At 45.2% G+C, this 69936-nt stretch overlaps 4 protein-coding genes across 6 annotated transcripts; all 4 read right to left on the reverse strand.

Annotated features, from left to right (window-relative positions):
* Positions 1–10984: 10984 nt before the first annotated feature.
* Positions 10985–16401, reverse strand: CCL16 (C-C motif chemokine ligand 16). Its single transcript, XM_032163033.2, has 3 exons — positions 16249–16401; positions 12752–12872; positions 10985–12235 (listed from the first exon to the last, which is right to left on the reverse strand). The coding sequence occupies exons 1-3, from the start codon at positions 16322–16324 to the stop codon at positions 12070–12072; spliced, it is 363 nt and encodes a 120-aa protein (XP_032018924.1). The 5' UTR covers positions 16325–16401; the 3' UTR covers positions 10985–12069.
* Positions 16402–18717: 2316 nt separating this feature from the next.
* CCL14 (C-C motif chemokine ligand 14) lies at positions 18718–21726 on the reverse strand. Of its 2 annotated transcripts, XM_032163035.2 has the most exons (3): positions 21603–21726; positions 19375–19489; positions 18718–18926 (listed from the first exon to the last, which is right to left on the reverse strand). In XM_032163035.2, exons 1-3 carry the CDS (start codon positions 21679–21681, stop codon positions 18839–18841), a joined length of 282 nt encoding a protein of 93 aa, XP_032018926.1. In that variant the 5' UTR covers positions 21682–21726; the 3' UTR covers positions 18718–18838. The 2 variants fall into 2 exon arrangements, with proteins under 2 accessions (XP_032018926.1, XP_058302115.1); XM_058446132.1 differs by lacking the exon at positions 21603–21726 and having other exon boundaries at positions 19375–19827.
* An 11186-nt stretch (positions 21727–32912) lies between these two features.
* On the reverse strand, positions 32913–36847 carry CCL15 (C-C motif chemokine ligand 15). The gene is made up of 4 exons (XM_032163034.2): positions 36711–36847; positions 34196–34255; positions 33610–33721; positions 32913–33190 (listed from the first exon to the last, which is right to left on the reverse strand). Exons 1-4 carry the CDS (start codon positions 36784–36786, stop codon positions 33097–33099), a joined length of 342 nt encoding a protein of 113 aa, XP_032018925.1. The 5' UTR covers positions 36787–36847; the 3' UTR covers positions 32913–33096.
* An 11474-nt stretch (positions 36848–48321) lies between these two features.
* Positions 48322–53235, reverse strand: CCL23 (C-C motif chemokine ligand 23). 2 transcript variants are annotated; one of them, XM_032163030.2, is made up of 4 exons: positions 53085–53235; positions 49599–49658; positions 49009–49123; positions 48322–48572 (listed from the first exon to the last, which is right to left on the reverse strand). In XM_032163030.2, the coding sequence occupies exons 1-4, from the start codon at positions 53158–53160 to the stop codon at positions 48461–48463; spliced, it is 363 nt and encodes a 120-aa protein (XP_032018921.1). In that variant the 5' UTR covers positions 53161–53235; the 3' UTR covers positions 48322–48460. The 2 variants fall into 2 exon arrangements, with proteins under 2 accessions (XP_032018921.1, XP_032018920.1); XM_032163029.2 differs by having other exon boundaries at positions 49009–49174.
* Positions 53236–69936: the final 16701 nt, after the last annotated feature.

Consider the following 69936-nt stretch of genomic DNA (forward strand, 5'->3'; position numbering starts at 1 on the left):
ATGTGATTTGTTTAACCCTTTTTCTGTTTGCCCAGAGAACACTCACTGGTGGCACCTGCAGCTGACATGTTGAAACCCCGTCTCTACTAAAAAACAAAAAATATAAAAATTAGCCAGGCCTGTTGGCATGCACCTGTAATCCCAGCTACTCGGGAGGCTGAGGCACAAAAATCACTTGAACCCAGGAGGTGGAGGTTGCAGTGAGCCAAGATCACGCCCCTGCACTCCAGCCTGGGAGACAGAGCAAGACTCCATCTTAAAAAAAAAAAAAAAAGAAAGAAAGAAAGAAAAGAAAAAAGAAGACAGATCAGTAGTTGCTTGAGAGCAGGAAGCAGGATCACCAAGGGCAACAAGGAAACTTTTTGTGGGGATGGATATCTTCACTATCTTGATTGTGATTATCATTTCAGGTGTATACCAAGGGTCAGATGTTACCAAATTGTAATCTCTATATATGCACAGTTTATTATATGTCAATACCTCAATATATCTGCCTAAAATGTTTAAAAATTACTGTAATTATACAAAATATATTTTATGAAAAGGAAGTTATGGGTGGGCATGGTTGAGAACCACAGCATCAGGTAGATTCAGAAGTGGGGAAAAGCATCTCCCACTTCCCCTTCTTCAGGCCAGCGTGCTGTGCAGTTTACCCAGTGGACACTAGAGGACAGCAGCGACTCAGGCAGAGGAAGTGGGCGTTTCAGGGCTTGAATACTTAGAATTCTCTGCTCTGTGCTCCCTATCCTGGGCGGTGGGCGGTGGGTGTTAATACCCCCATAATACCCAGTTACAGCTGGGACTTGGGCCCTGGTCTCTGGCTCCTGATTCCACCTTGTTGGTCCCGCAACACCAGGAGAGCTCCCTGTCCTCCCAGATTTTATTTTATTTTTTTTTGAGATGGGGTTTTGCTCCTGTTGCCCAGGCTGGAGTGCATTGGCGTGATCTCGGCTCACCGCAACTTCCGCCCCCGGGTTCAAGCGATTCTCCTGCCTCAGCCTCCTGAGTAGCTGGGATTACAGGCATGCACCACCACCCCCGGCTAATTTTGTATTTTTAGTAGAGACGGGGTTTCTCCATGTTGGTCAGGCTGGTCTCGAACTCCCGACCTCAGGTGATCTGCCCCCCCACCTTGGCCTCCCAAAGTGCTGGGATTGCAGGCGTGAGCCATGGTGCCTGGCACTCCCATTTCTTTTTAAAAGGATATCCTGACTCCAGTGAGATAGCAGCCATAGTTCCCTGTCTGTTATCTGCAGGGCTGATATGGAGGATTGCAGATGTCACCAAAGAGTTGTGGTTCTCAGGCTGGGCACAGTGGCTCACGCCTGTAATCCCAACACTTTGGGAGACCCAGGCGGGTGGATCACATGAGGTCAGGAGTTTAAGATCAGCCTGGCCAACATGGCAAAACCCATCTCTCCTAAGAATACAAAAAATTATCTGGGCGTGGTGGCACACACCTGTAGTCCCAGCTACTCAGAAGGCTAAGGCAGGAGATTTGCTTGAGCCCAGGAGGTGAAGGTTGCAGTGAGCTGAGATCGCACCACTGCACTCCAGCCTGAGCGACAAGAGTGAGACTTGGTTTCAAAAACAAAAAATAAAAAAAGTTGTGGTTCTCAAGGGCCTTTGGAAGGCCTCCCAGCTTGCCTGAAATCCATGATTATAAAGCCCGTCAAAATTGCATCATCAGACGCTGCAACATCACAGGTTAGCATGTCACTGAGAAAACGACACACTGAAAGGTCATTTTTATGAGAGAGGGAAAGGAGAGAAGGTTCAATTGAGGGGTAGGAAAATATGATGGTGGAGCCCCCTTAGGGTGCTGCGATGGAAGCTTCCCCCAAAAAAGCAACAGTGGTCTGGGCACTGTGGCTCAGGCCTGTAATCCCAGCACTTTGGGAGACTGAGGCCGGTGGATCACTTGAGCTCAGGAGTTCGAGACCAGCCTGACCAACATGGCGAAACCCTGTCCCTACTAAAAATACAAAAATTAGCTGGGTGTGGTGGCGTGTGCCTGTAATCCCAGCTACTCGGGAGGCTGGGGCAGGAGAATCACTTAAACCTGGGAGGCGGAGGTTGCAGTGAGCTGAGATCACGCCACTGCACTCCAGCCTGGGTGACAGAGTGAGACTCCCTCTCAAAGAAAAAAAAAAAAGAAAGAAAAAGAAAAAAAAGCAAATTGTGAGCATACATTGAGCCATCCCAGTGTGTGAGGCATGATGCGGAACACTCTCTGCAGGGAGTCATCTCATCTTCACAGCACTCTTACTAAATAAACTGCAGAGAGGTGGCCGGGCACGGTGGCTCTCGCCTGTAATCCCAGCACTTTGGGAGGCCAAGGCGAGTGGATCATGAGGTCAGGAGATCAAGACCATCCTGGCTAACATGATGAAACCCCGTCTCTACTAAAAATCCAAAAAATTAGCCGGGTGTGGTGGCTGGCGCCTGTAGTCCCATCTACTCCTGAGGCTGAGGCAGGAGAATGGCGTGAACCCGGGAGGTGGAGCTTGCAGTGAGCCGAGATCGCGTCACTGCACTCCAGCCTGGGCTACAGAGTGAGACTCTGTCTCAAAAAAAAAAAAAAAAAAAAAAGATAATATGACTAAAAACTCGTAAACTCGTACATATGATTAACTAACTAACTTACAAATCCTGGAGGGACAGCAGGCCTTCAAATGAATTCTTACGTAACTCAGTCAAAGAATTTTCACTGAGAATTCTGAAAAATGAAACAGTTATGTCTACATCAAAATGCAAACTACAATTATTTGCTACACAGGACTAACTCCTGTATGTGGAGGAAAGCCGGGTAATGGTAATTTCTTTCTTTCTTTCTTTCTTTTTCTTTCTTTCTTTCTCTTTCTTTCATTCTTTCCTTCTTTCTTTCTTCTTTCTTTCTTTCCTTTCTTCCTTTCTTTCTTTCTCTTTCTTTCTTTCTTTCTTTCTTTCTTTCTTTCTTTCTTTCTTTCTTTCTTCTTTCTTTCTTTCCCTCCCTCCCTCTCTCTCTCTCTCTTTCTTTCTTCCTTTCTTTCAACAGAGTTTCCTTCCATTGCACTCCATCACCCAGGCTGGAGTGCAATGGTGCAATCTAGGCTCACTGCAGCCTCTGCCTCCCAGGTTCAAACGATTCTCATCTCTCAGCTTCCTGGGTAGCTGGGATTACAGGCATGCGCCACCAGGCCCAATTAATTTCTGCATTTTTAGTAGAGACACCTCACCTGGCTAATTTTTTCTTTTTTCTTTTTTTTGAGATGGAGTCTCCCTGTGTCACCAGGCTAGAGTACAGTGGGACGATCTCGGCTCACTGCAACCTCTGCCTCCCAGGTTCAAGCGATTCTCCTGCCTCAGCCTCCCGAGTAGCTGGGATTACAGGCACATGCCACCATGCCTAGCTAATTTAGCTAATTTTTGTATTTTTTATTTTTTAGTAGAGACGGGGTTTCAACATGTTGGCCAGGCTGGTTTCTATGTCCTGACCTCGTGATCTGCCCACCTCAGCCTTCCAAAGTGCTGGGATTACAGGTGTGAGCCACTGCACCTGGCCTAATTTTTGTATTTTTAGTAGAAACGGGGTTTACCATGTTGGCCAGACTGATCACAAACTCCTGACCTCAGGTAATCAGCCCACCTTGGTCTTTCAAAGTGCTGGGATTTCAGATATGAGCCACTGTGCCCAGCCCACTAACTTTCTGTTAGGTTTAGCCAACCCTGTGGCATCCTCCACAGCAACTGCCATTGCCCTTAGGCCAAGGTCACAAAAAATAGGAATTCCCTAAATGCCTGTTGCTGGTTCCAGTTTTCAGTGTCTCTCTGACATCTGTCCATTTTTGTGTAGACACCCAAGTTCTCAGTTATATTTTAAATTTTTGTCTACAGTTGATGGCTTTGACTTGCAGAATGGTCAGTTTGTTAAGTGTGTGAGGGGCTCAGTTCCCCATGCCGGAAGTGACAAGTTTAATATGAACTTTAATCAGATTCTTATTAATTTTTTTTTTCCAGAGGGAGTCTTGCTCTGTTGCCCAGGATGGAGTGCAATGCCACAATCTCAGCTCACTGCAACCTCCGCCTCCCAGGCTCAAGTGATTCTCCTGCCTCAGCCTCCCAAGTAGCTAGGATTACAGGCACACACCACCATGCCCAGCTAATTTTTGTATTTTTAGTGGAGACAGGGTTTCACCATGTTGTGTACATGTTGGTCAGGCTGGTCTCAAACTCCTGACCTCAGATGAACCACCCACCTCGGCCTCCCAAAGAAAATTGTTCTTCTTGGTGGGTCCTATCAAACAGTACAAAGGTGTTTTGTGTACTCCTTGCCATCACTTTTACTCTGCTCTATTCTTCATTATAGAACCTAATGATGTGTATGTTTGTGCGTGGTCTCTCTGCCCACTTTTAGTGGGAAGGAAAGCTCCTTGAAAGCATTGTGCCCTCAGTGTGTACTGAAAACCTCAGCTCTCTTCAAAAGGGGAGAAAACAAGGAGAGGTGGGAAGGTGGAAGATGTGCACACCAGGAGGGGCTATCTCAGCAACTAGGCTTATGTACGAGCCAGCCCAGTGAGCACACACAGAGATTAGTCATTGTGGCTTTTAACCACTGGGTGGCGCTGCTCACTAATTTTCCTAAGATCAAGTCAGCCAACAATTGCTTTTCAGTAACTCAATCCAGAACTCCAGGACCTAAATCCACACTCCAGGACCCAGCTTAAACTGCCATCTCGGTGGAGACACATCCCTGCACTGATCCCCTCACTCACAGCCAAGGGGCTTCATCACATTGACTTCCAACCCCTGCCCCCATGCCTTTGTGTGAAATTCATGATTAGACATTTAGTGAGGCCCCCCAGGTACAAAGGGCCCTGGATGGGAGCAGGGTAAATTAGAAGAAGTGGCCCCTGCCCTGAGAGAGGCTTTTTGAACTGGCTTAAGATAAGCAGTAGATGTAATGGATTAACCTCCCTCCTATGCATCCAGAGTGGTGTTGGTTATGTATCATCCCAGGAGAACTGAGAAAGCATTCACAAGTTGTCTGCGTTCTGTGGCTCGGATAAGAAACCTCACGCATATGGTCTGGAGGGGACAGGGAGGATTCCTTTTTTTTTTTTTTTTTTTGGAGACGGAGTTTCACTCTTGTTGCCCAGGCTGGAGTGCAGTCGCGCAATCTCGGCTCACAGCAACCTCCACCTCCTGGGTTCAAGCAATTTTCCTGCCTCAGCTTCCTGAGTAGCTGGGATTAGAGGCATGTGCCACCACGCCTGGCTAATTTTGTATTTTTAGTAGAGAGAGGTTTTCTCCATGTTGGTCAGGCTGGTCTCGAACTCCTGACCTCAGGTGATCTGCCCGCCTAGGCCTCCTAAAGCTCTGGAATTACAGGTGTGAACCGCCGCGCCTGGCCAAGACTCATTTTTTGATCAGAATGCAAGGGAGGAGCGAGGGAGGAGTTCTGAGTGTGTGCTAGGGGTGGAAATAACTGTTTCTTGATTCAAGTGATTTCTTGATTCTTTTGCTCATTACATGATTCCTTTTCCATCAGCTTTTGTGTTGTAGTTGTGGGAACTGGTAAGTGTCACCTGACTCTGTCTTGCCTCTTCCGGCAGAACTTGCAAGACAGAAGCAGCATTTCTCTGGCAAGGCAACCCGTAAGTACTAAATCTCTGCTGTGAGCCAGGCCCAATACTAGGCACTTTACTTATGTTAACCAGTGTAATTCTCCCAATAACCTGTAATTGTTGGTGTTTCTGTCTCCATTTTTTTTTTTTTTTTTCTGAGACGGAGTCTGGCTCTGTTACCCAGGCTGGAGTGCAGTGTCATGATCTCGGCTTGCTGCAAGCTCCGCCACCTGGGTTCAAGGGATTCTCCTGCCTCAGCCTCCTGAGTAGCTGGGATTACAGGCACGCACCACCACGCCCAGCTAATTTTTGTATTTTTAGTAGAGATGGGGTTTCACCATGTTGGCCAGAATGGTCTCAAGCTCCTGACTTCAGGCGATCCTCCCACCTCGGCCTCTCAAAGTGCTGGGGTTACAAACAAGAGCCACCGCGCCAGCCAGGAAGCAAAATAATTGATGGCACTTTTGAGGACTCCAGGAAGGAGGGTGGTCCTGCCGCTCATTGCGCAGCCTCTATCCCCTTCTCCAGCCCTCTGTCTCCCTCCCCTCTGGCTCTCAGGGGCAAAGCTGTTTCTCCTGGTTTGCTTGGAACAACTTCAGCCCTTCCTGTGAAGTCTCAGCTCCATGTCCTGGGAGAGTGTCCTTCCTTAACCAGGGTTGCCAATTCATTTTCGTAACAAAGGCTATTTCCTCCGTGATAGGAATTCCTGCTTTAGCTGCGAAGAGATTAATACTGTTTTCCATTTTATTATGATGTTTGTTCCAGATCCTGTACCAGAAGCTGGCAGTTGTCATAGCAGCCCTGTAAGGTATCAGCTCCATTTTGCAGAAGAGGAAACTGGGCTCAGAAAGGTTAAGGCTATTGCTCATAAATACCAGGCTCTGGAGAGAGTTGAGGTCCCTTTCCGCATTTGCCCATTCCTTCTTCAAAGTCTCCTTGGCGGGAATCAATGGAGGCCAGGCTCTCCAGGGAGACCAGGTCATGCAAAAGGAGGTCTCAGGCTTTGAACTATTGCTTCTTTAGTCAGATGACCCCAATCTTTCACATATTCATAGCAGCCTCAGGCTTGTGTAGATCAGAGGTTTCTTCTTTTTAAAGTATAGCCTCCAGTTCTAGTGCCAAATCTGCTGTAATTTGTAGCATGACCTTCGCTAAATCGCTTTCCATCTCTGGGCTTTAATTCCCTTATCTTCACAATGACAGAAAGCTCCTTTCTGTCTTATGTTCTGTGGTCCTAGAGAAAAGTCAGATACTAGAACAATAGGCCTGTTGGACACTTATCTGCTAAGCACTCTCTCACACTGCCTTTTCATCCTTTCAACACTGGGGGGTAGGTATTATAATTGATCTATTTTACAAATGAGGAAACCAAGGCTTAGGAGGATTAGTAGTTACCCAAGACCTCACAGTGAGTGACAGAGTTGGGACTCAAACATAGATGGTCTGTCAGAGTTTGAGTTTGGAGATAATACTTTTTTTTTTTTTTAATAAAAGATATGAGGTCTTATTGCTGTGTTGCCCAGGCTGGAGTGCAGTGGCTATTCACAGGCACAATCATGGCACATGACAGCCTCGAACTCTTGGGCTCAAGTGATCCTCCTGCCTCAGCCCCTTGAGTTACTGGGACTATAGGCATGCACCATTGCACCTGGCTTGGAGACAGTGCTTTTAAACCGTTGCATCGGCTGTGTCCCCACGTGCCAGTTCAGGCTGCTGATGACTCTCAATAGTTGCTCTCACATGTGCAAGCACATATATGCTCTCATGGGAAGAAAATATGTGTTCACGCGGCCCATCCCAGAAAGCCTAATAATATTTCAAACAGGCCTGCTGAAACCAGCCACAGGACATCTGGTTATCTGCTTCAAGGACTCATGGTGTCTAAGATGGCTGTGTAGAAAGAGGACATGTGAGCCGTCCTCTGTGACTCCCAGTAAAATGCTCTTTGTACTATCCAGAGTTGTTCTCTCATTTTCTTCCCTTCCTGTTCCAGTTGGTTCCCCCATGTACCCAGCCACCTGTATTCTACAAGGCAAATGGTCAGTCATACAAGTTGTTCGAGAATAGGTTTATTCGCTTTAGGATGACCACAGCTGGAAAACTCTGTATATCAGAATGACCGAAGTCCTTTCTGTATTTGTGTGTGTTTAAGGTCAGCCATCTATCTGCCTATCTTGAAAAGGCAGGAACATCCTTTCTGAAAAGCAACTGAATGCATGTGAGAAAAGCTCTTCCAGTTCTGAACCATCAGGAGTTTCTGGCAAACTTTTTATTATGTGCTAGGGTAGGGATTTGACTTTGTGTATATAGACTCTCAATTAGTCAGGTTTTCAGACTGACACCTCAGCACTCCTGAATTTAAAAACAAAACAAAACAAAACACAAGACAACGACATTCTGTTCCAACTTGCCAGAACCCCGGCCCTGATCTTCCTGTTTTCAGCCTCGTCCTGTTCTTTAGGCCTTTGAACTCTGACTCCCTGGCTTTGACCCTGGTGCTGGCTAAGGACTTTGAAACTTCTTACCACATCTGATGTTGTTCTGACTTTTCTGTCAACCTAGGCCCTGCCGGCCTCACTCCCACCCCCATGTTTGCTTTGGCCTCTGCAAGCAAAGGTCTGGGCCTGACTACATTGTATGTTAGTGATTCTGTCATCCCCAGGCTGGGAGCTCCTGGAGGAAGGAGTTTGATCATATTTAGCTGTAACCCCGATAGCAAGGACGGTGGAGAGAAATTCCTGGATCAAGGAGCAGGGACTCACAGTCCAGGGAAGGACCAAAGCAGGTAGTACTGCCCCTGCGGAGGAGCAAGAGCAGCAAGCACATGGGGCTCCTCTGAGTCAATGCCCGGGTGATTGATGGGTTGTTGCTCAAGTTCAGGTGCTTCTGGTGCAAGTAACAGAAACCAAGATCTGCAAACTCTGGCTAGCAAGAAAAGAGAGATACCCACACGTCCATCAACAGATAGCTGGATAAACAAAATGTGGCAGATACATACAATGGAATGTTAGCCTAATGACTAACAGGAATGATGTTCTGAAGCATGCTACAACTTGGATGAACCTGGAGGACGCTATGCTGGTGAAATAAGCCAGTCACAAAAGGACAAATGCTATGTGATTCCCCTTACATGAAATACCTGGAGCTGTCAAATTCATAGTGACAGAAAGAAGAATAGTGGTTACCAGAGACTGGGGGAGGAGAGAATGGTGAGTTAGCATTTAATGGGTACAGAGTCTCAGGTTGGGACGATGAAAAAAGTCTGAAGATGGATAGTGGTGATGTTTGCCTAACAAAGTGAATGTACTGGATTGTACACATAAAAATGTTTAGAATGGTAAATTTTGTCTATATATATGCATATATATATATCTCTATATATGTATTTTTAGGCAGAGTCTTGCTCTGTCATCCAGCCTGGAGTGCAGTGGTGATATTATGGCTCACTGCAGTGCAGCCTCAACCTCCTGGGCTCAAGCAATCCTCCTACCTCAGCCTCCTGAGTACCTGTGACCACAGGCACACACCACCATGCCCGGCTAATTGTTTTGTTTTTTGTAGAGATAAAAAATACATAAGATCTCACCATACTGCCCAGGCTGATCTCAAATTCCTGGACTCAAATGATTCTCCTGCTTTGGCCTCCTAAAGTGCTGGGTTTACAGGCATAAGCCATTGTGCGTGGCCCTGTTGTGTGTGTACGTACACAGACACACATGCACACACATTTTTTGAGACAGGGTCTCATTCTGTCACACAGGCTGCAGAGCAGTGGCGTGATCTCAGCTGACTCCCAGCTCAAGCGATCCTCCTGCCTCAGCCTCTTGAGCAGCTGGGACCATAGGCGCAGGCCACCATGCCAGGCTAATTTTTTTGTTTTTTTTTTTTTTGTATTTTTGGTAGAAGTGGGGTTTCGCCATGTTGTCCAGGCTGGTCTCGAACTCCTGGCCTCAAGTGATCCGCCCACCTCAGACTCTGGAAGTGCTGGGATTACAGGCGTTAGCCACCTTGCCCAGCCCCTGTTATGTCTATTTTAACACACATACATCCTCAATGCCCCACCAAGAACTTACCTAAACCAATAAGTTATTCCTGAGGTGCTAAATTGCCACCATGGCCCTTTAGGATTTTTTTTTTTTTAATTGAGATGGAGTCTCACTCTGTCGCCCAGGCTGGAGTGTAGTGGCATGATCTCAGCTCACTGCAACCTCTGCCTCCTGGGTTCAAGCGATTCTCATGCCTCAGCCGTCTGAGTGGTTGGGATTACAGGCGAGCACCACCATGCTCAGCTAATTTTTGTATTTTTAGTAGAGATGGGCCATGTTGTCCAGGCTGGTCTCAGACTCCTGGCCTCAAGTGATCTACCCGCCTTGGGCTCCCAAAGGGCTGGGATTACAAGCGTGAGCCATTGCACCTGGTCTAGAAATTTTTTTAAAGGAAAGATGCTGGGACACCTCATGGAACTGAAAGACCAGCTGAAGGCCCCACAGCCTGGAGCTGGGGCAGGAAGTGAGGCAGTTCCAGGGACCCCAGGACAGAAGTTCATAGACCTCTTTCCTTGGGACACTGCCAGAAACTCACTTCTGCTCTAGCAGCAACCAGACTGAGTTTCTCAGGTCCAAATTTCAAATCTCTGCGAGAGTCTGATTGGCCAGCTAGATGAGATGGCCATCATGGGAAGATGAGCTTGGGCTGGGGAGGCGGCTCGTTTGTTTTTTTTTTTTTTTTTTTTTGAGACAGAGTCTCACTCTGTTGCCCAGGCTGGAGTGCAGTGGCGTGATCTCAGCTCACTGCAAGCTCCGCCTCCTGGGTTCATGCCATTCTCCTGCCTCAGCCTCCCGAGTAGCTGGGACTACAGGTGCCCGCCACCATGCCCAGCTAATTTTTTTTGTATTTTTAGTAGAGACGGGGTTTCACCGTATTAGCCAGGATGGTCTCGATCCCCTCACCTAGTGATCCGCCCACCTTGGCCTTCCAAAGTGCTGGGGTTACAGGCGTGAGCCACCGTGCCCGGCCAAGGGATGAGGCTCGGGTTTTAACAACATGGCCACTGGGGGGCAGTTATGAGTCAGTTTACCAGAATCCAATTCATTGGTTTTCAGCTTGACACTTCACCGCATTTATTTGTTTCTCTTAACCATCAGGTCTTCATTACCTGGCTTTTGTTTTGTCTTCACAACAGCATTCTGGGAGAATGTTGAATGCAAGGGAGCTGACTCAGCTGTCTGCTGTTGAGCTGGAGACAGAGTGGGAGATTGAATATAAATGGCCCCCAGCCTTGACAAAAGTGTCAAGAAATGTGGAGAAGCCCCTGAAAAAAACTGAGATTAAGCTTCTTTCACCCTAGCAGAAAAAAAGCAGGAAGTTAGGAATCAAGCTGTCAAATAAGGAAGTTTTATTTATTGCATGCTTGGGTTTTGGACTAAGAGTTTACCCCTAGCCATGTCTCATACCCTTTCTTTCCCGGTCCTGCAAAGCTTAACATGGGAGGTAGAGATTTTTGTCTCTTCTTCTTCTCTCTCTCTCTCTCTCTGTCTTTTTTTTTTTTTTTCCAATCAGGCACTCTCTGTACCCATGCCACCCCGAGGAAGACAAAATATGAGAGGATCTAGCAAAGCCTCTGCAAAAATGATTAATGTGAATATTCCCATCCCGACTTCCTAGGAAAAAGTTGTGTTATAAAATGAAAGAATAATTGAAGAAAATATAGATCCCGAAAAATCCATAAAGATGGACAGGAAAAATCAAGAGTTCTATGGGGCTCTTAATGGGTCAAGACCCAGAAGGCAGAGATCATCTGGCAGGCTGGAAACCGGCTAAGTGTTTAGAATGGCTTGTGTACTGGTGTGAAGTGAGGAATTGAAAGAGAGCAGGAGAAGGATGTGAAAGATATTTTTCTATGTATTAAGAGTGCACTGGCCAGATGTGGTGGCTCACGCCTGTAATCCCAGCACTTTTGGGAGGCTGAGGCAGGTGGATTGCTTGGGCACAGGAGTTTGAGACCAGCCTGGGCACCATGGTAGAATCCCATCTCTACAAAAAATACAGAAATTAGCCAGGTGTGGTGGTGCCAGCCTGTAGTCCCAGCTACTCGGGAGGCTGGGGTGGGAGGATCACTTGGACCTGGGAGGTGGAGGTTACAGTGAGCCAAGATCAAGTGAGCCAAGATCACACCACTGCCCTCCAGCCTGAGTGACAGAGTAAGACCCTATCTCCAAAAAAATAAAAATAAAAATAAAAATAAAAATAAAAATAAAAATAAAAGAGTGTACCTCTGCCCATGTCTTAACTTTGGTATTTCCTCCTGAGATTGAGAAAATATTAGAAATACTTCTCCTTTATTTTGATCATTGTTCTGTTTCTCTCAATGTGACTGGCTAGTTTCAGCCTAATAAGGCTTCCCCTGTTTTCATAGGTTTATCCCTCTCTTCTGTAAACAAGGGCTTTCACTCAAGCCTGGTCATCACTGGGAGTTGAGGAGCTGGGGTTGACCATTCTTTGCTGTAATAATTTTAACCGTGGCCAAGTTCCTGGTGGGCAGCAAAGGTAGGTTGGGATCCTTGATGTACTCTTGGACCCAGTCGTCATTGGGGTTGGTGCAGACTTCTCGGTTCCTTTTGGTGACGAAGCTGCAGAGGCAGAATTAGACCGTCATGGGCTGCAGACTTGGGCAGGGGTCCGGTGCACACCCCCACCTCTGGTTCACATGGAGCTCACCTTATGTTCTTTAAAGCTTCCATGGGCCTCTCCTGGCTGTGTTCCCTCAGAGATCCTCTCTCTCTGGCCTCAGAACCTTACCATCCCTTCTCTCAGTTCCTTCTCTACTCAGCCTAGACCCTCAAGCTTGGGTTTCATAATGGACCACATAGCTAAAAGTGGCAAAATTAGGAATTAATCCCAGGCCCCTGAGAGCCAAAGGCCAAACCCTTAGCCACGACTCCACTGCTTCTAGCATGGAGACCTTAGCCATTACCCCACTGCTTCTAGCATGGAGACCTTAGCCATTACCCCACTGCTTCTAGCATGGAGACCTTAGCCATTACCCCACTGCTTCTAGCTTGGAGACCTCTTGGTCCCATGTATTTCATTCCTGCCCCTGAGCTCCCTGTCCCTCTCCACAGAAATATCTATAAGGACTTGCTTACATGATTGCTGGCAGGTGGCAGTTGAGGGCCTTTCTGTATCCCACCACCAGTCTCCTTGGCAACACTTTCTCATAATACTTCAGGCAGCAGGTGGATGGGGTGTTCACCCACTCAGGAACTTCTGAAGGAATCGTATTGCAAGCTGAGCCAGGGAAGCAGAGGGGAGACCACAGCTGCCCACCTCTGACTCCCACCATTTGCGTTTCACTCCTCTGATAGCAAAGCCGTCTGTTAGAGGAGACCAATGATAGCTTGACTTGTAATGGAGAAAGTGCAAAAGATGAATCCCTTTGGGGGACATACATTTAGAACCCTCAGCCTCTGAGCTGAGTGTCAACTACAAATGACTTGGTTATTCACACTTGCCAAGGAATCGGGAGGAAGCTGGCTCACTCTTTTGTTTATTGGTGACTTGATCTGGCAAACGCGTTGAGCTAGTATTATAGGGCTCTATGGGGGTAAAAACATGAGGAAAATACAGTCACTACCCTTAAGTAACTTACAGACTAGTCAGGGTTGAAAGAGAAATTGAAAAGTTAAACAAACACTACCATAGAATGTGGTCCAGGATAGAACAGACTTTGGCATAAGGTGCTATGGGAACAGAATGAGGGGCCCCTAACCCATCCTTGGTGGTTGAGGAAGAAGTCTCAAAGCAAGTGAGGCCTGCATTGATTCGTAAAGGATGAGTAGGATTTAGACACACGGCTGGGTGTGGTGGCTCATGCCTGTAATCCCAGCACTTTGGGAGGCCGAGGCGGGCAGATCACCTGAGGTCAGAAGTTTGAGACCAGCCTGGCCAACATGGTGAAACCCCGTCTCTACTAACAAAAATTAGCCGGGCATGGTGGTGCATGCCTGTAATCCCAGCTACTCGGGAGGCTGAGGCAGGAGAATCACTTAAACCCGGGAGTCAGAGGTTGCGGTGAGCCAAGATTGTGCCACTGCACTGCAGCCTGGGCGAAAGAGTGACTCCATCTCAAAAGAAAAAAAAAAAAGGATTTAGATACACAAAGGACTTATAGAATCTGGAAGAAAGAAATTCAGGAAAGCCTGAAGGTAGGGGAAGCTCAGTGTGTCTTGGGAGTGCTGGGCAGTTTGGGTGGCTGGCATACAAGGTAGGAAGGAATGAATGGGCAGAGATGAAACTGGAGAGAGAGGAGGGTCTGGTCACACACCTGCTGAGCTACTGAGGAATTTGGACTCTATCTTAGAGGTATTGGAGAGGCGGAGGTTAGGGGGAAGGGTGAGAGAGTAGAGCCATTAGAGACAGAAGTTAGAGCAGAAGGAAAAAGTATATGATTTAGGCTTTGGGGTCAGACAGCTTGGGTTGGAATTTTGACTTGACTTGAATTTTGATTTGAATCGTGGGCAAATTTCTTAATCTCCCTAGGTTTCAGTTTCCTCATCTATTAAGTGGGGGTAAATGATACTTACTTGTATCCTAGGATCATGGTTAGAATTCGGTGAGAAAATGATTGGAAAGCCCTTAACTCAGAGCCTGGCACACAGAAAGGCTCAATCAGTGCTTATTATAATTAAGAGCCAATGGTAGTAATGACTGCTCTTCTTGCCTTGGAAATGGCTCTTCCCCCCCACCCCATCTCTTTGATGTATGTAGGATACTGGACTTGATTGGTTATTGTTGCTGTGTTTCCTCTGAGCTGTCCTGACTACACATCAATTGGGGATACTACACAAGAGGTCAGTCCAGAGATCTCTCTCAGCCCCCAAACCTTCAGAGTGCAAATCTTTTTGTAGCTTGACCCCTTTGCCTCCAGTGAGTGGCAAAGCTTGGGACATCTTGAGAGCACCATCTTGCTGATCCATGCTTTGGGTGGGCCATTTTCTCTTTCTTGAAGCCTGAACCCACTGCACTGGCCTCATTGACTCTCCCAAAGAGCATTGTTTCCCCCTCCCACACAGTCCCTCTGTAAGTGATGCTCACTCATATCACTGGTTCTCTCTCTCTTTTTTTTTTTTGAGACAGAGTCTCGCTCTGTCACCCAGGCTGGAGTGCAGTGGCACAATCTCAGCTCACTGCAAGCTCCGCCTCCCAGGTTCACGCCATTCTCCTGCCTCAGCCTCTCCGAGTAGCTGGGACTACAGGCGCCCGCCACCATGCCCGGCTAATTTTTTGTATTTTTAGTAGAGACAGGGTTTCACCATGGTCTCGATCTCCTGACCTCGTGATCCGCCCGCCTCGGCCTCCCAAAGTGCTGGGATTACAAGTGTGAGCCACTGCGCCTGGCTATCACTGGTTCTCAAAGCAAAGTTTACAAAGACCAGGGTCATCCTGAGAGTATGTGGGCAGATTACATGGTGCACCTGACCCTTGCTCCTTTGTGTTTACACAGGCAGAGTCAGGCCAGACTACATGCCAGGGTGACCTTAAGAGAGAAAAGAGGCCAGGCATGGTGGCTCATACCTGTAATCCTAGCACTTTGGGAGGCTGAGGTGGGCAGATCACCAGGTCAGGAGTTCGAGACCAGCCTGACCAACATGGTGAAACCCCGTCTCTACTAAAAATACAAAAATTAGCTGGGCGTGGTGGTGTGTGCCTGTGATCCCAGCTACTCAGGAGGCTGAGGCAGGAGAATCACTTGAACCCGGGAGGCGGAGGTTGTGGTGAGCTGAGATCATGCCACTGCACTCCAGCCTAGGCAACAAGAGTGAAACGCCATCACAAAACAAAACAAAACAAAAAACCCAAAAACAAAAAAACAAAACAGAAAAGAATGGCTGGGGCAGCCTAGGGCAGGTACACGTCTTTGTCCCCCCAACCCCCAACACCAGGTCCTCATAAACAATGATAGAGGGAGGAGATACGGAGGGGCAAAACAAACCCCATCTGCCATAGGCCCCAATTCTCCCTTTCCCCACAGCTCCAAAACCTTTCAACCCCTTTCCTCTTTTCTGCAGATTTTGTTTAGTCACAGGCTGGGGGATGGAGAAGGGGACCATAGATTCCCAAACAGCCATTCCACTGGGACTCATTTTGGTTGTCTGATAGTCCCAGCAACCTGTGCCAGCCTTGATGAGGAAGGGGTGTCTTGGTTCAGACTCCCAATTCCTGGGCTTAGATCCACATGATTGTTTGAACCTTCCTTCCTCTCGCAACTCATTCTTCCAGGGCACCTGCCACTTTTCTTTCTCATCCGCGTGCCTCCCCGTCCCTTTCATTGCATGCACTTCTTGTTGCATTTTCTGCTGCTTTCTTGGCCTCGCCTCCTGAATGATCATTCCTGTTCACCACACTTGGGACTCCTGAGGAAATAGTGACCGTTTCCTGGAACTACTTACCCCAGAAAGATCCGGACCAACCCCAGCTCTACTTACCAAGGGGAGAATTGGAGGTCAGGAGCTATGCATGAAGGTGGGGAGAGCCCACAGGGTCTTATGAGGCCAGAGACCCAACAGCGCCCTTGGCACCACCTCCCTCCCAGCTGCTCCATCCCCCTTTCTCGTTCCTGCCCTACAGAGACAAGTAGACTCACTTGGCTGGCTGCAAGAAGCCGAAGTAATGATAAGGATGAGGACAAGGAGAGACAGGGCAGCCTCAGAGACCTTCATCCTCTCAGCGGGGCAGTACAGCCTCAGGGAGAGCTGAATGAAGATGTTGTCTGCTGCTGGTGGTCCGCTTGCCAACTACTCAGCTCTCTGGACCTTGACCGCATCAGAGCTGATAGAGGAGAAGAAACAACAGGCCCCAGTGTTTGCTGAAACAGAGGGCAGCAGAGGATGGGACTTGGTTCAGAGTTGAATTCAATAGAATCTGAATTCATGTGAAGAAATGGACGAATGTGTGTCAGCTACCTTACATGCCCTATCTTATATAATCCTTAAAATAGTAAAGTAGTGATTATTACTTCCCTGGGACTACTGAGGCTTAGAGGCTAAATAAATTGTCCAAGGTCACCTGGGTGGATAGGCAGGACGAAAAACCAGATCTGTTTGATTTCACCATGTTACCTGCCACCATTTGTATGTTGGGGAAGGGCAGGCAGGGTTGAACCACACCAGCTTCCCCCAGGTGATCAGTCTTGGGGAGAATGAGCACAAAGCAGGATTACAGAGCCCAGACTGAGGCAAGGGTAGGGCTTAGTTGCCTCTAAGAAGGATATGCCCCCTCCCAGTCCAAGGCCATATGATTGAACTCACACTCTTTCATGTCACAGTGTATGCTAATACTCCAAAAAAAAAAAAAAAAAAAAAATGTTCCTGATCTTTGGGTCTCCATTTGTTGCTGGACCATTTGACTTATTTGTCAATGTTTTTATTTATCTCTTTGGACCTCGGACTTTGGACTAATTTTTAGGTGTAGCCAGCCCGCTGATCCCTCCTGGGTGCCCCCATGGCCAACCATGACCAGCAGGGGACCCTCCAACTCTGTGCACTTGACAACCTGCATCTGTGCTCCAGGACTCCAGCTTCTGCCCTTCTGGCCTGGGCTCTGGCTGGACCTGTCCCACAGCCTCCTGTCTCTTCAGGTGCCTCAGGACCCTTTCCCATGTTGAAAGCTGCATTTGGAGAAGAGATCAAAGATACAAGGGATTTTGCTGTTGATGGACAGCGAGCTTTAGAGGCATAGGTGATGTGTTTCAGGCGTTGAGGGCAGTAGGAGGCAGGGGCAGAAACAGGGACTGTGCAGATCCTTATGGGGCTTTCTGCTTGGCATGACTGCTCATAGATACATAAACCATATAATGCAGTTAGTCCTGGTGGGTTCAAGGCTTCACCTGGTGGTGAAGCTGTGGCTTTTTGTGAGGGCAGGGAGGTACGTATGTGGGGCATCCTCTTGACCTCTGTTTATGGAGGTGACAAGGCCTGAGAAGCCTGGTCATGACTTTGGCATGCAGGTCCCCATATGGCCCTTACTGTGGCCCTCAAGCCCTTGTCTGTGGAAGGCTGGAGGCCAGGAAATGGTGGTCATAATTCCTACTCTGGGCAAGCCCCTCCCTCTCTCCATCCCTCCATCTTTTTCTCCCTCCCTTCATCCTTCCATCCACCCTTCCTTCATCCATCCATCCATCCATCCATCCATCCATCCATCCATCATCCATTTCCTGAACACCTGGTATGGGCCAGGCTCTCTGCTAAGCCTTCTAGGGGATAAAAAAATTAGTAAAACAATATAGTATAATCTGGTGTATGTAAGCGAAGGGGATGGATTGGGTAAAATGTCTTCATGAATCATTCCTATTCCAGACAGCAGTGAGGAAAGGCCTTGGAAACAGCACAGAAAAAAAGGACTATGGAGTTTGACTGCTATAGAGAGCCCTTTATGAAGTGTTACCTAAAAAATCAAATGATGATTCCTAGCTTTTACACTTGTCATGAAGCTTAAATAAGATAATGCATACAGACTGCCTAGCAGAGTGCTTGGAGTATAGAAAGCATCAAGAAAATGGGGTCTGCTACTGTTGTTGTTGAGGAGGAGACGGTCTTTAGACAGATTTTCTTTCTCACTTTCTTTTTTTTTTTTTTTTTGAGACGGAGTCTCGCTCTGTCACCCAGGCTGGAGTGCAGTGGCGCAATCTCGGTTCACTGCAAGCTCCGCCTCCCGGGTTCACGCCATTCTCCTGCCTCAGCCTCTCCGAGTAGCTGGGACTACAGGCGCCCGCCACCACGCCCGGCTAATTTTTTTGTATTTTTAGTAGAGACGGGGTTTCACCGTGGTCTCGATCTGCTGACCTCGTGATCCGCCCGCCTCGGCCTCCCAAAGTGCTGGGATTACAAGCGTGAGCCACCGCGCCCGGCCTTCTTTCTCACTTTCTGCTTCTCACTACCTGCATTGCGGGCCTGACCTATTTTTTGTACCAGGCTCCAGTGAAACTTCTGCAGAGCGAGGCTTGATGCTGAGGGTGCCACACCCAGGCTGGACTCCCTGGTGTCCTCAGTGCATGGCCAATGAGTAAATCCAGCAGAAAGGAATGAGGCCAGGGAAGGGCATGAGTGGTCTTTAATTCAAGGCAGGGAAGCTCCAAGAGGGTGACTGGGGCTGAGAGTTAGGGGTGGGTGGAGGAGGGGGCCTTGGCATCTTCTCTTTAGGTCTCTAAGCTGTGCCTTCGCCACCCCCTGGGTCACTCAGTTCTCCTCCATGTCCTTGATGTAGTCCTGGACCCACTCGTCACTGGGGTTGGTACAGATGGAATGGCCCCTTTTGGTGATGAAGCTGTGGAGCAAGAGGGAGAAGGATCACAAACCGAGGGGCCCAGGGGCCGGAAGAGAGAGCCCATCTTCCCTCCCTCCTAAATTCCCCACCTGACCTAGACTGCTTTTCCATTCTTCCATAGAGGCAGCTTAGAGCCAGCCTCCTCCTGAGACATACTCTTTTGTTCCTAGGGCCCCTAGACCCATCTAGTCTCTGTGTCCCCCTGAGGAAGTGCCCTCTTGCCTTCTTCTCCCTTCTCTGTCACCTCCCCATCCATGGGGTAAGTTTCCCCACGGCTCCTGCAGGCTCCAGCCAGAAAGTGCCCAGATCGCCCCTCAGCTGCCTCTCCCCATGTAGTCACACCTGGGAGGTACGCTGGGGGTCCCCATTCCACCACCACTCCCTGCCTCCCTCCAGGAGGCCCTACTGGCTCCCTCTCCCCCCAGTGTGATGTGTGTGTGCCACATACACAATTCCGGGCTTGGAGCACTGGCTGTTGGTCTCATAGTAATCCATAATCCGCTGACGCGGGATCTTGTAGGTAGTGTAGGTGAAGCAGCACTCTGAGGGGTGGTAAGGTCCCCCTGAGGAGAGAGCATCAGATGCTGAGGAGGGGCCCCTTGTTAAAGGCCATACCGTTGGCTGCTCCTGCAAGCTGAGGGCATGGAGGAGGGAAGGAAGGAGGAGACAGCCCCACAGAACTTGGAGGGGAAAGTAGGCTTTCCTCATCTTCTCCTTCTCCATGGTACTCCCGGGCTCTTCTTTTTCTCCTCCCTCATCAGCAATCACCCTTCCTCCTTTTCTTCAACCCCTCTTGGAAAGACTGGTGGATGACTTTCAACTCCAGGGTTGAAGAGCAGCACACTCAGATCTTCTTACACCATCTCTGGGGGCCCACTGGCAGAGAAGGCTAGGGACTTGGCCAATATCATGCAGCCTTCATGCCTTATTCGGGAAAGGTGCTCGAAATAGGAGGAATATTTGGAAGAAATCTCAATAGGGATTTGGAGACATGCCATTTGGGAATGCAGACCCAGCCTCTCCTAGTGCTCCACCCTGCCCATGTCCCCATTGAACCGACAACCTGCAGAGAGAGCAGGATGCCCACAGCAAGCCCCAAGGACAATGGCCACAGAGTCAGGGCACCCAAATCCTAACCTAACCTTGCCTGTGCTTCCTGTGTACTGTGGCCATTTTACTTTCCCCCATTCCCTCCTCTGTAAATGAGGCCCTTGGACTGGATCAGTGGTTTTTACACTGAGCTCCCTGGAGCTCTGGGGGCCTCAGGGACTATTGTGGAGGCCCTGCTGCATTTGAGAGTGGTGTCTTGTACCCTACTCAACCCATTTTTTCTGTTTGACATATTGGGCCTCTGTGGAAGATTTTGCTTGAAGAAAAGGTTTTGTGGTCTAAAAAGATTTAAAAATCACTGGATTAGGTGATTTTTCATCTATTTTCTGATTGAGAAGTTTCATGGCTCTTATAGGAGAAGCAAGGAGGTGACAGCAGTCACCCCAAGCTTGAATTATAGAGGTAGCAGGAAGGACATTGTAGGCCAAGAGCCCTGTACAAACAGGCACATGTTGTGATTACGGAGTGGAGAAATCAGGTGTGTGCCTGTTATGCCACCCTGCTGAATAGAATCATGGGTGTGCATCACAATGGCCTCAGAGGTCACCGAGGGTGGCCAGATGTCTGGGTGGAAAGGTCTCATCCTGTTTTCCAGCTGCATTCCAGGCAGCATCCTCACGATCCAAAGAATGGCATAAGAGGCCCCTGTTTCCTGAGACCCAGTCAGAGCTCCTATACTCTCCCACCTTGTTCCTCTGAGCTGACAAATGACATCGGAGAGGGCAGGTCAAACTGTGCACATACCCACCAACTTTAGCTGTATTTTAACAACCTTCTGTTTCCCCCCAGTTTCTGAAAAGGAGAGTAGGTAAAATGGAAGAGTGATAAATAGTTTTGGTTATCTCTAAAGGCAGCTTATTCTAAGAAATCAGCTGAGAAAAGGGGGCCTAGGATGGACCCCACACTATCGTGTTTCCCCCTAGCCCATACCCAAGCGATGCTGCACTCACCGGGCACAGGTGATGTTGGAAGCAGGCTGGGCCCAAACCTCAGGAGGCCAATGGAAAAATGCCCTTGAGGGGCTCAAGACACTTCTCCTAATCTCCCTGAGGAAATATCCCCCAAATGGGGTGGGCCACTCTTTTGCTTAGCGGCAAAGAGAAGGAAATTGAGGGAGTAGAGAGGCAGGCTGGTCTCACTTCATGTCCTTCAGGGCAAGGGGGGACTGGTTCTGGGGGGCAGTGATAAGAGATCAAGGCCATGTGAAGCCTGGAGATTCAGGATCTGTTTATCTGGAGACTAGAGGGCATTTGGGATAGTGGAATGAAGCCTGGAGTCTCCCAAGTCAAGTCTCATTGGTCAAGGCTGGGAGATCCCAACTTAAACTCTTAAGCAGAACCTACAGTCCTAAGTCTCATCTCCATCCTGCTCACCACACCATGGGGTGAAATGCTGTGGTGCTCAGTAGGTAATTCATTTATATAATGGTTGCTATACACACAATTTCAAGACGATACCAGCCCTCCTTTTCGAGTCCCTGCTCCTGGTCTCCCTGAGTCCCAACCTCACTCCTGCTTATTTCCCTGCAGGGACTAGGTTGGAAGGAAGACAAGGCATTGCACTCACGCGAGGAGGATTCAGTCTTGATCCCTAGGGTGATGGTGATGAGGAGGAAGAAGGGAATGGCAGCCATGGAGACCTTCATGCTGTGGGAAGCTGTTGCAGGAGGAGAACTCGCCTGGTTGGGGCTTCAGAGGCTCCTGCGGTGAGGAATTGTTGAGAAATGATCATTGAGGCCAAATATTTTTTAAAATAAGGGAGCTGAGATTTGGAAGGGAAGTAGGAAAGCAGTGATGCCTCAGCGATTTCATATCCTGCACATGTGTTGTCAGTGGCCTGAAGGAAGCAGGGAGAGCCAAGGTTTAAGGGAGGAAATGGTCTTCCATCCCCAGTGGGAAGAAGTTCAACTCTTTTGATATAAGCCTTTCCCTAGGCAAGAACATGAGCACAGGGCTGGGGGCATTGTCTCACACTTAGCAAAAGATCTCAAGGCTGGATGTGTCCTGTATCCAATTCCATCTCAGGCCTTAGAACAGGCCACATGGGGCCTGGACATCCAGGATCTGTTCATCTAGAGACTAGAGGGTGTTTGGGGTAACGGAATGGGGCCTGGACTCCTCCAAGTCAGGTCTCATTGGTCAAGGCTGGGAAATCCTAACTTAAACTCGAAGCAGAACCTGCAGTTCTCAGTCTCATCTCCACTCTGGTCACCACACCATGGGGTGAAGAAGTGCTGTGGTGCTCAGTAGATAATTCACTTATATAATGGTTGCTATACACACAAGCCACTGTCCCAGATGCCTTATGAATATTAGCCTATTTAATCTTTAGAACAGCAGTTGAGGAAACAGACTCAGAATAAAAGCCTAAGCTTTTGACAGTTGGTAAATGGAACTGGGGTTCAAATTCAGGTGGCCTGGCTTCCAAGTCTGTGTTCTCACCCATTATGCCATAAAGAAACATGGGACTCCCAATGGAGCTCTGTAAAAGCTTATGGTTTGCTATAAAGCCTTTAGTCTTAGTCCTTTCTGAAATCAGAGTGGATCTCTTTGGGACCTTCTCCTGGTTTCTCTGACTTTCGCTACAAAGAAGCTTGGTGGGAACCCTGGAAAATGTCTAATTCAGGGATAGCTAGTAGGTTTCATTGATTAGTGGTGGACTAGAGCTCTGTGTTGGAAATGATTCTGAGACCATGTCCAGGCACATTGGGAAGATACGCTGTGATCGACGTGCAGTTTCTGTTGCAGTGCAGCTTGCATGCTATGTATTTGCCATTTGATTCGTCTAAACTGGCCATTTACTGAATGGAGGCTGGGAATCAGAAAGGACCAGTGACTTGCTCATGTTCACACAGTGATTTGGATGCAGGACAGATCTCATCTCTGCAGACTCTCAGCTTAATGCCCTCACCATGCTGCTCTTGGAGGCACATCCCCCATTCTGCTTGCTGATGTGGTTAGATGGTTATTTAATCTCCTCTCCTCATCTGAATCATCAGGATGGAGAACATCTATTATTTATCTTTGCCCATTCACACAGAACCTAGTGTGTAACAGGGGCTTTATGAATATACATTTTAAAAGAAGGATGAATAAACAAATTGAGCCAGGTCTACATATGTGCATCTTATAGGAAATGGCTGAAATCTCATGGTTAGTTGTGGAGACAGTCATTGATTAAAAATTTTCTATATTTCTTATCATCAATAACAACATTATGTAAACGCTTCAAGTTAAATGATAACAATTGTTATTAGGAACAATCTCAGGAAACAAGTTGTTTATGGGAAAAGTGAGTTGGAAAGAAATAATGCTTACTTCTTGTTTTTGTGGAAACTAGCCAACCTGCCAAGCTGTTTCTAGGAGGCTTACAGGAAGTTCCTGTACTTTTCCAGCAAGCATTGCATTCCTACCTACATTAGTCTGTATATGCCAACTGCTATCATAAACAATCCAGCAGACTAATTAAATAACAGTTTGTTTCTTGCTCATGTTACAGCCCAGTGTGGGTCAGTAGTGGGATGATGGTGTGTGTGTGTTTGGATCCTCCATGTACTCATTCAGGAACCAGGCCTTTTTCTACCTTGGATGCCACCATTTTCAGCACAAGGCCTCCAAGCTTGATACAAAAAGGAAGAGGCAGAGGAGGACTGGGAGATTTTTGTGGATAAATTCTGAAAATGGTACAAATTACTTTCACCCACATTCCATGGCCAGCATCAAGTAACCTGGCTCCAACATAATGACAAAGGGATGGAAAATATACATCATCCGTATGCTTAGGAAGAAAAAGGACTAGGTTTTGTGACCACATCACTTCTTTAACACAGTATCATATGCCAAGTCCTGGGCTAGGCTTGGAGGGAGAGAATGAAGATGACCCTGATCCCAGAGGTCTCAGAACTCACAGAGGGACTAAAAAAAGTAAAGGAGAATTGCAATACAACCAGATGAATGAAATTTGATGGCAACATAATTAGAGACCTTAAATGTACTCCCGTTGCTCCCTGTTGAGTATGAAGAGCCTATTTTAAAAATATTTAAAATGTTTTTCAAAGCAACACATACATATATTGGTTTAAAAAATTGAATAGTACAGGAAGGATCTGTAGGACATAAACCTTCTGAGTTCGTGCTTGTCTGAAGAAGTCATTATTTAGCCTTCATACTTGATTGATATTTTTGTTGGGTATAGAATTCTACAATGGAATATAAGAATATGTTTCTTCTGAAACTCATTTGTGGTGATCTGGGGTTTCCCCTCTCTAGAAAGTTTTAGGGTTTATTCTTTAATCTTGTTTTCTTACTTTTTGGCACAAATAGATGTTCCAGACTCATCTTGTACTTTCCTTGGCCCAGCTCTGGAATTAGCCATTTCTTCCATGAGTCTCAGTTTCTTTTACTGAAAAATGATTTTGAGAATCCAAAATCTGAGTGCTTTGTGTGTTCATTGCTATGGGAATGGCATCACTTTTAGATCTGAGCTTTCAGTGGCTAGAACTTGGAAATATATCTAAGCATATGTGTATAAGTATGTATTTAAATTTATGTCTATTTCAAGTATATCTATTTCATATATTATTAGCAATTTCTTTTTGTTTTTGTTTTTGTTTTTTTTTTGAGATGGAGTCTCACTCTGTCACCCAGGAGTGAGGTGGTGCAATCTCGGCTCACTGCAACCTCTACCTCCGGGGTTCAAGTGATCCTCCTGCCTCACCCTCCAGAGTAGCTGGGACTACAGGTACAGGTCACCATGCCCAGGTAATTTTTGTATTTTTAGAGATGGGGTTTCGCCATTTTGGCCAGGCTGGTCTTGAACTTCTGACCTCAGGTGATCCACCCGCCTTGGCCTCCCAAAGTGCTGGGATTACAGGCATGAGCCACTGCGCTTGGCCTATTATTAGTAATTTCTATATCCTCTTTCTAGCTATATGAAAAAACAAAAGTTTATACCACTATGTCCAATTCCAAGTAAACACCACAGAGTTATTTCAGTCTTTCCGTCTTTCTCGTTTCTATGTTTCCCTCCCTCCTCTAACAATAGGGACTTCTGCTCCCATTAACCTCAATGTATGTACTTACTTGCTGAGTTCCCTGTATATAACAAATCTCCTGGCCACACTGGCTGTATTCTGGCCTCTGGTCCCACTGGCCTCAACCATGTGTATCATCTCTGCCTTGGCCCTGGTTGAGCCCTCAGTTGAGGGGATGAGTTATATTACTTTTAAATCTTGTCTCTGGTTCTAAAAAGAATAAAAATATGGAGGTTTCTATTTCCTATTTTATGTCTTGATGATTTCTGTGAAGCTCTGTTTAGATTTTTTTTTTCTTTGAGACGGAGTTTTGCTTTGTTGCCCAGACTGGAGTGCAGTGGTGTGATCTCAGCTCACCACAACCTCCGCCTTCCATGTTCAAGTGATTCTTCTGCCTCAGCCTCCCGAGTAGCTGGGATTACAGGCACCTGCCTCCACATCTGGTTAATTTTTGTATTTTAGTAGAGACGGGTTTTCACCATGTTGGCCAGGCTGGTCTTGAACTCCTGGCTTCCCAAAGTGCTGGGATTACAGGCATGAGCCACCGTGCCCAGCCCTCTATTTAGATTTTTAAGATGACTTTTATGCACTTATTTTTCTAGCTATTTTGTACAAATTCATATATATATATATATACATATATATATATATATTTTTTTTTTTTGAGACAGCGTCTCACTCTGTCACTGTCACTCCAGGCTGGAGTACAGTGGTGTGATCTTGCCTCACTGCAGCCTTTGCCTCTCGGGCTTAAATGATCCCTCCACCTCAGCCTTCCAAGTAACTGGAACTACAAGTGCGCACCATTACACCTGGCTTATTTTTGTATTTTTAGTAGAGAGGAGGTTTTTGCCATGTTGGCCAGGCTGATCTCAAACTCCTGGCCTCAAGGGATCTGCCCACTTAGGCCTCCCAAAGTGCTGGGATTATAGGCATAAGCCACTGCACCTAGCTCAAGATTTCTACTTTTAAAAATTCCAAATTGATTACCAGACTATTTAACCATGTTTAAAATATTTTCCAATTTTATATTTCTTTTATAATTAAACAGCTTTGATGAGCTTCATCATAAAAAAATCAAACATCAACACAAGTGAAGAGCTGGCCCATTTTGTTACACATCCTTGAAAAGACAATGAAGATGCATTTTTCAACTCTTTTATTTTTTGATTACTAAAGAAATATGTGCCTTTCAGAATACTGCAAACAATGGTGAAGTTACAAAGTCCTCTTCAAATTTCCACTGCATTCTGCAGCATCAGCGTTACCTGGAAACTTGTTAAACATGCTGATTCTTTGGCCCTACCCCTGTCCTACTGAACCAGATTTCTAGGGGTGGGAGCCCACAATCTGTGTTTTCACAAGCTGTCCTGGTGACTTTTATGCATGCTAAAGTTTCAGAAGCCCTATCTATCACACAGCTTTCTAAATGCTGTGCTTCAATATTATGTTGGTCTCTTCAGTCACTGGCCAGTCCAACTAGGGCCTGAGGAGACTCAAGTCCCAGGTTGGCTGCCTCTAGTATAAATGTCCTCCTCTTTTTGCTCCAATGTTGCATAAAAATTTGGAGACTTAGCAGTGAATTAGATATGACTTTTTGCACCCAAGCATCATTCTTATTCTTATTTTCAGTCTTCTCTATAAACTGACATATTCTTTTTATTTTATTTTTTTTGAGACAGAGTCTCACTCTGTCACCCAGGCTGGAGTGCAGTGGCATGATCTCGGCTCACTGCAACCTCTGCCGTCTGGGTTCAAGCAAGGCTCCTGCCTCAGCCTCCTGAGTAGCGGGATTACAGTTGCGCACTACCACGCCTGGCTAATTTTTGTATTTTTAGTACAGACAGGGTTTCACCATGTTGGCCAGGCTGATCTTGAACTCCTGACCTCAGGTGATCTGCCCACCATGGCCTCCCAAAGTGCTAGGAGCTCCCAAAGTGAGCTACTGTGCCCGGCCCTGGACTGACATATTCTTGAAGGGCAATAGTCTACTTTGTTTGGTTTTCATGGTTTTCCTAATGCCTAGCACAATGCATAACCTAAAGTAGCCACTCAATAATAATATTTTTGAGTGGCAATAAATATATGTTTTAAGATTCCAGAGAAACAGAGTTGGGTCCTTCTGGCTGGGATGAAGGGGGAAGGTTTTATGGTAGCATCTAATCTAAGCCATTGAGGTTGGGTTGAGTTTTGCTGGGCAGAGTTGAGAGGAGGGCATGCCTGGCAGAGGGCCTCACAAAGCAAGGAAGCAAAAAAGAACATGCTGTTTCTGAGGAACTGCGAGAACAGAGTATGTATTATGCAATTAACCTGCACATAACATGTTTTTGTCCCTTCCAAGACCTCAAAGACCTGTGAGTGGCTAGATGCTTGGTTAGAATAGAAAATCTTGGGCTGGTGGGTGGCTCACGCCTATAATCCCAGAATTTTGGGAGGCTGAGGCAGGCAGATCATTTGAGGCCAGGAGTTTGAGACCAGCCCAGCCAACATGGAAAAACCCTGTCTCTACTAAAAATACAAAAATCTGCTGGGTATGGTGGTGGGTCCCTGTAATCCCAGCTACTTGGGAGGCTGAGGCAGGAGAATCACTTGAACCCAGGAGGTAGAGGTTGCAGTGAGCCGAGATTGCACCCCTGCACTGCAGCCTGGGTGACAGAGTGAGACTCCATCTAAAAAAAAAAAAAAAAAAAAAAAGAATGGAAAGTCTTTGTTTTCATCCCTCATTTCTGTTGAGTTGCCATTGTCATGACCCAACACCTTCATAAGTGGCCCTTTCGCATCCACACCGCCCAGATGCTCTCCCTCCTCATTTCATCCTTCTAAGCTAAAAACTTGACCTGTCAGAGAGAACCCAGTGAAACCACATGAATCCTACTTAGGTCTAGGACAATTTTAATTGAATAACTGTTTAAATTTTTTTCTAAGGCTCTGAGACAAAATCTCCATGGAGAATCCAGAAGCTTCCGGATTGCCATCCCCTAGTCATATATTTAGGTACCAGTGAGCTGCTTTCAACTCAAAGCTTCTGAATTCAACAGCATTCAGTGGAGCAGTGAGAGCGACATAAAAGATCATAACTGGATCAAAATGTATGCCAGAGGCCAGGTGTGGTGGCTCACACCTGTAATCCCAACACTTCGGGAAGCCGAGGCAGGAGGATTACTTGAGCCCAGGAGTTCAAGACCAGCCTGGGCAACAAGTGAGACCATGTCTCTACAAAAAATAAACAAAATTAGCTGGGTGTGGGGTGGCGCATGCCTGTAGTCCCAGCTACTCAAGGGGCTGAGGTAGGAGAATCCTTTGAGCCCAGAAGGTTGGGCCAAGGTGAGTGAGCCAAGACTGTGCCGCTGCACTCCAGACTGGGTGACAGAGTGAGACCCTGTCTCAATAAACAAAACAAAGTAAGCCAGAACTCTGAGCATCTGTGTTTGTCTTTTCATCTCTGTAAATCCTGTTGAAATGACAGAAGAAATATAAAAATAAATAGAACTTATAGTAGCAGTAAGGAGTCAGAAAATATGACATTGGTCTAACATAAGGTGAGACATTTCTGTTTTATACAAAGAACATGGGTCCAGGTGCGGTGGCTCACACCTGTAATCCCAGCACTTTGGGAGGCCAAGGCAGGTAGATCACTTGAGGTCAGGAGTTTGAGACCAGCCTGGCCAACATGGTGAAACCCCGTCTCTATAAAAACTACAAAAATTGGCCGGGCGCGGTGGCTCACGCTTGTAATCCCAGCACTTTGGGGGAGGCCGAGGCATACGGATCACGAGGTCAGGAGATCGAGATCACGGTGAAACCCCGTCTCTACTAAAAATACAAAAAAAAATTAACCAGGCATGGTGGCAGGCACCTGTAATCCCAGCTACTCAGGAGGCTGAGGTGGGAGAATTGCTTGAACCCAGGAGGTGGAGGTTACAGTGAACCAAGATCACGCCACTACACTTCAGCCTGGGCAACAGAGCAAGACTCCATCTCAAAAGAAAGAGAAAGAACAAAAAAAGAACATGGGTCAGCTTGATGGCAGATCACAAGAAGGCTGAAAAAACACGTATCTTCATATAGGTGAAGGAGAAGATCATAGAAAAAGAGGATTTTCCCGGCAGAACCCTGGATAATGTGAAGATCAGAGTCAGTGGGTACTGGGAGAAGACATTTGCATTGAGTGAATAAGCTATGACCTTGCTAGTGCCCATTCAGGATAGTCAGGTAGGGCATTTGCCCCAGGATAAAGCTACAAGCACAGTTCTCAAAATAAAAAAGGATATTTGCTGTGGGAACCTCTTGGAGGGGACAGTGGGCCAGAGAGAGAATTGGGCAGTGCCCTGGATGACTTCTGGTCAAGGACAAGAAAACCTACCCCCATCCCTATCCCCTTACTCTGTCTGCCAGACATTAAGCTGACAACCTCACCAATGATATGAAAATCCTAAAGCCTCTGCCAAAAGTCTCCTGGAACTGATAAACAACTTCAGTAAAGTTTCAGGACACAAAATCAATGTGCAAAAACCAGTAGCATTTTTATACGCCAATAGCATTCAAGCTGAGTGCCAAATCAAGAATGCAATCTCATTTACAATAGCCATACACACACACACACACACACACACACACACACACACACAAACCTAGTAATACATGTAACCAAGGAGGTGAAAGATCTCTACAATGAAAATTATAAAACACTGCTGAAAGAAATCATAGATGACATGAACAAATGGAAAAACATTCCATGCTCATGGACTGGAAGAATCAATATCATTATAATGGCTGTATTGTCCAGGCAATCTACAGATTCAATGCTGTTTCTATCAAACTACCAATGTCATTTTTCATAGAACTAGAAAAACTATTCCAAAATTCATATGGAACCAATAAAAAGAGCCCAAATAGTCAAATCAATCCTAAACAAAAAGCAAAGCTAGAGGCATCATATTACCAGACTTCAAAGTATACTATAAGGCTACAGTAAACAAAACAGCGTGGTATTGGTACAAAAACAGATACATAGACCAGTAGAACAGAATAGAAAATCCAGAAATAAAGCTGCACACCTACAGTCATCTGATCTTTGACAGAGTCAACAAAAATAAGCAAAGGGGTAAGGACTCCCTGTTCAATAAATGGTGCTGGGATAGCTGGCTAGCCATGTGCATAAGAATGAAACTGGACCCCTATTTTTCACCATATACACAAAATAACTCAAGATGGATTCAAAATTCAAATATAAGACCTCAGACTATAAGAATCTTAAAAGAAAACCTAGGAAACACCATTCTGGACATTGGCCTTGGCAAATAATTTATGACTAAATCCCCAAAAGCAATTGCAACAAAGACAAAAATTGACAAGTGCTCATTTAAACTCAGGAGCTTCTGTACAGCAAAAGAAACTCATCAACAGAGTAAACGGAAAACCTACAGAATGCGAAAAAATATTTGCAAACTATGCATCCAACAAGGGTCTAATATCCAGAATCTATAAGTGCCTTAAACAGTTGAACAGCCAAAAACAAATAACCCCATTAAAAAATGGGCAAAAGATATGAACATACGTTCCTCAAAAGAAGACATATAAGCAGCCAACAAACACATGAAAAAATGCTCAACATCACTAATCATCAGAGAAATGCAAATCAAACCCCAAATGAGTTACCATCTCACACCAGTCAGAATGGCTATTAGTAAAAAGTCAAAAAAATAACATGCTGGTGAGGCTGCAGAGAAAAAGGGAACAGATATACACTGTTGGTAGGAATGTAAATTAGTTCAGCCACTGTGAAAAGCAGTTTGGTGATTTCTCAAATAACTTAAAACAGAACTACCATTCAACCCAGCAATCCCATTACTGGGTATATATTAATAAAAATCATTGTACAGAAAAAGACACATGCCCTCGTATGTTCATCAGAGCACTATTCACAATAGCAAAGACATGGAATCAACCTAGGTGCCCATCAATGTGGACTGGATAAAAAAATGTGGTATAGATACACCATGAGCTACTTCCTATGTAGCCATAAAAAGAATGAAATCATGTCCTTTGGAGCAACATGGATAAAGTTGGAGGCCATTATCTTAACTGAATTAATGCAGGAACAGAAAACCAAATACCACATGTTTTCACTTATAAGTGAGAGCTAAACACTGGTTACACATGGACATAAAGATGGCAACAATAGACACTGGGGACTACTACAGGAGGGAGGGAGGGAAGGGGGCAAGGGTTGAAAAACTATTGGGTACTATGCTCAGTACCTGGGTGATGGGATCAATTGTACCCCAAACTTCATGCAATATACCTAGGCAACAAACCTGCACATGTAACCCCTGAATCCAAAATAAAAGTTGAAATTATAAAAATAAAGCCAAAAAAAAGAAAAAAATTCTAAAAATTCCTAGAAGGTCTAAAAATTTTTTTTCTTACTAAGGAATAAGAAATCAACTGGCTTTGGAATTTTGGCCCTGTCTGAGATGCTAGAAGACAATTGAAGAATGTCTACATTGTTCTGAGAGAAAATTATTTTCAACATGAACTTTCATATTCAGTTGAACCATTTTCAAACTTAAAGACCAAAGTTTTTAGACCTTCAAAGTCCCAGAAAGTTTATTGTTCATATCAGTTGGAGTTTTTTGTTGGAAAGCTATACAAACTGACTCTGGTTGATTAAGCAAAAAGGACTTTATTGCAAAGATTTAGGGTAGTATCAGGAAGGCTTGAAAAGTAGGTAGAGGCTGAGTGCAGTGGCTCATGCCTGTAATCCCAGTTCTTTGGGAGGCTGAGATGGGTGGATCATCTGAGGTTAGGAGTTCGAGACCAGCCTGGCCAACATGGTGAAACTCTGTCTCTACTAAAAATACAGAAATTAGCCAGGTGTGGTGGCAGGCACGTAATCCCAGCTAGTAGGGAGGCTGAGGCAGGAGAATTGCTTGAACCTGGGAGGCGGAGGTAGAATCCTAGAGAGACCAGCTCCAATGCCACATCCAAAATCACGCCACAAGAGTCAACTGGTGTGAATGCTGCCACTGCTGCTGGGCACTGCAGCTAGCATTGCTGACCTCTAGCACTGGTCATGGGGCAAGTGTGCTGGCACTGCTGCTTCCAGAATCTGGAAGCTGTTGCCACCGCCAGTGTCACCTGGATGGAGTCCTCTCTTTTTCTGCTTCTCTACAACACTTGTTCCAGGCTCAGATCTCTGAAAGGGAGCATAGATTGGCCAAGCCTGAGTTGGGGATGCCTGCCCTGGCACCTGTGGAGCAAAGGAGAGTGTTTGTTTTTGTCATCTTTTAAAGCAGAAGGCAGTTCAAAGATATTCTAGCAAAATGAAAAATAAACCCTTTTAGGAAGGAAGGAAGAGGAAGAGGAAGTTGTGGGCTACCAGTCATGGTGGAATGAACTCAGGTGTGTGATGAGAAGAAATCCCAGTATGACTTATTACTATTATTATTATTTTGGCAGGTCCAGAAAGCATTTCTGCAAGTTGGAATAGGAAGTTAGAAGGTCCTTGAAGACTGTCTCGAAGAATGAAGTAGTTACCATGAAACAGATGGTGTAAATATGCAAGTGCAAATATGGAATGATAAGGAAACAAAAAGTATTTCTCTTTGGGTTAATAGAAAAATATCAAAAGGAAATTATGGGAAAAATAAGAATTGTTATGGGATTATAATGGATCAAATATTAAGTAAACTAGAAAATGATGTGAACTGGGCAAATGATGGAGTAAAAGAAACTTTCTTGAAATTGTAGCCAACCCTTTGAAGATCAACTATTTCAGTAGAAGGGAGAAGATGAGATATAAGGTGAATTTGTATTTAATCATGTTGGGGCTCAGCAGTTGCTTCAGTTTTATATTAGTTTATTTCCTCTTAAAACTCAAGCAAAGTTAAAAAATTGAATACTCTTTATTAGATGCATTACTTTGATAACCAGATACATCAATATATATTTTTTAACGTATTTCAGGCCAAGAAACTCACAGGAGGTGTCGGAGGTGGGTCGCTGGCCTCATTTGTCTCTTTTTTATTATATTGGGTAGGGCTTCAGCTTTTTCATGCAATCCTGAACTCCCGGACCACTGGGTTTGGCACAGACTTGCCGCCCCTTCTTGGTGAGGAAGCTGGGGAACAAGGGAGAGAAAGATTACAAACTGAGGTGTGGGCAGATGGAGACAGGGGGCCCCATCCTCCCTGCTCCTCAGATTTCCCAGTCAACACAGCCTGTTTTTTCCTTTCTTTGCTGATGGCAGCTCAGGGACAGTGTCCTTTTGAGACCCACTCAGCCTGTGGGACTCCTTAATGACTCATGGAAGTGTCCTTGGGAAGCCTTGTGCCTGCTTTTTTCTTCCTTCCCTATCTCCTCTCCACTGGGAGTGTCTCATCCCTGATGCCCTGCAGAATCCTCGTAAGGACACAGCTGCCCCGTATCTGGCAGGATCCAGAGGGTGGAACCCGATGGATGCCCATCCATCGTGTCCTCCCTGCAAGATGCTGTGGGCTGCTTCTTCCCCAACACGTGGTTGGTGAGCTTGGCACTTACATGACACCCGGCTTGGAGCACTCGCTGCTTGTTTCAAAATAACTTTCCATGAGTGAACACGGGATGCTTTGTGAGACGTAGGAGATGCAGCAGTCAGCAGCAACGTGAAAGCCTGCAGCAAGAGAAAGGGTCATCTGAGGGCCAATCTTTCTCCTCGAAAGCACTGTGGAGGGTGAGAAGGCACAAACCTCTGAAGACATGTTTCTCCTCCTTGGCCAGCACTTGCTGGCATCTCCCTGCTTCAGACCCTCCCCAGAGTTTTGCTGTGTGTCTGAGGGCACTCAGGGTGGGCCACAGCAGGACCAGGAAAATTTCCCCCAGAAGGGGAAGGCATCTGCAGACACCTGCAGGCATCAGAGAGCACCTTCTTCTCCAAAGGAGCAGGCTCTTGGGGCAGCCAGAGGGGAACAGAGAAGGCATCTATAGAGGGGGTCCCCCTACCCTGTCCTGATCTTCCTTGGAGATGTTCACCACCCTCAGGACCCTCTCATTGTCCTCCCATTCTGTAAACAGGGACAATGGATCCCATAGTGCAGACCTGCACCTGCTGGCTGCTTTTAAATGTATGCCGTATCTGATCACTTACTGTTCAGAACTACTGGATTTTCCAGTGGAAGCTTTGACATCATTAACTCTGTCTCTGCATCTGAAAGAAACAGGACAGGGAAGGAAATCACTGGGCGGCAGCATTGTTTCAGCATCTCCACCACTCCATTGCTCATCCTCCTGCTGAGGCAGAGAGGCTCTGAAGCTGGGCCACCACCACCTGTCTGGGTTCTAGGCCTGCCTCCTGGCCCATTTATTCTATTAGGGCCCTGAAACTTTTCAGGGACCTTTTGAAAACGTAGACATGAAAACTTTGTATTGACTCTGAAGTACTAAAAGCAACTGAACCTAACACGGTTCAGTTAATGGAATGTCTACATGATGTGACACAGTCTACAAGTTTTTCTACACATTTCTGGAATAATTTTTTATTATAGGGCTCTGGAAACAGAGAGGTTTTATCAGAGCTTATGGTGGCACAGTATCCCCTTAAGTGAAATGAGTCTATTATGGTCTTTATTCATCCCAGTTAGCAGAAATATTCATGTGCTTGCTACAGAAAAATTGCTGTGTTTGATTGAAATAGTCTTCCTTGGCCCCACCAAGGATAAGTACCATCTAGGTATGTATTACTTTTTTTTTTTTTTTTAATTGAGACAGGGTCTTTTTCTGTCACCCAGGCTGGGGTGCAGTGGCATGATCATAATTCACTGCAGCCTCGAGGTCCTGGGCTCAAGTGATCCTCCTGCCTCAGCCTCCTGAGAAGCTGGGACTACAGGTGAGAGCCACAATGCCTAGCTAATAGTTTAACTTTTTATAGTGATGAGGTCTTGCTATGATGCTCAGGCCGGTCTTGAACTCCTGGGGTCAAGCAATTCTCCTAGCTCAGCCTCCCAAAGTGCTGGGATTATAGGTGAGCCACCATGCCTAGCGTGTATTACGTTTTGAAAACCAGAGAAATTCTGTATTCCAAAATACATCTAGCCTGATAGGATTTTGATAAGGGATTGCATACTTGTATTATGCTAAATAGAAAAATGCGGTCAGGCGTGGTGGCTCAGGCCTGTAATCCCAGCACTTTGGGAGGCCAAGGTGGGCAGATCACGAGATCAGGAGATTGAGACCATCCTGGCTAACATGGTTAAACCCTATCTCTACTAAAAATACAAAAAATTAGCCGGGCATGGTGGCGGGCGCCTGTAGTCCCAGCTACTTGGGAGGCTGAGGCAGGAGAATGGTGTGAACCCAGGAGGCAGACCTTGCAGTGAGCTGAGATCGTGCTACTGCACTCCAGCCTGGGTGACAGAGTAAGACTCTGTCTCAAAAAAAAAAAAAAAAAAAAATTTACAGTGGCCAGGTGTGGTGGCTCACATCCGTAATCCCAACACTTTGGGAGGCTGAGGTGGGAGGATCACCTGAGGCCAGGAGTTCAAGACTAGTCTGGCCCACACAGCAAAACCCCGCCTCTACTAAAAAAATACAAAAATCAGCTGGGCTTGGTGGCACATGCCTTAATCCCAACTACTGTGGAGGCTGAGGAAGGATAATTGATTGAGCCCGGGAGGCAGAGCTTGCAGTGATCTGAGATCGCACCACTGCACTCCAGCCTGGGAGACAGAGTGAAACTCCATCTCAAAAAAAAAAAAAAAAAAAAAATCTTGACAGCTCGGGAGAGACTTGCAGGGCTAACCAATTCATAGAGATAGCAAAGGGTTTAGACCTTTCATATACAAATCAAAAAATCCTGAGCCCATATGCCCAGCCATCTCCTTTGCTAACTCTCACACACCAAGCCAGTATTTCCACTGTTCTAAATCATCCTAAGGATAAGTACTAGACAGCTAGAGACTATCCCTATATCCCAAAGCCTGAAAGGCTTATTCAGACTACCCAGACCTAAAGTGTATGCTCTGTGCTGCCTTGCTTCCCCCACAGAAACCCCAATCAAGGTTCTGGCATAGGTTGTCTCTTCCCTCCTGTTTGTGACTCCTGCCCTGGATGCTTCCCTTGGGGCCGTGTGTGGCACAGTGTACCTCCTTCTCTTGGGAAATGTAAATAATACATTCTTTTTTCAATGTCATTGGCCCCTTTTTGTTGACATTCACCTCCGCAAATTAAGATTCCACAGGAACAAGTGAGACAGTGATCTTGGGTGAGTCACTTATCTGGCTGGTTCCTTTTCCACTTCCAAATCATAATTTTACACCAGATGGTAGATAGCAGTTCTATCACCATAAAATTGTATGATTCTTTTTACAAATTTACAATTTAATTACAGTTCTTTTGTTCCAGCTAAAATATCAGCTAAGGGAAAGAATCAGATAATTTTTGCTGTGAAAAGGGAAATAATTGGCCCCAAATGGGACCAGTCATCTGTGTACATTTCCCCCCCAGGGTCCAAAGGCTGCAGAGAGAGCCAGGTCTATACTCTGCTGGTGCTTCTTAAATAAGTTCCATAACCATGTCTGGGCTGGAGAGTAGTCACAATGTGTCTCCGTCCCAGAGCTTGAGTTACCATGGACCTGGTCACCTGGGAAAAAGCTCACTGGACTCACCATTTGTGAACTGGGCCTGGGATCCAAGGACAGCAACAAGCATGAGGCAGGAGAGGGCAGCCACGGAGACCTTCATTCTCCTGGTAGGCAGGCAGGGCTGGCCAAGGACTCCTGGGCTCACTGCTTCCTGGCTCCCCGGGATGCCAGTTCTGCCCTTGTATTTATAAGAAGAGGAGGATCCAGGAAGTCCCAGGGCAGAGGTCAGAATGCTCTTCTTTAGCTATGTAATTGTTACCATGCAGTTTCTAAAAAGAGAACAAGGCTGAGAGTGCAACAGAAAGCAGAGGAAAAGGATGATTTGAACTGTCCTTGTGGATTTCCCGAATTATCCCAATAGCTACAGGCAGATAGAAATGTTTCAAGGAAGAGTCTTCCCTCCAGGAGATTCATCTAATCCTCTAAGCCTGGGATAGGAGTAGGGGACTATCTTAGACTCTTGGATTCAGGATTGGGATGTGGTGAATGCTGCCTTTTTTCCCTTTCCAGTTCTATTCCTGTAGTCGCAACCAGGAGGTGTCGGCAGTGGCGAATCCATATCAGTTTGCAGCAGCCTCAATTCTTGCCTCCTCAGAAGAAAGAATTCAACTGAGGGGTATAAGACAGAGTGAGAGACCGAGACAAGATTTAGAGCAGGAATGAAAGTAAAGAACACTTGGAAAAGTGCCAAGCAGGTGACTTGAGAGATTCAAGTGCCTGGTTTGACCTTTGGATTGGGGTTTTATATGCTGGCATTCCGCATGCGCAGTGGTCTGCCAGCATTTGGGAGGGGCTGCATGCACAGTGTGTTTACTGGAGTTGTACGCATGCTCACTTGAGGCATTCCTTCTTGACCGGTCAAGTGTTCCTAGGTCACATACCAGTTGAACTCCGCCATTTTGCCTCTTAGTGCACATACTTGAGCCTACTTGCCTGACTCTTGAGATCTTATCGGGAAACTGTTGGTCACTAGTTTGAGATATTTCTATCTATTGGGAGACTGCCTTTGCTGGTGCTGGCTTTGACCAATTACTATTTTAGAGAGACAGTGTAACAACTGCCTGACCATCACCTGATGGTTGTCTGACATTCCTGGTGGGGCAGGGGGCTCTCCTGCCCTGCTCATGTCTGAATAACTACCTACTATAAAAAAGGGATTTTTTTTTTTTTTGAGATGGAGTTTTGCTCTTGTTGCCCAGGCTGGGATGCAGTGGTGCAATCTCGCTCACTGCAAACTCCGCCTCCCGGGTTCAAGCGATTCTCCTGCCTCAGCCTCCCGAGTAGCTGGGATTACAGGCATGTGCCACCACGCTCGGCTAATTTTGTATTTTTAGTAGAGACGGGGATGTTCACCATATTAGTCGGGCTGGTCTCGAACTCCTGATCTCAGGTGATCCACCCGCCTCGACCTCCCAAACAAAGGGACTTCAAAGGCAAGAACAAGTCAAACTGGCCACCAAAATGGAGAACTGGAAAGTCTCAAGATTAGAGGCTAGAAGACCTTCCCAGGCACTGATGATGCCACGTCAAGTTCTAACCACCCCATCTTGGACCTTCAAGTGCCTCCAAAGCCTATGATAAAGGGTGGCCACCAGAGGGAATTCTTAATCTGAGAACTTGGCTGTGATTTTTCAAACAGAATCTGCCAGTGGCTTCTCATGGACTTGAGTCAACTCCAAGGTTTGTGTGTGAGTGTAGAAAGTCCTTCAGAATAGGGTTCTCCTTATATGTACAACTCCTCTATTTTCTAATGTAATGGCATTTAAATGCATATTAAGTTTAAATAGTGATGCACCTATTAATTTAGATTTTATACTTTTTTTTTTTGGAGTGAACTTTTTTTTAGGACCCCAATACTAAATGCCTAATGGATAAATTGGCCCTGTGCAGTACTAATTCCTAGCAACCCATTAACTCTACTCAGCAGTCAGCTCTGCCAGAAAGACTTCTTGGCTCTCGCTCCCACGAGGCTGGGCCAGGTGTCCCTTTTCAGTGTTTCCACAGCATCTATCTGGTACTTAAATCTACGATAGCACCAGTCACATTCTATTTTAAATGCTTATTTATTTAATGGCTCTCCTCATTCCCCCACCCCCCTACAACAGGCTGTGTGTGTGTGTGTGTGTGTGTGTGTGTGTGTGACAGACATTAAAAAAAATCATGGTCAGGTGCAGTGGCTCATGCCTGTAATCCCAGCACTTAAGCTTGAGCTCAGGAGTTCCAGACCAGCCTAAGCAACATAGCGAGACCTTGTTTCTACAAAAAAAAAAAAAAAAAAAAAAAAAAAAAAAAGGCCAGGCTTGGTGGCACGTGCCTGCAGTCCCAGTTACTTGAGAGGCTGAGGCAGGAGGATTTCTTGGGCCCGGGCGTGCTGCAGGCTGCAGTGACCTGTGATCACACCACTGTACTCCAGCCTGGGTGACAGAGTGAGACCCTGTATCAAAACAAAACAAATCAGCCACATAACATGAGATTTACCCCCTTAATAAACTTCCAAGTGTACAGTTACAAGGTCCTTGAAGAATGTTTCCAACGATGAGATAGTTACTGTACCTGCTGCATAAAAACCATCGCATTGCAGTAAAGAGTTATTACTCAGATCAATCTCCTCGAAGGCTCACAGGTTAAAGGTTTTTGAAAGGTAGTTTGGGGGAGGGGATGAATGTGGCTAGGCAAAGGGTGCTTGCTGCTGACTGCTTGGGGGGTGCAATCATAGAGGTGTGGGAAATTCACCTCCTGTAGGCTGAATGGCTTCTGGGTGGTGCTGCAGGAGCTGTTGGTGGGTCCAGGTGGAACCATCATCAGTATCTCAATGCAAAAAGAAAACCTGAAAAGATATCTCAGGAGGCCAATCTTAGGTTCTACAATAGTGATGTTATCTGCAGGAGAAATTGGGAAGTTGCATATCTTGTGACCTCCACAATAATGGCTGGCAATCATTTATGTCTACAGTTTGACCTTAGCAAAATTCAGGCTCCTCTATCCTCCTAGCCTGGTAGTCTCTCATTAGCTTTACAAAAGTGGTTGAGTTTCGGGGAAGGGCTAATCATCTAAACTATAAACTAAATGTCTGGCAGCTTGAAAGCTAAAGGCAAGAAGGGAGTGGGCTAGATCAGATCTTCCCATTGTCATGGTTTTCTCACTGTTATAATTTTTGCAAGGTTGGTTTCATTACCATAAAACAAATGGTGTGAGTCTGCAAGTACAAATGTAGAATGATGATAATGAAAGGAAGACAAGTATTACTCTCTTGGTTAATAAGAAGAAAGGTTGCTGAAAACCTTAGCCAAATTAAATTTAACAGAGTTTAACTGAGCAAAGAACAATTAGCGAATAAGGCAGCCTCTTGAGCCAGAGTAGGTTCATAGAGACTCCAGCACAGCCATACGGTAGAAGATTTATAGACAGAAAAAGAAAAGTGATCGCAGAAAATGGAAGTGAGGTACAGAAACAGCTGAATTTATTACAGCTGGGTGTTTATCTTATTCAAACATGGTTTGAATAGGTGGCCCCCTTTGATTGGCCAAAACTCAGTGATTGGCACAAGAGTAGGTTACAGCTTGTTTACACCTCTATTCAGGTTACAGTTCACTATGTACAGATTAGGCTGAACTTAAAATAAGTGAGAAGGCAGCTTTAGGCTAAAGTTGATTTAACAAGATCAATTAAAAATTGCTGGAAAATAAGAATCTACATGAGGTTATCATGGATTAAATATTAAGTAAATGACAATGTTGTGTCATCTGGGCAAATGATAAAAGACAGTTTTTATTTTTGTTTTTTAATTTTTTTCTTGAGCTAGGTCTTGCTCTCTCACCCAGACTGGGATGCAGTGGCTTGATCATAGCTCACTGTAACCTCCGACTCCTGGGCTCAAGTGATCCTCCCACCTCAGCCTCCCGAAGTACTGGGATTACAGATGTGAGCCACCACACCCAGCCAAAACACCGTCTCCTAAACTGTAATTAAAACTTCAAGATTAGCTCTTTTAGTAGGGAGGAGATTAGATGTAATATGAATTTGTGTTTACTTTCTTTAGGGTTATAATAATTCCAAACTTTTATCATCTTCTCAGGGCATTTTTCTAACACAGTTGTGATTTAGTGTTATAAAAGTTATTTGGTTATTGATCAGTTTTCTCCTATTGATTTCTTAGACAAATCACACTAAAAGTAAGCATAGAGCTTGAACTCTTTTTTCAAATAAAAAAATGTTTTGTTGTTGTTTAGAATTGTTTAGAATTCAGTGCTGTCCTTTGAATTTTATGAGACAGTTTTCCAAGGTGTATTAATTATACATATAAATTTATATACTTTAATAGAGATGTATATAAAATTAACTACATCTTTAAATGTTTTTCTTAATGTTCTTTAAGTTTAGAGGCGAAATCTCTTAGAAATTGTTACTGTAGGTAGCTAGTCATACATAAACACGGCAGGAGAGGCTCCTCCCAATCAGGAATGTCAGGCGACCATCAGGTGATGGTCAGGGGGTTGTTAACTGTCTCTCTAGAATAATAATTGGTTGTAGCCAGCACCAGGGAAAGGCAATGTGCCTATAGATAGAAAAAACCTGAAACCGGTCATCAGCATCTTCCTGGTAAGATCCCAGGAGTTGGGCGAGTGAGCTCATGCATGCGCATCAAGAGGCAAAATGGTGGAGTTTAACTCATCTAGAACCTTCTGGGGGCATTCTATCAGTAAAGGGAAGAACACCTCAAGTGAGCATGCATACAACTCCGTAAACACACTGCACATGCTTCCCTCCCAAGCAAGGCATTGCGCTAGTGCTTCCTACCCCAAGGGAAGAATCAGGGGAGAAGGGACCCAAGACCCCAGAAGTATGCCAACATGTAAAACCCCGATTCAAAAGGTCAAACCCCACACTTGACCTCCAAAATGTCTGCTTGGCCCTCTTCCAAACATACTTTACTTTCTTTTTATTCCTGCTCTAAACCTTCTTCTCTCTCTCTCTCTTTTTTTTTTTTTTTTGAGATGGGGTCTCACTCTGTCACCCAGGCTGGAGTGCAGTGGCGTGATCTCAGCTCATTGCAACCTCTGCCTCCTGGGCTCAAGCAATTCTCCTGTCTCAGCCTCCCGAGTAGCTTGGGTTACAGGCACCTGCCACTACACCCAGCTAATTTTTATTAGAGATGTGTTTCATCATGTTGAACAGGCTGGTCTCAAACTCCTGACTTCAAGTGATTCTCCCACCCAGGCCTCCCAAAGTGCTGGGGTTATAGGTATGAGCCACCATGCCCAGCCTGTAAAGCTTCTTAATAAACTTTCACTCTTGCTCTAACACTTGCCTCAGTCTCTTCTCACTTAGGCCCCTCATTTGAATTCTTTTTCCTGAGGAGGGAAGAATTGAGGTTGCTGCAGACCTGTACAGATTTGCCACCAGTAACTCGAATAACTTCCCCTGCTAATTAAATCTATATCTAATAAAAAACTTAGAAATAGATAAAAGGGGCCAGGCGTAGTGGCTCACACCTGCAATCCTAGCACTTTGGGAGGCCGAAGCGGGCGGATCACGAGGTCAGGAGTTTGAGACCAGCCTGGCCAACATGGTGAAACCCCGTCTGTACTAAAAATATGAAAATTAGCTGGGCATGGCGGCATGTGCCTGTAATCCCAGGTACTAGGGAGGCTGAGGCAGGAGAATTGCTTGAACCCAGGAGGCGGAGGTTGCAGTGAGCCGAGATTGCACCACTGCACTCCAGCCTGGGTGACAGAGCAAGACTCTGTCTCAAAAAAAAAAAAAAAAAAAAAAAAAAAGAAACAGGTAAAAGGATGACTACATGGTTTTCAAGGTCATATTACAACGTTGACTAACAGACCCAACCCGGGATTCCTTAAATCTGTAGGGGAATGAACTTTTGATTGATTTCTGTTTACCATTGATCAGGCCCCAGATTCTGAGAAAGTATATGTTAAATTGTAAACTTGTGTGTAGCCAGATGCAAATGATTTCTGTCTATTAAAAAAGATAATTCCACAGGTTACAGGTTTTTTTATTGCCCTATCCACAGGATATTAATGTGTGCTCTAATTTAACAAACTTATTTCAGAACGTCATCCCCAGCAAACTATACAAATCTCTGTTACTCAAATGATCTTTGAATTATTTTAATAGTTCTCTCACTAATGAGTTAAATACATCTTTGATGCATATTCAATCTAAATTGGATGGATAATATTTTTAGCTTTGTAAAAATTGTATTATGATATCTCTTGTTTTGAAGATAATGCTTATCCAAAGTTCAGTAATTCCTTTAGGTTCTTTTTTGTCTTAAAATTCAAGTAAAGGCTGGGCATGGTGGCTCACACCTGTAATACCAGCACTTTGGGAGGCTGAGGCAGGAGGATCGCTTGAGCCTAAGAGATCAAGACCAGCCTGGGCAACACAATCAGATCCTGTCTCTTCAACAAATAAGAATTAGTGGAGTATGGTGGCATGTACCTGTAGTCCCAGCTGATATGGACAGGAGGCAGAGAAACCCTGGGTAGAAGAGGGCAGTTCCCTGGCAAATGCCCCACCCTCAAGCCTGGGAACCCATGGCCCTAAATTGGAACAGGCATTCCTGTTTTTGCACCCAAATGTTGCCTTTTTCAAGACTACTCTGGCCTGCCACGCCCCTATCCTGTGTCCATACGACAGCTAGACCTCCATGAAGGGAAAGAGAGCCAATATTACTTTTACCCAAAGGAAAGAGAGAGGTGGCAGGATCTTGGAAAAGAGGCAGATCCAACAGTTCTGCCTCTTTACCTCTTAAACCCCAAACTCCATGAGCAAAGGAACAGAAGAACGGCAGTGGCAGAGAAGGAGAGACGAGAAGGAACGTCTGAATGTCAGGAGAAGTTCAGCTGGGGACAGTTGAAGAGGAGATCAGCCGCGGGATGGCTGAACTCCAAGGGAAGATCATCTTCCCACTCCATCCATTCTCCAGCTCCCCATTCATCCCATAAGAGCCACGTCCATAACTCAATAAAATCTCCACATTCACCATCGTTCAAGTCTTCTTGAACGATGACCAGATTCTTCCAGGATGCCAGACAAGGACCTGGGTACCAAGAGGGCAGGGTATCAAAGGCTGTCACCCTGACTCTCCACTGAGACGAAATAGCTCTCCGCAGACAGCAACTGCTAAAAGAGTATTAATTGTAACATACCCTTTGATGCTACCATGGGGCCAGAGCCCAAAAGTGCTTGCCCCAGCTCCTGCACCTTCCCATTTGTGTGTTCCTCCTCCTGTAAGGGGTAAAGTGTGTGACAGTGGAGCAAATGAGCCACACCCCTGTCGCAAGTCCCGTGAGGGGGGTCAGGGAACTCTCCCATTTCATCTGGGGGCTCGTCTGGGATCCAGCACAAGGATGAGTACAGATTTAGAACTGTCGGATCTGCCTCTTTTCCAAGATTCTGCCACCTCTCTTTTTCCTTTGGGTAAAGGGAATATTGGCTCTGTTTCTCTTCATGGAAGTCTAGCTGTTGCACGGGATGGCATAAAGTCCTGGGGTAAGAGAAGGCATCTTTTGTTGCTGGAAGGCTCCAAGACTGAACTCTGTAGGCCAAGACCCCCAGACTTTGCTGTGGTATCTTCTTTCATGGCTTAAAATGGCTCCTATCTCTTCTTTTATAGTATTAAGGGCTTTGCTGCAACTACCGAGATGTTACTAAGTACAAGGTATGCTTGGTTCAGCCATCAGAGGTGTAATTCACAACAATGTAGTTTCTGTTTCTTCTTAGAGGTGCCATCCCCAGCCGCAGGTGTGCGCAGTGCATGAGTGACTCCCCTCCTTCTCCCCTCCCCGCCTTCTCCCCTCCCCGCCTTCTCCCCTCCCCGCCTTCTCCCCTCCCCGCCTTCTCCCCTCCCCGCCTTCTCCCCTCCCCACCTTCTCCCCTCTCCTCCCAGCTCTGCACATGAGCTGCACCCAGTGGCCACGAGGGGCGGGAGAAAACCTTGGCTGCCGCTGGGGCCGTAGTGCAGCTGGCTGGCCGGTGCCTCCCATTCACTGCACCAGCAGAGCCTCTCCTCCCATGGTTGAGGGGTCCTTACTGGTCTGAACCAGGGACAGAATACAATAAAGGAACCCATTTGCACAGAGCAAGAAGTTCCTTCCCGCTTTTTTAGTAGTGTAAGCTGTTTCCTTTTCTAAGTGAGAGGGTTCCTTTCCCCAGCACGCTGCTTTTAATAGGGAAAATAACAGAGGAGTGACCCCTGCTGGCCGATAGCTGCAAATTCAGCAGGGCCCCTTTGAGACTTGATCTAAAGATTCATGCAGCCCCTGAAATACCTTTTTTGTCTGAAACTCAATTCCAGGCTTCAGGTTGAGGCCCTAGAAAGGAAAACCAGGTCTGAGGGATCCAAAGCCTGGCAACAGGCACAATGTAAACGGGAAGGACCAATTCCTGCTGACTAAAACCTTGCTTCATGAAAGGAGGCCATGCTCCATGACATAGATGAGGCCCAGGGAACTCAAAGGTTGTTGGCAGCAAGGGAAATAGGGCATAATGTGTAAGAGTGGATACTCTCACCTTCCCCCACAGGCCCCCTGTTAACATCAGTAAAAGCTGCTTCGGCACCCACGGGTGGCATCTGCCAAGGTCACTGGGACACGGGGACAAAAAGACAGAAAAGGGGGATGCCTGCTTTCTCTCCATCAAACCCTGAGTTATCACTAAAAGAAGGGAAGGAAATGAGGGTCACCTCTGTTTCTTGTCTTTCAGAATGGGCGACCAGCTGTCTTCACCACTCCTAGCTTATACTCCTCTAGAGTGTATCCTGAACCACTGGGACTGCTTTGATCCTCAGACTCTGGAGGAAAAGAGCTCATAGCCCTCTGCACAAAGGTTTGGGCAAATTATGAAGGACTGGCTTGGCCTCAGGAAGAAACCATTCATTTCGATATCTTCCAGCAGTTGGAGCTTTTCTGTAAACGTGAGGGCAAATGCTCTGAGGCCCCATATGTGCAGGCTTTCTATACCTTGCAGGGCAATCCAGATGTTTGCTGACAATGTAGAATTAATCCAGACCGGTTTGCCATCTCAGGAGAGGCTGCAAGGGGCAATCCCAGGGAACTAAACAAACAACTCCCAGAGGCATCCCCAGCAGAGGAGCCAGCTCCCTCCAGCCCTGCTCCTCCAGGTCCACCCCCTCCTCCCTAACCAGCTTCAGTCTCTCACTTGCTCCCTCCTAGAAATTCTCACCCTAGACAAGCCCCAGTCTCATTCTTTCCCCTCCAACAGATGCCTGGTGAATTTGCCCCAGTAAGGTCCAGGTGCCCTTCTCTCTACAGAACTTGAAGCAAATTGAGGAGGATCTTGGCAAGTTTTCAGATGACCCTGAAAGATATATAGAGGCTTTCCAGAACTTAACCCAAGTATTTGAACTCTCCTAGGAAGATGTCATGTTACTTTGAACCAAACCATTACTAACACTGAGAAGCAGGCCACTCTGCAAGTGACAGAGAGATCTGGGGATGACGTTTGTATCATATGTAGCACCCAGGAAAGGGGGCGAATATTATCCAACTGGAAGAGAAGCAGTATCAATGAATGTCCCTAAATGGGATCCCAATGACAAGATGGGAGAATGGAAGAGGAGAGTTTCAGGTGTGCATAATAGAGGGCTTATGTAGGACTAGAACTAAGCCTCTCCACTATATCAAGACATCCATGAGAGACCAGGGATTTAATGAAAATCCCATTGCCTTCTTGGGGAGGCTAAGAGGGGCCTTTGTAAAGCATAGGTCTCTGTGTCCCGATTCCATCAAGGGACAACTAATCCTAAATGATAAATTTATTACTCAGGCAGCCCCTGATATCAGAGGGAAGTTGCAGAAATGGGCCCTGGCATCAGGGAGTACTTTAGGAGACCTCCTGAAAGTGGCCACCTTGGTCTTTTACAGTATAGATAGGGAGATACAAGAAAGAGGCAGAAGCTTTAAGGGCCACCATGCAAACCCACAAACCCCAGAATTCCTAAGGTGCATCTGTTAACTCCTACAGATGTGGCAGGAACAGTTATCTCTCTTCTAAAATTTAACCACACCCATACAAGTCTTAATTTCTTTCACCAGGGTGAAACAGCTCAGGGTACAATGTTGTGAGTATATTACATTTCCTATTTCTGTAATCTTTGGCACTAGATTATTTCGTTGTATAATACACATGTTTAACCCATGCATACTTAACACCTTATAAAACTTGTTTTTTTCTCTCAAGTTTGAGGTCGTCAAACTCCAAATGGTCAGGCAACCGGAGCCTTAGATGATGACTCCCTTTCCCCAGGGACCCTCAGATAGACCTCTGGGGGGAATCTGACTTCTGTTTTCCCCAAAACAATGCCCCCTGTCAGCAGGAAGTAGCTAAGATTGGTCATTGTCCATATTCTAATGGCGATTAGATGAGCCTTTTAGAGGGGGGAAATGATATAGATACAGGCAAGGAAATACTGGGTAGAAGAGGGCAGTTCCCCAACAAAGGCCCGCCCTGAAGCCTGGAAATCCGTGGCCCTAAGTGGGAGCAAGCATTCCTATATTCATGCCCAAATGTTGCCTTTTCCAAGACCACTCTGGCCTGCCACACCCCTATCCTGTGCCCATATAAACCCCAAGCTATACAAGCAGAGGAACAGAAGAGCAGCAGAGCAGCAAAATGGCATGGCAGAAGAGAGAAGAGAAGGAGCATCTGAATGTCAGGAGGAGTTCGGCTGAGGATGGTCGGAGAGTAGATAAGCCGTGGAATGGCTGAACTCCAGGGGAAGATCATCTTCCCACTCCATCCCCTTTCCAGCCCCACATCTATTCCTCTGCGAGCCAGCTCCATCACTCAGTAAAATCCCCACCTTCACCATCCTTCAAGTTGATGTGACCTGATTCTTCCTAGATGCCAGACAAAGATGGATACCAAGAGAGCAGAATATAAAAGGCTGTCACCCTGACTCTCCACTGAGTGGAATAGCCATCAATAGCTCTTTAATGCTAAAGAGCATTAATTGTAACACCCCCTAGATGCTGCCATGGGGATGGAGCCCAAAAGCTCTCACCCTGGCTCCTGCACCTGCCTGTCTGCATGTTCCCCCTCCCATAGGGGATTTGAATGTGCAGCAGCCTTGCAAATGCGCCACACCCCTGTCACAAGTCCTGTGAGAGAGTCAGAACTCTCCTGTGTTAGCCCAAGTGATGCCATCAAGTAAACCCCTGCCATTTTGTACACCCTGATCAGGAAGGAAACTTCCATGGGGGTTCGGCCATGAAAAGCATTTTGCCAAGCAGATCCCAGGCCACACCGCCTGACTGCAGGAAATGCCTCCCTTATTACATCCTGCCAGGCAGCCAGCCACACTGGCCCACCTCCCCTGTCCAGACCTATAATTGCCCCAGTCTGTACGCAGGACAGGGGCTCCAGCACTCGCTGGTGCTCCCCCTCCACAGGTTTCTCTGTCCAATAAACCTACGTTGCTGTCGAGCTTCCCCACCTTGTATGTCTCTTTTCTCTGTCCTAACATCCTGTTTCACAGCTACTTGTGGGGCTGAGGTAGGTGGGTTACTTGAGCCCAGGAGATTAGGCTGCAGTGAGTCAAGATGTACCAGTGCACTCCAGCCTGGGTGACAGAGACGCTATCTCACAAAAAAAGTGAGAAACTCTTTATTAGATGAACTGCTCTGAATCCAGAACACAAGAATAAATGCTTCTTAAAAAAATAATTCAGGAAGGTAGTTGAGGCAAGAAAGTTGGTGGCTGGCAACTTGTGTCACTTCACCTTGACAAGTTCAATTCTTCCTGGTCTTGATCCGTGTGTCCAGCTTCAGCATTCTCATGCAAACCTGAACTTGCTTATCACTGGGGTTGGCACAGAAACGTCGCCCCTTCTTGGTGAGGAAGCTAGGGAACAAGGGGGAGAAAGGTTGCAAACTGAGGTGTGTCCAGCACATGGGGACAGGGGACCCCATCCTCCCTGCCCCTCAGATATTTCCCAGTCAATATAGCCAGGTTTTTTTCTTTTTTTTTCATTCTCTGCTGATGACAGCTCAGGGCCAGTGTCCTCTTGAGATCCCCCTCAGCCTGTGGGACTCCTTAGTGACTCATGGGAGCATCCTTGGGCAGACTTGTGCCTGCTTTCTTCTTCCTTCCCCACCATTTTTCCCCTGGGAGTGTCTCATCCCTGATGCCCTGCAGGATCCTCATAAGGACACAGCTCCCCCATACCTGGCAGGATCCAGAGGGTGGGCCCTGATGGACACCTGTCTATCAGGTCCTCCCTGCAAGATGCTACAGAGTCATTCTCCCTCAACACATGTTTGGTGAGCTTGGCACTTACATGACACCCGGCTTGGAGCACTCACTGTTCGTTTCAAAGTAACTCCTCAGGCGTGAACACGGGATGCTTCGTGGGGTGAAGGAGATGCAGCAGTCAGCACTAGTAGCGTGAAATCCTGCAGCAAGAGAAAGGGTCGTTTGAGGACCAATCTTTCTCCTCCAGAGCACTGTGGAGGGTGAGAAGGCACATGGCTCAGAAGAGATGTTTCCTCCTCTGTGACCAGCACTTGCTGGCATCTCCCTGCTTCAGACCCTCACCAGAGTTGAGCTGTGTGTCTGAGGGCACTCAGGGTGGGCCACAGCAGGACCAAGAGCATTTCCCCCAGAAGGGGAAGGCATCTGCAGACACCTGCAGGCATCAGAGAGCACCTTCTCCCCCAAAGGAGCAGACTCTTGGGGCAGCCAGAGGGCAACAGAGAAGGCATCTATGGAGCGGGTTCCCATAGCCCATCCTGATCTTCCTTGGGGATGTTCACCACCCTCAGGACCCTCTCATTCTCCTCCCATTCTGTAAACAGGGACAATGGATCCCATAGTGCAGACCTGCACCTGCTGGCTGCTTTTAAATATATGCCATATCTGATCACTTACTGTCCAGAAGTACTGGATTTTCCAATGGAAGCTTTGACATCATGAACTCTGTCTCTGCATCTGGAAGAAACAGACAGGACAGGGAAGGAAATCACTGGGCGGCAGCATTGTTTCAGCATCTCCACCCACCCCATTGCTCATCCTCCTGCTGAGGCAGAGAGGCTCTGAAGCTGGACCACCACCTGTCTGGGTTCTAGGCCTGCCTCCTGGCCCATTTATTCCTTTAGGGCCCTAAGATTTTTCAGGGAACTTTTGAAAATGTAGACATGAAAACATTGTGTTGACTCTGCAATACTAAAAGCAACCTCAAAATCTAACATGGTTCGGTTAATGGAATGTCTACATGATGTGACACAGTCTGCAAGTCTCTCTACACATTTCTGGAATCCACAGGGCTCTGGAAACAGAGAGGTGTTCATCAGCACATATGGTGGCACAGTATCCCTTTAAGTGAAGTGAAGCTATTATGGTCATTTTTCATCCCAGTTAGTAGAAATATTCATGTGTTTGTTAGAGGAGATTGCTGTGTTTGATTAAAATACTGTTCCCAGGCCTCATCAGGGATAAGTACCATCAATATATGTTTAAGTTTTCTACTAAATCATTTTTAAATCGTGGTTATATATATATATATATATAAAAACCGTGGTTATATATATATATATAAACCATGATTTTCAAATCATGGTTATATATATATATATAAAATTTGCCATTTGAACTATTTTAAGTATACAGTTCAATAGCATCAAATACATTCAAATAACTGCAATTTTCACCGCCGTTCATTCATTTTGTGAAACTGAAACTCTGTATTCATTAAACAACAACTCCCCATTCTTCCTCCCCTTAATCCCTGACAACCACTACGTGTCATGTCTCTGTGGATTTGACTACTCTAAGTACCTCATGTGAGTGGAATCATACACTATTTGTCCTTTTGTGACTGGTTTATTTCACTTAGCATAATGTCCTTGATGTTTATCCATGTTGTAGCATGTGTCAGAATCTCGTTACTTAAATTTTTATTTTTTCTTACTTCAACATTCAAGGGAATCTCCTTACTTTTTGAGGCCACATAGATTCCATTGTATGTATGAACCACACTTTGTTTATCTACTAATCTTTTGATGGGCACTTAGTTTGCTTCTACTTTTTGGTTATCATCATCAATAATGCTGCTATGAATATGGGTGTACAAAAATCTCTTCATGTACCTGCTTTGAATTATTTTGGATATATACCCAGAAATAGAATTGCTGCATCATATCATATTAACTTTTTAAAACCTGGGAAATTCTGCATTCCAAAATTCATCTAGTGCCAAGTGCTTTGGAAATGGGATTGTGGAGGTGCCTTATGCTTGTTAGGCAAATGAAACTAAGCTTTAAACGTTTTTCCTTTCTTTTTAATTTTAATCCTTAAAGTTAGTTTATTTCCACAATTGACTATATCACAGAATAAAGCTAGCCTTAAAATTTGGCCGGGTGCGGTGGCTCAGCCTGTAATCCCAGCACTTTTGGAGGCCAAGGTGGGAGGATCACTTGAGGTTAGGAGTTTGAGACCAGCCTGGCTAACATGTTGAAACCCTGTCTCTACTAAAAAAAAAAAAATACAAAAATTAGCTAGGCACGGTGGCATGTGCCTGTAATCCCAGCTACTAGGGAGGCTGAGGCAGGAGAATTGTTTGAACCTGGGAGGTAGAGGTTGCAGTGAGCCAAGATTGTGCCACTGTACTCCAGCCCAGGCCACAGAATGAGACTCCACCTCAAAATAAAATAAAATAAAATAAATATTTACTTTTAATATAATTTAATAACTATATTAAATGTATTTTAAATGTGATAACTATTAAATATACTTTTTCTTTTTTTAATTAAATTAAATATAATTTTATTTTACTTTAAGTTCTGGGATACCCGTGCTGAACATGCAGGTTCGTTACATAGGTATACATGTGCTGTGGTGGTTTGCTGCACCTATCAACCCGTCATCTAGGGCTTCCGCATGCACCAGGTATTTGTCCTAATGCTCTCCCTCCTTTTACCCTCCACCCCCCAACAGGCCCCAGTGTGTGATGTTCCCCTCCCTGTGTCCATGCATTCTCAGTGTTCAGCTCCCACTTACGAGTGAGAACATGTGGTGTTTGGCTTTCTGTTCCTGTGTTAGTTTGCTGAGGATGATGGTTTCTGGCTTTATCCATGTCCCTGCAAAGGACATGGACTCATTTCTTTTTATGGCTGCATAGTATTCTGTGGTGTATATGTGCCACATTGTCTTTATCCAGTCTATCATTGATGGGCATTTGGGTTGGTTTCAAGTCTTTGCTATTGTGATTAGTGCTGCAGTAAACATACATGAGCATGTGTCTTTTAATATAATATATAAGTATACTTTTAATATATTTAAAAAATAAATATACTTTTCATATAATTTAATGACTATATTAAATATCTTTTAATATAATTTAACAATTATATTAAATATACTATTAATAATTTCAAAGCTGGCTTTAAAGTTGATATTTACTTAACATTTTGAAACATAAAGACTTGGCAATAACGATTCAGCTGCCAAATTAGTCCCCCAATTGCTTTCCAGTGTTTTCAACTTATTTCTTATATGGTTACATTAAATGAATTACATGTAATGAGACGTGGGTATATTTTAATATGCTCAATATGGTTTGGGTAAGGTAAAAAAAAAAGATCTTAAATGGCCTTGTCTTTCCATAACTACTTCCTAATTAGCTCATATTTTAATTCCACCACTTAATAGTTGTGTGATCTACCAAGTAATCTAAGGTTCTGTGCCTCAGTTTTCTCATTTGTAAAATGTCAATAATAATAATATGAAAAACTATATAAAAATTGATGTTTTGTTTTTTCCCTACAAAAGTAACAAATTTGCATTTTTTAAAATCTAATGCATATCCCACAGGGTTGTTAGGTGGAATTGATGTGTTAATATCTGTAAGACACTTAGAACAGTGCCTGCCCTGTACATAGGAAGTAGTAGAAGTGCATTTGTTCAACAAAAAACCATGACGGTTAGGTGACTTGGTTGAGTCATTTGTGTGGCTGGTTGCATTTGTTCTCCAAAATGGTATTATAGATACTACTAGATGGTATGTAACAGTTTTAGCATCATACAATTCTATGCTTCTTTCTACAAATTTGTAATTTTACTACACTTCTTTTAATCCAGCACTTAATAGTCTTATGTCTGCTAAGGGAAGGTATCAAATAATTTTTGCTGTGAAAAGGGAAATAATTGGCCCTACACTGGACCAGCCATATGTGTATATTCCCCTCCCAGGGTCCAAAGTCTGCAGACAGAACCAGGTCTACACTCTGGCCCTGCTTTTAAATGAGTACCATGACCATGTCTGGGCTGGAGAGTAGGTACAGGAGGGCAACGTGTCTCTGCCGCAGAGCTTGAGTTACCATGAACCTGGTCATCTGGGAGAAAGCTCACTGGACTCACCATTTGTGACCTGGACCCGGGATCCAAGGGCAGTAACAAACATGAAGCAGGAGAGGGAAGCCACGGAGACCTTCATCCTCCTGGTAGGCAGGCAGGGCTGGCAGAGGACTCCTGGGCTCACTGCTTCCTGGCTCCCCTGGATGCCAGTTCTGCCCTTGTATTTATAAGAAGAGGAGGATGAGGAAGTTACAGGACAGAGGTCAGAATGCTGTTTTTTGACTTATGATAGTTAACAGGCTCTTTCTAAAAAGGAAACAAGGCTGAGAATGCAACAGGAAGTAGACGACAAAGATGACTTGGGCTGTCCTTGTGGACTTCCCGAGTTGTCCCAATAAGTACAGGCAGAGAGAGCAAATACTTTATGACGGATCCTTCCCTCTGGGAGATTCATTCATCCTCTAAACAGTGGAGTTTTTTTTTCCTCAGGAGCTAACCACCTTCAGATGCTCAAATAGCCTGCACACATGGGGACTACCAGAGAGAACACTTCAACTTGTAGAGCTGTGATCTCCGCCGGTAAACACAGCTCATACGACATCCCGTGATGTACAGCCCATGATGTGTACTTGCACAGCATGATTGTCTAGCATAAGCTGAGCTACTCTAGAATATAATGGGGAGAGTGTAGAGCAAGGATGAGCACATGGGAGCTAAAATGTCCCCTTGTGGGGGTAGCCCGCATTCCTTCTCAGCCCTGCGCTTAGTCTCTGGAAAGGAATATTCCTCGTCCAGTGTCTGGAGATATCCTTGACTCCTCTCTTTATCTCATACCCCATATCTAATTCATTAGTAAGTATTTTTGGCCCTACTTCCAAAAATATAGCCAGAATCTTATTATTCTTTCAAAAGAAAACTCCCATTTATTCTCTACTACTATTCTCAGTGCTTCACTTCTGCGATTACCTGGTGTTAGCATAGACCACACAGGTTAAGGGCTCAGTCCCATGAGACTGGCAACACTTCAGATGCCAATCTCAAATAGTGGGTCCCCAGGTTACCCACAACTTCTGTTTGACTTGGCTACACATCAGAATTTCCCAAGACCCCCTCCTCAGATTCCATAATTACTAAAATAGCTCTCATAACTCAGAAGAACAGCTTACTTACAGGGTTATATTATAAAGCATACAACTCAGGAACAGCCAGGTCAGTGAAATGCATAGGGCAAGGCATGGGGAGTGGGTTTGGAGCTTCTGCGTCCTCTCCAGGTGTGCCATCTTCTCAGTGCCTCCACTGAACACTGTTCCAAGTTCACCAACCTGGAAACTCTCTAGACCCTATTCTCTTAGGTTTTTATGGAAGATTTATTACATAAGCATGATTGATTAAATCATTAACCATTAGTGATCAGATCAATCTCCAGCCTCTCTCCCCTCCCTGGAGTTTGGGGGTAGAGGCTGAAAGTTCCAATCCTCTCATGGTTGGCTCCCATGGCAACCAGCTCTCATCCCTAAGGCTTTCCAAAAGTTACTTCATTGACATAAACTCAGGTGCGGTAGGAAGTAGTTGTCCAGACTTCCAGGTTGTACGTGCCTGAGTATTGAGCAGATCCTTATGTGCTTCTTATACCTCAGCATCAGAGAATCCCCGGTGCAGGAAAAGAGGGATTTGCATGATGGACAAGGTGAGGTGCTGTCAGATTATACCATATTGAGCTGGGCAGAGTCTGTGTGCAACTGGCTGCTGTAGTGGTGGCTAGAGTCAGAGATGAAGCTGATAGAATGGAAGTGGTGTACAGAGGTGTCTGACACAGTATTAGATGTATTTTTTTTAGTGAAAGAAAATAAGGAATAGATTTCACAATATTCACCAATCAGTATGTTGATTACACAACATACTGTCATTTCTTGACAGGGAATGCTTTCAGCTTTTGCCCATTCAGTATGATTTTGGCTGTGGGTTTGTCATAAATAGCTCTTGTGATTTTGAGATATGTTCCATCAATGCTAGTTTATTGAGTGTTTTTAACATGAAGTGTTGTTGAATTTTATCGAAGACCTTTTCTGCATCTATTGAAATAATCATGTGGTTTTTGTCGTTGGTTCTGTTTATGTGATAGATTACATTTATTGACTTGCATATGTTGAATCAGCCTTGCATCCCAGGGATGAAGCCATGGATAAGCTTTTTAATTGCCAGTATGTTATTGAGGATTTTTGCATTGATGTTCATCAGGGATATTGGCCTGATATTTCCTTTTTTGTTGTTGTTGTGTCTCTGCCAGGTTTTGGTATCAGGATGATGCTGGCCTCATAAAATGAGTTAGGGAGGAGTCCCTCTTTTTCCATTGATTAGAATAAATTCAGAAGGAATGGTACCAGCTCCTCTTTGTACCTCTGGCAGAATTCGGCTGTGAATCTGTCTGGTCCTGTGCTTTTTTTGGTTGGTAGGCTATCAATTACTGCCTCAATTTCAGAACTTGCTATTGGTCTATTCAGGGCTTCAACTTCTTCTTGATTTAGTCTTCGAAGGGTGTATGTGTCTAGGAATTCATCCATTTCTTCTAGATTTTCTGGTTTATTTGCATAGAGGTGTTTATCGTATTCTCTGATGGCAGTTTGTATTTCCGTGAGATCAGTGGTGATATCCCCTTTATCATTTTTTATTGTGTCTATTTGATTCTTCTCTCTTTTCTTCTTTATTAGTCTGGCTAGCGGTCTATCTATTTTGTTAATCTTTTAAAAAAACCAGCACCTGGATTCATTGATTTTTTGCAGGGTTTTTTGTGTCTCTATCTCCTTCAGTTCTGCTCTGATCTTAGTTATTTCTTGTCTTCTGCTAGCTTTTGAATTTGTTTGCTCTTGCTTCTCTAGTTCTTTTAATTGTGATGTTAAGATGTCAATTTTAGATCTTTCCCACTTTCTGATGTGGACATTTAGTGCTATAGATTTCCTTCTAAACACTACTTTAGCTGTGTCCCAGAGATTCTGGTACCTTGTGTCTTTGTTCCCATTGATTTCGAAGAACATCTTTATTTCTGCCTCAATTTTGTTATTTTCCCAGTAGTCATTCAGGAGCAGGTTGTTCAGTTTCCATGTAGTTGTGCAGTTTTGAGTGAGTTTCTTAATCCTGAGTACTAATTTGATTGCACTGTGGTCTGAGAGACTGTTTATTATGATTTCTGTTCTTTTGCATTTGCTGAGGAGTGTTTTACTTCCAATTATGTGTTCTATTTTAGAGTAAGTGCTGTGTGGTGCTGAGAAGAATGTATATTCTGTCGGGGTGGAGAGTTCTGTAGATATCTATTAGGTCCACTTGGCCCAGAGCTGAGTTCAAGTCCTGCATATCCTTATTAATTTTCTGTCAAGTTGATCTGTCTAATATTGACAGTGAGGTGTTTAAGTCTTCCACTATTATTGTGTGGAAGTCTATGTCTCTTTGTAGGTCTCTAAGAACTTGCTTTATAAATCTGGGTGCTCCTGTTTTGGGTGCATATATAGTTAGGATAGTTAGCTCTTCTTGTTGCATAGATCCCTTTACCATTATGTGATGTCTTTCTTTGTCATTTTTTATCTTTGTTGGTTTAAAGTCTATTTATCAGAGACTAGGATTGCAACCCCTGCTTTTCTTTGCTTTCTATTTGCTCAGTAAGTATTCCTCCGTCCCTTTATTTTAAGCCTATGTGTGTCTTTGCACGTGAGATGGATCTCCTGAATACAGCACACTGATGGGTCTTGACTCTTTTATCCAATTTGACCGTCTGTGTCTTTTAATTGGGGCATTTAGCCTGTTTACATTAAGGTTAATATTGTTATGTGTGAAATTTGATTCTGTCATTATGTTGTTAGCTGGTTATTTTGCCCATTAGTTGATACAGTTTCTTCATAGTGTCAATCATCTTTACATTTTGGTATGTTTTTGCAGTGACTGGTGCAGGTTTTTCCTTTCCATATTTAGTGCTTCCTTCGGGACCTCTTGTAAGGCAGGCTTGCTCCTCTGTAAAGGATTTTATTTCTCCTTCACTTACGAAGCTTAGTTTGGCTGGATATGAAATTCCGGGTTGAAAATTCTTTTCTTTAAGAATGTTGAATTGGCCCCCACTCTCTTCTGGCTTGTAGGGTTTCTGCAGAGAGATCCACTGTTAGTCTGATGGGCTTCCCTTTGTGGGTAACCAGACCTTTCTCTCTGGCTGCCCTTAACATTTTTTCCTTCATTTCAACCTTGGAGAATCTGATGATTTTGTGTCTTGGGGTTGCTCTTCTCAAGCACTATATTTGTGGTGTTCTCTGTATTTCCTGAATTTGAATGTTGGCCTGTCTTTCTAGGTTGGGGAAGTTCTCCTGGATAATATCCTGAAGTGTGTTTTCCAACTTGGTTGCATTCTCCTTGTCACTTTCAGGTATACGAATCAATCATAGGTTTGGTCTTTTCACATAGTCCCATACTTCGTGGAAGTTTTGTTCATTCCTTTTCACTCTTTTTTTCTCTAATCTTGTCTGCATGCCTTACTTCAGCAAGATGGTCTTCAATCTCTGATATCCTTTCTTCCACTTGATCACTTTGGCTATTGATACTTGTGTATGCTTCACAAAGTTCTCATGCTGTGTTTTTCAGTTCCATCAGGTCATTTATGTTCCTTTCTAAACTGGCTATTCTAGTTGGCAGTTCCTGTAAACTTTTATCAAGGTTCTTAGCTTCCTTGCATTGGGTTAGAACATGCTCCTTTAGCTCAGAGGAGTTTGTTAGTACCCACCTTCTGAAGCCTACTTCTGTCAATTCATCAAACTCATTCTCTGTCCAGTTTTGTTCCCTTGCTGGTGAGGAATTATGATCCTTTGATCCTTTGGAGGAGAAGAGGCATTCTGGTTTTTGGAATTTTCAGCCTTTTTGCAAAGGTTTTTCTTCATTTTCGTGGATTTATCTACCTTTGGTCTTTGATGTTGGTGACCTTCAGATGGGGTTTTTGTATGGGCATCTTTTTTGTTGATGTTGATGCTATTGCTTTCTGTTTGTTAGTCTTCCTTCTAACAGTCAGGCCATTCTTCTGCAGATCTGCTGGAGTTTGCTTTAGGTCCCCTCCAGACCCTATTTGCCTGGGTATCCCTGGTGGAGGCTGCAGAATAGCAAAGATTGCTGCCTGCTCCCTCCTCTGAAAGCTTCATCCAAGAGGGGTACCCGCCAGATGCCAGCCAGAGCTCTCTTGTATGAGGTGTCTGTTGACCCCTGCTGGGAGATGTCTTCCAGTCAGGAGGCATGGGGGACAGGGACCCACTTGAGGAGGCAGTCTGTCCCTTAGCAGAGCTTGAGTGCTGTGCTGGGAGATCTGCTGCTCTCTTCAGAGCTGGCAGGCAGCAATGTTTAAGTTTGCTGAAGCTGCACCCACAGCCACCCCTTCCCCCAGGTGCTCTGTCTTAGGGAGATGGGACTTTTATCTGTAAGTCCCTGACTGTGGCTGCTGCCTTTCTTTCAGAAATGCCCTGCCCAGAGAGGAGGAATCTAGAGAGGCAGTCTGACTGCAGCGGCTTTGCTGCACTGAGGTGGGTTTGGCATCCAGTTCAAACTTCCAGGTGGCTTTGTTTACACTGTGAGGGGAAAACTGCCTACTCAAGCCTCAGTAATGGTGGACACCCCTCCCCCCACCAAGCTTGCATGTCCCAGGTAGACTTCAGACTGCTGTGCTGGCAGTGAGAATTTCAAGCCAGTGGATCTTAGCTTGTTGGGCTCTGTGGGGGTGGGATTTGCTGAGCAAAACCACTTGGCTCTTTGGCTTCAGCCCCCTTTCTAGGGGAGTGAACTGTTCTGTCTTGCTGGTGTTCCAGGTGCCACTGGGGTATAAAAAAACTCCTGCAGATTGCTCAGTGTCTACCCAAATGGCCGCCCAGTTTTGTGCTTGAAACCCAGGGCCCTGGTGGTGTAGGCACCCATGGGAATCTCCTGGTCAGTGGGTTGTGAAGACCGTGGGGAAAGCAGAGTATCTGGGCCGGATAGCACTGTCCCTCACAGCACAGTCCCTCATGGCTTCCCTTGGCTAGGGGAGGGAGTTCCCTGACCCCTTGTGTAATTTATACATACCTAGGGGGTACTGAACAAAGGGGGTGAACATGGGAATAAAAGACAAGAGATAAAAGAATATATTTGGAAGAAGGGGTCGGGGCCACTTTGCCTCTAGTGGACAAGGGCCCTGAGCTTTACATAGCCCACCGTATTTATTAGGCAAAAGAGATAGTGAGAAGGGGGTTGGAAGAAGGGGTCAGCTGCTTGGTCCAGAGTAGGCTTGTAAGACTGTATTGTGCTTCCAGGGTGAGGCAATGCCCCACCCTGCTCCTGCTCGCCCTCCATGGGCTACACCCACTGTCTAACCAGTCCCAGTGAGATGAACTGGGTACCTCAGTTGGAAATGCAGAAATCACCAACCTTCTGGGTTGGTCTCACTGGGAGCTGCAGACCAGAGCTGTTCCTATTCAGGCATCTTGCCTGGGAATCCTTGTGCATGATCTTAAATGGCCTATTACGTGAGAAAAACTTTCTTCTTAAGCGGTGAGTCTTGACTCTTTTATCCAATTTAAGCGATAAGGCGAATAACAGAGCCTGCCAACTCATCTTCTTGTTTCTTGTGTAAGGACTGGGCCCAGGTCCTTTTTAGAGAAACAAAACCAATCCAAACAATATCTCCTTAAAGAGGCCTGTAGCTAAAGTCTGCGCTGTGCCATGCAATTGAAACTGCTCTAGGGTTGCACAGAGATGGAGTCCCTTAAATATCTTCTGACCATTCCTGTGTACCAGCCACTGTATGTGTATTTGGTGATACCAAGTCAAATGAATTGGTTTCAGTTTTGTGCCAAATGTTTCTCCTAACTCACACTGGTTATTTGAAATTAGATCTTGGTTTAAATATTTAACTAATTCCTTCCTTTGACAGACTGTTTGCAAAAATGGGTGCAATAATTCCTACCACCCAGTGTGCATACCCTTGGGAAGTCCCTTCCCTTACTGAATCTGGTCTTGGCTATGTGACTCTCTTTGGACAATGAGACAATAGAAAATGTGATGAAAACAGAGGCCTGAAAAGTGCTGGTGCATTGATACTTGCATTATTAATATTTCGTTGCTGAGAATTTGTATACCACCACGTGTGCCAGCCTCTGCTAGCCTCCCAAAGGAGGAGAGACCACAAGGAGAGAAAGGTCCCCAGACATCCCAGCTGTCCCAGCTGAGAGGTCATCCTGGGCCTTCAAACCCTGGTTGAGCTGGCTCAGACCAGGAGAACTACCCATCCAACCTATAGAATTGTGAGAATAGCTGTTTGCTATTTTAAGTCACTACATTTTGTGGTGATTTATGATGCAGCAAAAGCTAACTGATAATCTTCCCTTTGGGCCATAAGGATAGATTTATCTTTTTTATAAATTTGCTGAATGCAAAAGTAATAGTTCCTTATTCAAGAAGAGGCTTGTTGCTTTATTTTAAAAATTTTTTCGAAACAGGGTCTTCCTTTGTTCACCAGGCTGGAGTGCAGTGGCACAATCATGGCTCACTGCAGCCCTGACCTCCCAGGCTCAAGTGGTCCTCCCACCTTAGCCTCCCAAGTAGCCCGTACTACAGGCATGCACCACCATGCCTGGCTAACTTAAAAAATTTTTTTGTAGAAATGGGGTCCTGCTATGTTGCCCCGGCTGATTTTGAACTCCTGGGCTGAAGTGATCCTCCCACCTCCACCTCCCAAAATGCTAGGATAACTGGTGTGAGCCACTGTGCCCGGCTGAGGCTTGTTGCTTTTAATTAAACTAGGTACTCGTTACAGAAGGACTACATAAATCTTAGTAAAGATGCTTTATTCTAGTTAGAGTAGAGATAGAGGATTGAGGAAGTTTCTGCCATCCAGAGCTGTGGAGGCTTTGTGCCCAATAGGGATTTCAAGGGAGGTCCAGATACATCCCTTTGGACTGGGATGAAGAGAAACATTTCTGAAAGGGATAGCGTTTGATGCAGGTCTCAAAAATAGGACAGAGACTGTATACTGCTTCAAAAGGCAGAGAAGGGAGGAAGAAGATCCCAGTCAGCTATAACTGCAAATAAGAATAGTAAATAGTTGCAATGAGACATAGGCTACTTACTGTTTTATGTTTTACAATTATTATATAATTAAATCTTAACTACAACCTTGTGAAATAGGTACAGTCATTATCTCTTTTTCCAGATGAGGCTACGGAGACATAGAGCAATAAAGTAATTTGCTAGTATTTGCTATATGGTAGTAAAGGGCAAAGCTGGCATTTGAACCAAGGTCTCTCTGATACTAGACCTCACTATTTAAGACAAAGGCATGGAAATGATCAAATTGAGGCATATTTTGGATGTGTCTATAGTATACAAATAATGTACACATAAGCATGATCATTAATGTTTTTAAATTGGACTTTTTATTTTGGGGTAATTGTAGATTCACATGCAATTGTAAGAAATAATACAGAGAGATCCTGGGTAGTGTACTCTTTACCCAGTGTAAAAGTTGACCATACAATTGGGTTATTCTTGTCATACCCAACTAAAACAGAGTTGAGATGCCAGGGGGAGAAAGCACTGAGGTCATATAATATTGGTCTAGGCCGGGCACGGTGGTTCACGCCTGTAATCCCAGCACTTTGGGAGGCCAAGGCGGGTGGATCACGAGGTCAGGAATTTGAGACCAGCCCAATAGACATGGTGAAACCCCATCTCTACTAAAAATACAAAAATTAGCTGGGCGTGGTGGCGTGTGCCTGTAATCCCAGCTACTCAGGAGGCTGAGGCAGAATTGCTTGAATCTGGGAGGTGGAGGTTACAGTGAGCTGAGATCATGCCACTGCACTCCAGCCTGAGCGACAGAGCGAGACTGTCTCAAAAAAAAAAAAAAAGAAACCGACATTGGTCTAATAATGTAATTCTCTGCATGGAAGCCTGTCTGGGGCATATAACATTGCTCCAAGAATGTAGTCCTCTGCAAGCCTGGCTGCTGAAGTCTCAGCCTGTGCTATCCTGAAACCCATCTTATCTAATAGTTACTGAAACAACCTGCTGTGGTTCTAAGACTAGTCTTACCCACTGCTATCACTCACCAATCACAACTTGCCAGTTTCCTAAAACTTTACTAGTGCCAATGAACTTTCTTGCAAAACAATATGTAACTTTTGTCTTTTTAATAAAACCTCTAGGTTACTCTTCGGTCTTTGGACATACTAAAGACTACCCAGACGGTGTGTATGTCTTGAATTGCAACTCTTGCATCCCAAATAAGACATTTTATATTTAGAGATTCATCTCTATATTTTATTTGACTTTGACACCAGTTTCTCCCAATAGCGACATGTTGCAAAACAATAGTACAATATAGTAGAGGATATTGACATTGATACCGTCAATATACAGAGATAAGCTACGCTTATCTCCCTCCCACCCACCCCACCCCTTCCTCAATTCTTGGCAATCACGAATCTGTTCTCCATGTTTATAATCTTGTCATTTTATGAATGTTATGTAAATGGAGTCGTATGGTATGTCACCTCTTGGGATTGGCTTTTTTCACTCAGCTGAATTCTCTGGAGATTCATTCAGGTTGTTGCATGTGCCAATAGTTCACTCTTTTTATTGCTGAATAGTATTCCATGATATGGTTGAACCACAGTTTGTTTAATCATTTATCCCCTGAAGGACATCTGGGTATTTCCAGTTTTGGGCTATTATAAATAATGCTGCAATAAACATTCATGTACTCTTTTGTTTGTGTGAATGTAAGTCTTCATTCTCTAGGATAAATGCTCAAGGGTACAATTAACATTTAGCATGGCTATCAATACTTTAAGACAAGTTCTGTGATCAAGTCTTTTCTTTTTAAGTAAAGAAGGGGGCATGTGTTTGTTTTTTTCAGCACCTTCCTTTCTTCTGGAAAGATGCCCTCTTCTCTGAGGAACTGCCCATGTAGCTATTAGGTTCTATGAGGCTCTTGCCAAGCACAGTACCTCCTCCTTTGCAACAGATGTGCACCTACCTCCCCAGTCAGACAATTGGGGTGCTTCCCAGGGATTTTTCAGATTCTAATGACAGAAAAGCAGCAGCTCCTTCAGGAAGTGAAGGTTCTGCGGTCTGCCTTCAGAAGATCAATGCCATTGATACCAGGATCCTGTGGAACTGCATGCCCTGGGGCTGGTTTTCCCCGAGCTGTACGCCTGCCATCCACTCTGAATTTATTAGCTAATAAACTATTTCTGGTTTTGCTCGAGGAAATTTTGAGAGAGCTTTCTGTCACATAAGACTCAAAGTATAAAGAATCTTTCATTCCCCACTCCTGGGCTCTTTCTGGCTTCGTGCTCATGGTTCTGACTCTCCTCTCCTTCAGTTCTGAGATCCTGACTGTCAGGGCCCAAAGAAACCACTCAAGTTCTTGCCGTGTCCGGCACAATTTTCGTGGAACAGCCCTTGGTGTTTTCTCCAAGGCTCTGATACCAAATCTACACTGAGACCTGGAGCCCATGGCTTCCTTGGGTGCCCAGAGGGCTGGGAGTCATAATTTGGCACAATGAGTGAGAGCTGAGAGAAAGTGGGCCTGGGGTTAAATCCTGGGCGGAGAAATTCCCAAGGGCTGGCAGAGGTGAGGGGATGGGGTAGGAGCCTTGGGCTCTGCTCCTGCTGCCTCCTGAACTGGGATACCTCAACTGCAGTGTGGCTACTGTGCTGTGAGCTCTAGATCACGGCTGGTATCATGGGCATGTGACCTGTGCAATTACACAGGGCCTTGCTCTTGGTTTCAGGCTCTGCTGCCGTCATTGTTTAGGAGTTAGTAGTTTTTTAACAAGGGGCCCCACACTTTCATTTTGCACTGGGTCCTGTGTAGTCATGGCTTCAGGCACTGTGGAGTTGTCACTATGGATGATGAAGATGAGGCTCAAGAGTCTGAGGAGTTGAGACTCTGTACAAGTTCCTACCTTCCCTATGGAATCCTGGAGACTTCCGGCTTTGGGCAAGTCTCCTTTCTGAGGGGTTGCTCCCTATTCCCCAGGACCCCATACACGCCTGAGCCAGTGTCCTCCACTGTGATTCGTGCAATCCTTTCAGGCAATTCGCTCTTTCTTCTTTGTCCCAGACTTGGCCCATCTCTACCCACTGGGACCACCTCCTCCATCTCTTTGAAGGCTCAGCCCAGGCCAAAAGGTGCTCAGCTTCTCTCCGTGCCTGTGCACCTGAGAGGTGTCCAGAAGTCTTCCTCTCCCTTGGGAAGTACCCAGCCTTCCCCCTCTTGTCAGGCCCTGCTGGCTTTTTTCACCCCCGAGGTCAGCAGTTGGAACCCAAGTTCCCCAAGGTCAGTGGTTGGAGCCCAAGTTTGCCTGACTCTAAAGCTTGTGATTGTCTTATTATATCTTGATCTTCTTGTTACAACAGTGATTATTTTAACAATCATTACCATTCATTAAGTGCTTACTATGGGCAGGTCAGGACCAGATTGTGGTAAATGAGGCACTAGCCTTGTGTCGAAAAGCCAAGGGGACACCAAAAAGTTCAGTAATAAAAATAAGTAATATCTTAGTGAACTATTTAAAAAATCAAAATTACTACTGAAAAAATCACAATGAACAAAACACAAAAACATTTAAATAAAGACAGGATCAGTAACAGTGCTGTGCCGAGCCATATTGGAACTTGAGGCAAAAGGTAAAATCAATGAGAGCTTCCTGTTAGAATATCCATCCATCCATCTGCCCATTCATCAATATGTCCATCCATCTATCCATACATCTGTCCATCCATCCATACATCTGCCACCCATCCATCCATCTGCCCCTCCATCCATCTATTCATCCACCCATCCACCTCTCATCCATCCATCCATCCATCCGTCCATCCATCCATTTAATATAAATTTACTAAGCATCTACCATGTGCTGGGCATTCTGCTCAGCACCAAGAGTATCACACAAAGAGCCAAAAAGATTATGTTCCTTTCCTCCTGGAGACAAACATGAAATAATCACACAAATAAACATATACTTATACACTGTGATAAGCAACACAATGGAAAAGAATATACTGGGGGCCCAGAGAATGCCTCTCTGAGAAAGTAGCATTTAAGCTGAGAATTATAAAATGAGCAATGTTTGCTACATTGAAAAGTGAGGAAAAGGGAGACAAAGGTAAGGGAAGTAGTTTGTGCAAAGGTCCTGAGGCAAGAGGTACTAGCACATATCAGGGACTGGTTGGTATTAGTTGAGAGCAACTAGAAAAATCATGGGTCCTGCCTTGAGTTTTATACAGGGGCAGAGGAAGAACCAGCCCTCAAAATTAAAGACACAACTGGAGACCAAAATGAAAGCTGCTATATAATTTCCTCCCAAAGTTGTCCTCGTTCAAGCTATCAGTGGCACATATGCAGGGGCTGTGATTTATGCCTATCATGAGGCATCTGTCTCTCTTCCTGGCAGCATGAGACTCATGCCAAAAGCTTAGCGGTGGTCTGCAGTGTGGCCTCATCTAGGGCTGCTCCTGGGAATGCACTGGATAGAGAAGCCCCCTTTGAGGCTTCTCTGGGTTCATTTCCTTTAAATCCAAAGCCCTTCTTTGGGTTCATTTCCTTTAAAGCATGGCCAGGTCAGCTTCAGGCTATAAGATATGATGAAGTTTCTCTTCAAATAGCCTAATCAATCCTTTATTCTTTAATTCATAGTACCTCCCCACCCCTTTTTCCTTTTTGTCTTTTTTTCTTCCTTTCTGCCTTTTTTATATGCCCAGACATGCCACAATACCACGTGTTATCAGTACCAGCTCACATTCATTTCCTTACTAGAAAAAAAAGACTAACTCTCTAGCTCATTACAGACACTCCTTCCCCTTTCCCATCTCTCCCTTACACGCCCACCTTATCTAAAACAAAAAAGTTCAAATATTTAGCCAACCAGAATTAGTTTAAAGCGTACAACCCGATCCTGGCCAATGAAAAAAAAGTACAAAAGCAAGACTTGCATCAGAAATAAAGGCTTTCATGCCCCTTCATTCAAGCGTGCTCTCATGGCGACTGGCCAAGGAGAAACACCCCTCTGCGAAAAGTAAAATTGCTTTGCTAAAAGTCCTTTGTTTAAGTGTTCAATTTCCTTAGAATTTTAAATGCTATTCCCAAAAAGGCCTTAGCATCATCTTAAGCAGTCACAAACAGACCTGTCAAATTCCTACCAACCTTTTCTTTCCTGTTCTTTTCTTTGCCCTGACATTTCCTGTAATTGGGGCTCTGAAGATTCAAAGAATAGAGTCCTTAACTTACCCAGCCCATCCCTGCCTTGAATTGGTCTTTGACCCTTTAATAACCACACCCTTCCATTTAAAAGTAAAATACTTCCTTGTTAAGAAGACATGTGGTTGGATTATTGCTTCTGCTTTTCACAAAGCCGTAGAGTAAAAGCCAAGCCTCAGGATCTGGAGGGGAGGGATGAGGTTGAATTTTATGATCTGTACTTCTCCCTTGGCAGCCAGGCAGGATTTGAGGGAACAGGACCCTGTTAGAGAAGAGGCAACCCAGGGAGCTGGAAAGAGTATGGTGACTGCCTGGACACATGGAGAGGAATACTGCACAGGCTCTGCCCCTGGGTTAACTGCAGTTGGGATTGAAATTTACAAAATAGCCCTGAGTGTCTGCCATACCAGGCAATGAGGGACAGAGGACAAGTGAGCAGCACCCCTCTGCCCCCTGCACTCATGCGTCCATCAATGAGTTGGTTCTTTCTAAAGAATATCTGCAATCTATTGCCTCCTCTCCATTCTCAGTGCCCCTGCCTTAGTTCAGTCTTTCACCTGGACTGTTGCAATGGTCTCCTAATTGGTCCCCCTGCTTCAATTCTTGCTCCCCTCAAACCCGTTCTCTGTCCTGAAGCCAGAGTACTCTTTCTAAAACCCAAATCAGGCCATGCCCGTCTACTGACAACCTTTGGCTTACAAGGCTCTGACAGATCTACTGTTCTCTCTGAACCTCCAGTCACACTGGCCTTCTTTTCATTTGGAGAACACAACAACCCCAGGGCCTTTGCCTTTTCTGGTTTCTCTGCCTGGATGCTTTCCTACCTCTGGCTTGTTTTATGGCTGAATCTTCCTCATCTTGCAGGGCTCAGATTAATTGTCACCTTCTTAGAGAGGCCTCCTCTGACCTTTCCTAAAGAACCCACACACCGTAGCCTGTTTAAGGTCTTTCAAAGCATTGGTTACCATTGGAAATTACTTTGTATACTTGTTCGCTTGAGGATCATTTCCCCCTTTCCCATTCCACCCCCTTGAATGTAAGCTCCTGAGGGCTGGGATGGTACATGTCTAGGTTACTCCAGTATCTGGCACTGGGAGCAGTGCCCAATAAATGTGGAATGAGGGTATCACAGGCTGTGGGATGTCAGAGGAGGTAGAGATGGGCCAGTTTGGTCTGGGAGGATAGCGGGGTTTCGGAGAAGATGTAGCATTTGACAGAAATCTTGAAAAGCAGACAAAGAAAGCAGGAGAGAGAAAGCAGAGGAGAAAGTGGAGATTGCAAACTCCATGGATAGAAAGAACCATGAGAGACAAATGCCTAGAAGTAAGAAATCCATATTTGGGTTTGGGGTTTGGCCATACAATCTAACTTTCAAGGAGCAGAATGATCAATATCTAATATGCTGCATATTATTTCAAGGCCACCCAAAGTCCATATATAGGGGCCCTAGTCCCCACCTCGTGGATCCTTCTAAGCTTTGTGCTTCACGTGCCAACTCCCTCCTCTCCAGCCTGACTTGCTGGAGTCCAGTGATCCAGCTGGGTCCAATACAGCTTTCTTCCAATATCCTTCTTTACTTTCTCCAAAGCTCAAGTAACATGTTCACAAGTCAATGTCTAATATTGCTACCAACAGCTCACTGGGTCCCTGAGCCTCCACATACTCCAAAGACAGGGTGTCAGAGCAAAGCTTCAGAATAGAATGGAATTCAGCACAGTGGAAGAGATCAGGGAAAAATCTATCATTGGGGATTAATCTCAGGGCAGGGCAGCTACCATGCAGTGGCTGGGGCTGTGGGATTAGTGGTTGGCCATGACTAGATCCTTTCTCTCCATGCTCTGAGTGTTTCAGCTCATCCAATTAACCCGGAACTAACGTTTACCTCAAACCCAAGCAGGCAACACATTTACTTGTGTCTAAATTATGAGTCAAGAGGTAGAAAGATTAAAAATGGAGGAATGCAAAAGGTGAGGAGGGATCATCCTATCTTTCTTCCAGTCTCTGGTCAATCTGGGGGCTTTTGTCTCCTTCCCGAGGGATGAGCTCCTACGAGGGTCAGAGCAAGACCTGAGCAGTCCTAGGCTCTAAAAAGGTTATTCTGTGTTTCAGCATGTAATTTCAAATACCCAATACTAACTGAAAAACAATGATAAGAATGTATAAGCGACTTTTGATTTTTTAAAATAATAGCCACTTTGATCATTGTTTTTGTGTATGAAGTTGCAAATATTGTATTCTTTCAAAAGCATTATTTGTTGATTCCCTGAGCACCTGCCGGTTGCCTACTGGGCAATGCAGCACTGATTCCGTTCACTTGGACTCCCAAGTCCACCCCACCCCACTTCTAGCAGCCTCCTTTCAGCCTTCTCCTTCCCTTCCCCACCGTGCTGCTCCATTTACTGGGAACTGCTTCCACCTAGAAGACCCCAGCCCATGCCAGAAAGCCCCCAGGCTGGCCCTCCACTGCCTCTCCCTGTGTCTGCAACACCTGGCAGGTGCTCTGACGGTTGGTGCTTCTCTCAACAGTCTCCATCCCATGGAATCTGATTAATGGAGTGAAACTCACAGGATGGTGGGCTTGGGACACACATCATGAATTAGACAGATAATAATGTATCACATACTTGCATGGGATCCTCCAGGTAATGTAGCAGCACTTACTGATGTTGTCATCCGTATCTGGAAAGAAGAAGGTGGAAGCAGGGCTAAGCCATGCTCTAGGAGACTCAGACCTGCTACTCTGTGCACCAAGAATGGGAGGCAATGCCTTTCACTCAGATAAGAAACACACCTAAAGCCAAAACACTAAATTACCTACAGCCACTGGAATCTGCCATTTTTCTTGTGTAAGTTCTTCATCATCATTGAATAATAAACCCACTCACACTTTATCCCTACCAGGAACCTCACTCTTGCTTGACCAAATCCACTCTCCTTTATTTTTGTAGGAGAAAAAATAAGGATCTTTATTTGTGAAGGAGTTAAGAATATGCCACCCAAAATTCGCTGTTCTGGCATACTTTAAATTAAAGGCATGTAAAAAAAGAACCCAGCAGGTGCAAGAAGATCGTTCTTTATTTTGACCTTTATTCTCTTTATCAAAGGCAGGAAATGAAATGCCCATGTGAAAGATGTCCTCCTTATACTGAAAGAAAAATAATATTCTTGTTAAGGATGGGAAGCTGAAGCTGAGGGAAGTCTATACAAACAAACCTTATCACCTTAGTCATTTCTGTACCCAATTAATCACCCAGCCCAGCCCCTTTGCCTTATCACATTTCACCACTTCCTATTTTTTGTCCAATTCAGTGTATAAGTAACTGACCCTAACTGCTTCTTTGAGTTTCTGTTCCTTGTGAGGGATCTCGTGTCACGTAAAACTTGTATTAACTAAATTTGTGTACTTTTCTCCTATTAATCTATCATATGTCAATTTAATTCTTGAGTCCAGGTGGGATCTTAAGCAAATGGAAGTGGATTTTTGCCTCTCCTAAGTTTGGTAGGTGCTTTCTATATAATGTGTTATTTAATTCTCCCCTAAACTCTAAGAGGTTGATGTTCTTGTTCCATTAGGAACATAAACTTGGCAAGGCTTGGTAAGGTTAAGGAACTTGTTGGCGTTAACCCATTGTTAAGTGGCTGAGACCTGAAACCAGGATG

The sequence above is a fragment of the Hylobates moloch genome, unplaced genomic scaffold (genome assembly GCF_009828535.3).
Source record: "Hylobates moloch isolate HMO894 unplaced genomic scaffold, HMol_V3 SCAFFOLD_10, whole genome shotgun sequence".
In the NCBI taxonomy this organism is placed as follows: Eukaryota; Metazoa; Chordata; class Mammalia; order Primates; family Hylobatidae; genus Hylobates; species Hylobates moloch.

Excerpts from the sequence above, each read along its gene's own strand:
- CCL14 (XM_058446132.1), bottom strand. The coding sequence starts at position 19,649 with ATGGAGAAGGAGAAGATGAGGAAAGCCTACTTTCCCCTCCAAGTTCTG. Across the intron at positions 18,927-19,374 it reads TGCTCCAAGCCCGGAATTGT|CTTCATCACCAAAAGGGGCC; the intron begins GTATGTGGCACA and ends CTTGCTCCACAG.
- CCL16 (XM_032163033.2), bottom strand. The coding sequence starts at position 16,324 with ATGAAGGTCTCTGAGGCTGCCCTGTCTCTCCTTGTCCTCATCCTTATC. Across the intron at positions 12,873-16,248 it reads GGCTTCTTGCAGCCAGCCAA|AAGTTCCTGAGTGGGTGAAC; the intron begins GTGAGTCTACTT and ends CGATTCCTTCAG. Across the intron at positions 12,236-12,751 it reads TGCCACCTGCCAGCAATCAT|CTTCGTCACCAAAAGGAACC; the intron begins GTAAGCAAGTCC and ends CTGCCTCTGCAG.
- CCL23 (XM_032163029.2), bottom strand. The coding sequence starts at position 53,160 with ATGAAGGTCTCCGTGGCTTCCCTCTCCTGCTTCATGTTTGTTACTGCC. Across the intron at positions 49,659-53,084 it reads CCGGGTCCAGGTCACAAATG|ATGCAGAGACAGAGTTCATG; the intron begins GTGAGTCCAGTG and ends TGTTTCTTCCAG. Across the intron at positions 49,175-49,598 it reads AAATCCAGTACTTCTGGACA|TGCTCTGGAGGAGAAAGATT; the intron begins GTAAGTGATCAG and ends CACCCTCCACAG.
- CCL15 (XM_032163034.2), bottom strand. The coding sequence starts at position 36,786 with ATGAAGGTCTCCGTGGCTGCCCTCTCCTGCCTCATGCTTGTTGCTGTC. Across the intron at positions 34,256-36,710 it reads CCAGGCCCAGTTCACAAATG|ATGCAGAGACAGAGTTAATG; the intron begins GTGAGTCCAGTG and ends TGTTTCTTTCAG. Across the intron at positions 33,191-33,609 it reads TGCTCCAAGCCGGGTGTCAT|CTTCCTCACCAAGAAGGGGC; the intron begins GTAAGTGCCAAG and ends CTTGTTCCCCAG.